Genomic DNA, 71909 nt, shown 5'->3' with positions numbered 1-71909 from the left:
GGAAGATCGTTTATCAATTGTGATAAAATTGATACCATGCCATATGTTTCATTCACGATTGGAAATAAATCGTTTCCCCTCTCTCCAGAACAGGTGTGCTTTTCTCGACAACCTGTTCCTTCAGCATTTATGTTTTCATATAATTTATTCAGAAGAAGCAAGCATGGCAGCGAATCGTTGTCTCTTTGCAATGATGGAGGAATTAAGGTTTCAACCAACGAAAACAATAGGTTGACACTAGACTGCTTTTTCTGGTTTTCACAACGACGATCTGCCTGCTGTTGTGAAACAAAATTATCAAGCCATATGGGCTCTGTTTTTTCATTGTTGTGTGCTAGCTAACTTAAAATTGCTCAGATATGCTTGCTACTTAGAATAACAAGAGGCAAAATTTCATTAGAAACCTGGAATGGAAACTTTGGTCAATTATTTCTTTTTATTTTTTAAAAAAGGGAAAAATAGCAAAGCTTTTCAAGTTTGTGAATCCTTAGAAGCATTTTATTGTTTTCGAAATTAATATTTTTCTGTTTGTGGCATTCTTCTAGTATATTATGAAAATTGAAGAAAACTGTTCTAGCATCTGCTTTAGCGGGTTCGTTGCTTTGGATGTGCATTCCCCACAAGGCCCCCTCTGGTATGTCATTCTATTTTGTTGTCCTGACCTTGATTAGTGTATGGATTAACCATATATGGAGGTCTATGAAGTTATTACTCTTACCCCCCAAAACTTGTTAGTAACCTCTAATGACCCGTGCATAAGCCTTTCATTCTTATAGTATCTCCTAGTTCAAAATTCTTTTATTTGTGAATCTACCTCAGTTTAAGATCTTTTATTTTGAAAATGTCCCTGTGCCAAGTTAAATTATTTTCCTTTTCGTAACAAATATGATAATACATACTTAAATAATTTATTCGTATGTATTTTGAGAATTTATTTATGGTTTCATATTTTCTTTGAAGAAAATTAACCTAAACAGTCACCTCTATCATAAAAAGTTAATAGTAAATGTCCCAATAATTTATTTTTCAAAGCCTTATACTATTATAAGAAGGAAATAAGGTATGTATATATTTTAGAAGTTAAAACTTATGATGGTGACTGGTGCTCCTAATGTTTAATTTTTCAAACTACTTTAATATAAAAAGTTATGAACTTTTGTAGTATAAATCATTAAACTATTTTAAAGAATTTTTTTTAAGGTAGAAGTTTCTTAATGCTGCTACCTGCCTCCCTCTCAATGTAAAACCACTGGATTCACCACTGCATATGCAACTTTAATTTTCTTTTTGCAATTTGAGACTGCAAGTGCATGCGTATGAACAAATCTATAGTTTATGATATACATGAGTGTTGTTGGATGCAGGGTTCTTGGAGATATGTTTCTTGGAGCATACCACACAATATTCGACTTTGGTAATCTCCAATTAGGGTTTGCAAAAAGTGCTTAGAACCCATTCAATTCTCTTGTTCTAGTCAATAAGCCAAGGCTATGTTAATTGTAAAAAAACATGGTAATCTGCTGGGACAGTCAGTCTCACAAGTATGTGTATGTAATATTTTTTAGTTGAATGTCGATTATTAGGGCTTTGTTAATGTAAAGGTAATTTATATATCTATGGAATAAAAATGCATGCTATACAATACAAGGAGATGCACATGTTTTTCAATTTTCTCGAGAGTAAAAATGCATTGGAGTAAGAAATGAAGTGAGTTCTTAAAACTGCTCTAGCTTGTAGCTAATCATGAAACAGAAAGTAAAAATGAGTATTTGAGTGTTGTTGTAACACATAATTTAATGTTGCTTTCGGAGCACTAAATCGGTGTTTGGAATTTGAGATTGAATTAAATTTTGTTAGAAACTAGTGTTTCAAGTGTGAATGAAACTTGTCTACAACTAATTTATAGTTAGGTGCCTATGTGTATCATGTTAGACTACAACTTGAATATCTTAGTGTAAAGGTTGCATGCAAAATCGAATATTCGGGTTATTTAACACGACCTATACCGATTTTTTAACATATTCTTAATGTTTAATGTGGTTGAGAATTGGTTAGAAACGGTTAATAAACTGAAATGATGCATTGGATTATAATACATGCATGAATGGATGTGTTGGTTGAAAAGGTACAATTAACATAACCTATTAAATATGAACCATTGCAAGCTTTTGGAGTGGATGTGTCTAGTGGTGAAAAGACACCATGTGAACCATTGCAACCTATTGCAATGGATGTGTTCAGTGTTAAAGAGACACACTCAATTCGAAAAAGCACTTCTATTTCTATAAATACCTCCTTAGGCTGCCATTTGCAATTGGTTCAATTAATTTTCTTCTCTTTCCCTCTCTAAACTTGAACCCAACCCAAGTGGGTTCAAACCATAGGTCAAGTGGTCTAAGCTACTTAGACCCCAATCCAATTTCATCGAGCCATATTAAGATTGATCTAAACCATTTGTTTCAAATTGCACCCAATTTAGCATTTATATAGTATAGATGCATTTTTGAGTCAGAGAGAGTATTACATGGAGGAGGTTCATCATATCCACGAGTTTGTAGTGCTGCTACTGGTGGATGTAAACCGTTGTATCCTGGGAGACAAGCGCCGTAGAGTTTGTCAGCACCATACGGGACGTAAATTAGCTTAAGGACACAGAATTCAATACTAGCCTCTATCCAGATTATTTATTTATTATTATTATTTTATTACTTTAATTTGCATGTTTAATTAAATATCGAGTTGAATATTTAATTAATTATTTTTTAGCATATTATTAATTATCTCATGGCATATTAGTATAAGTTTAGTTATATCTTAAATATCTTCTGAAGCATATATTTTCCAACAAATTTAAGTCTAAATTTTAACTAAATTTCTTTCGATTTAAAAAGCTAAACTGCCAATTTGATGCTCCGAAATATAGCAAAAGTGTTTTATAATGTTCTTGGACAAAGTGCTTCAAAAAGTTTCTAATATTAAACTATATGAGTGTTCTTTGTATTTCACTCTTAAAAGAAAGAATTATGGAGCATTACAACACTCAAATACTCATTTAAGGAACACTTGTATTCCAATATTAAGAACCTTTTTGCACTCTTTTATTTTAGAGCCTTTATAATCAATATTAGTAGTTTGGAATAAATAATAATAACACCACGAAGGGTGTTTTTGTTTTAAAATTTTAATTTCACTTTTGCCCTTTTTTACTTTGAAAAATTATTACATAGTCATAAAATGGATAAATTACACTCATACCCCTTGAGGTTAGGTTATACTTTAGCTAAATGAAGATCGATTTTGGTTTTAAATTTCACTTATATTTGAATGAGTGGTTTAGCATTTCACTTGTTCCCCAAATGTCAATTTTTGGCAGGGTCAGAGTACTCTTGAGGTGTTAAATGACTATGCTACCCTTTGACCACGTGTTGACTATTTTTGTAGCCAAACGAACCCCAACATACCAGGAAAGGGAAAGGAATATCCATATCAGCCAAATACTTCACACATAAGCCATCTTCTCTCTCCTCCAATCTCTCTGTGCACAGACCCATCCTGGTGATACCAATCACCCTTTGGCACCATCAACGCAGGATCAGCACCATTTTCTTCACCTCTAGCCTAGCAAACCAGAGACAACAACCACAAACCCAATAAGAACCACATCAACAACAATAACCCAGATTCCCTAGCTCTCATCCTAACCAGCATCACCTACGACCGTTCAACCAATTTAACTCCAGCGGCATGTAATATTTCCCATTTTTCCATTTTCCATTTTTCAGGTATTTTTAAATTTTTTTCGAATTTATTTTTTTTATTACATCGTTTTGGGTGCCACGCGGGCCTCGAGGGTCATTTTAGTCATTTTCTCGAGCCAAGAGCCTATAAGTGTATTATAATTATTTTAAGTCAATTAAGTTGATGGAATCAGTTTTATAATTTTTTGGAAGTCGGGACAATTTCCGGACTCGAGAACTTCTCCCGATTTTACCATTTTTATTGAAAAATGCTATTGGAATTTCACCCACATGTATATATATCTTTATCTATGTTTTAGAAGAGATATTTTAGGGGTTTTGTGGGCAATGTTATAGAAGGAAGAAGGTATGTTAGTAATTTAGCCAAAAGTTATATTCATTGGTAGCTTGACATGTGACCCAATGGGAACCATTCATAAGTTGGCAAGATAAGCCAACCCATCCATTTCCCCTTCATTTTTGGCAATTCCCTTTCCCTTTCTATCTTTCTCCTTTTCTCTCTCTTTATATTTCTACATCTAAACATATATATATCTCCATAGATTAAAGCTTAGTTATGAGGGGTTTAGAGTGGGAATTTAGAGATGATCAAGAAGGAGATGTTGGAGAGCTCGGGGAAAGCTTCCATTTGCCACCCATATTGCTAGGGTTTAGGAGAATTTTGAATTTGGCTTAATCTATGGGCTTGTTTGGTTGTTCCATTTTGAGGTAGAGTTGTCTAACTTGCATATTCCTCTAATTTTGTAGTTGAATTTATGTTTTCCCTAATTTTTACATGCCAATTTGATGTCAATTTTGTGGTAGCATGTTGGGGCTTTATGAATTTGATGATGTATGTCAAATCGTTAGTTGTTATGTGCTAAATGGTGGATATGTGATGAGAAATTACAATTGTTAAATGACTATGTGACTAATTGCAAGGAAATATGTTACTTGATGTTAAATTGACATTTCTAGTATTCTTAAAATGAATGCCAAGTATGCAATGTGTAGTAGAAATTGCCAATGTGAAGGTTAAATTGTAAAACTTGTGCTATTGTGGCTTTGATGATCATAAGTTTACTTGTAGAATAATTGTATCATTGTCAATGCCATGTATATTCATAATTTGATGATTGTGTAACAATTTATGTGGAGGTAAAATTACGGCTATAAGTGGACAATGATGACTATTGAAGTTTGTGGACTATTGTGAGCATAGCATTAATATTGTTGCATTGGCATTGAGTATTGGGTGTGTTGTGAGGGAAATTTTGGTGATGTGAATTGGAAAAGTTTTGAAGAAGTTTTGAGGAAAGGTTTTAAAAAAAGCCTAGTAGTTGGAGGGGTACTCATTTGCCGACGGTGCTAACTAGTTAATAGGGACACGGGAAGTACACGTGAGTAATTTAGCTACCTCGGGCCCCAAATGGTAGTTGGGAGTCACCTTTTGCTAGGAACGACTAGCAAATTCTCCCAAGGGACGGCGGAGGTACCAAAGTCCGGCTAGTTAATACCTTTTAGGTATGTGGATTGGGTGTGTGAGAGTGTGTGTGTGTGGAATGCATTGCATAAGCCATTTCATGCATTTCGTTATTTCAAATGGTTGATATTAGATTACTTGTTAATTATTTATGATGTGTGATCCCGACATAATCTCCATTCTCCTACTCTATTAATTGATATATCTAAGCATACGTTTCGCCTACTTAATTTTAGGAGATGCCATTTAGGCAATTTCTACTGGGGCTTGTGTTCATTCCTCTACATTTTTCAGGACACATAAAGGAAGTGGCAAACAACAATCCACTACAAGCTTAGTGGGGTTGAAAGAGACTTGGACTTCTTTTGTGCTTGATGTGTATATTACCTTTTTGTTGTAAATTATATTAGGTGTCATTTTTGTATCTATTCCATGGGTAGAAATGTTTCTGAGACCATCCTCTTATATCTCGTGGTCTAATTATGATTTCGAAATCCATATAAGGCCTTAAGGCCATATTTTGACATTTTACGGACTTGTTTAACTTTAAATGATGTAATGGACTCATTTATGATTTATATGAATGTAAGGATGCCTAATTATGTTTTATTCACTGTCAAATGTATTGTTTGAGACAGGTTTAGACTTTAAATAAGGTCACCAAAGGATTAAGGGGGTGCTCGATCATGTGCACAAGTGCTTAATTTTAGGCTTTTCTGGGCATTTTCAGGATTCTGGTCTTCTAGAACCGGTTCAAAGGTGTAATTGGTTCACGTTTGGGAACTGTGCCCATGTTGAATTGGTTCAAGAAATCTGGAGCCGGTTTTAGTTCCCCAGTGTACTTTTTGACTTTCACAGTTTGTCAGCTTGGATCACCTAACTTCAAGCGGTAATAACTTCTTCGTTTCTATTCCAAATGGGGCCATTCTTAAGTCCATTCTCAAGGTTTTTGAGTCAGCTTTCCAATGAAACCAACCTAATATTCAAATTCCATTAGTGATAAGAGATATAGTTGTTTTAGTGAGACAGTGTTAGGAATCCCCTTGAACTGAGTATGGGCACTTTTGGACAATCATAACCAATAACCGTAGAACCTCTCGAATGTCATGGAATGACTAAGATAATCACTATAAACTTCATTTGACTAGCTTAAGGATAGATTATCCATAATTATTTTAAAATAACCGTTTTACCCCTAGTGTGTCTTTGGGTTTGGATAATGACCCAATTAGCGATTCGGACCCCTAGGTTCAGGTTGTTACAAACTTGGTATCATAGCCTTAGGTTCAAAAACCTAAGGACGACAAGTAGGGTTGACCTAGCTGGGAGTCGAAACTTGGATGGTTAGCATTGTATGCTTATGTGTTAATTACTTGTTGTGTTAAAACATACTTGATTATTTCATGATAAATGATAATAGTTATGAAATAATGCCATGGTTAAAACTTTTAAAGCATACTGAAATGATGAGGTATTTATTAATTAAGTTGCTTACCCGATTATGTGTTTATTTGCTAAGTTGTTTATTGTTGTGTAAGTATGCTATATGTGTTAAGATGACAATTAATTGAGCATGAGAATTATCACCTACGTGTTAAGGTTATGAATTTTGTTACATGACAAGTATGATTTTGTGCTAAGTACTACGCATGGTTATGTGTTATATGTGTATTATGCTTAGCTTAAGTGACCTATGAGTATGTCATCCATTATTACTGCTATTTGCTATATGCTATTTACTTAACCTATCTATGCATAGATGACTAGGTGCAATGTTTCTAGTATGTATTTGTATGGCATGTGTTTTTCTAGGTTGTATTAATTCTATGAGTTATCACTTATGATTGGGAAAGGTATTAGCGTTGTAAGCAGGGGTGATGTGAATAGTACTATCTTTTGAGTTTGGTTTATTTTGGACGCGTTGTTCCATTAGGAGCCTTTTCCCCTAGAGACTGGTGATGATGATAGGGTATAATCTTAGGTGTCTTTCAGGACGGAAGTCCTCATTTTCTTGCATGGGTGAGAGACTGTGTTGTGTTCCCTCGGTATAGTGAGTGGACTCTTGGGATGATGGACTAGTAGGGTATGGTGTGTGAGTCATGGGTTCCTTTTATGTGAACAAAGTCGATTAGATGTCATAGGACGTGAGGTGATGTATATGGTGTATGACTTGTGAGGTACAAGTGTTGTGCGAGTTGAGTAAGATTAGTATTTAGATTTTTATTTAGAGGTTCGCTGGTATTTAAGGTCGCAAGTTTGTCTTTTAGATTGCCGTTTTGGGAGTAAAAGTAAAGGTTGACCTTAAGTTGGCAACAAGATGGGTAGGTTGCACTTCTTGGTTTGATTTCTAGTGAGGAAGACAGAAGCTTAGTGTGATCTTGTTTGGTGACCATAGAGTGTTGGTCATAAATTATGTTGAGCTAGGATGAGGAGTGACCTCTTGGGATTGGTGGCATGTTCTATTTAATTTTTTTGTTTTGTGGCCCTGTAGGTAGGTGTGCATGAGCGTGTGCAGGTGGCACCAGAAGGCTACCACACTGGGCAAGCTGCGGGCACACAATTCAGATGAAATCAATATGGACATCCCATTGTGTTAGATGGTAGTCATGGCGATTGGTTGGGAAATGATAGTGATAGGGGTCTAGGAGTTGTATGACCTTTTGTTTGGTCGGATGGGTCGATTGGGAGGTATGACTCGAGTGTCCAGTTAGATACCAATGAGAGACCATTGTTTTGTAGTCGCCCGTGAGTGCAGTTTAAGTGGTTGACTGTTTGGCATGGTGTCTGTTTCCCTCTTAGTGACTGTTTCTGTAGCATGCCACGTATGATTCTTATTCTTATAGCTGGTTGTTAACTATGGTGTCGGGTATCATGAGTGATATATATTCTCATGTCAGGTTTGCGTCACTTTAAAATGAGCAGTTGGTTAATGGAGGCTCGTTGTTTACAGGGGATTTGAGTTTGTCTAGTTATTTTGGGAAAGACGATGATGGGAGTGTTGGAACGTGAGGTTCTTGTATGGAAGAGTAAGTCGGCTTAGGGGTGACCCCAGTATTCGGGTAAGAAGTAGTGATTGACTTTTATCCATGGTGGATTTTGTGAGGTGGTTTAGCAATTGTGGTGACATTTGTAGCTTGTCATTTTCTCTTGAAATTGGTCAGGATAGTGTTGCCACACAGGCGCACCACTCCTTATGATGAGTCGGTGGGTTATAGTGACGAATGTTAGGACGCTTGTACAATGTGTTGATGTTGAGGTTACCTTGGGGAGTTGTAGTGGCACAGATTAATGGTAGGTTATCGTTCTCATATGATGGAGATTATTATTTGGAGAATGACTTCTTCCTAGATTGAGTAGGATGTAGTATCTAGAGTAGTATTGGTTACTCCCTTGCATTGTTACGTTGTGTGTGTTAATGTCCTTATGTGGGAGTATTTGTTTGATTTCATTCTATATTGTATTATATTGCTTTATTTTATTAATGCATGGCATTCTTGGCACTCGATATGCATATATCATGTGTGGGGTTCAGTTATTTTTACATTGGCACTTTTGGCATTTCATGCATAGGATTTTGGTGTCAGATTCTTCGGGGCATTCCCGATAGGCATGGATGGTATAAGGTTGTTGGTCTGGGATGGAATCGCGTGGAGGCGAATAAGGGTTTCCCGTGGTTGAGAGTTCTGTATGCGTCATCATGAGCTATCCATTTTCCTTGTGTATGAGTGGGTCGGTTTCACCTTGCATAAGGGTGGATGTCTACGGTTGGACGTTTGTCGAGTTTTGTGTGACAGGGTATTAGGTATGCCCAAGTTCATGTGTTAGCTCCTTGGGAACGCGAGATTCATTTCCCTTCCTGTCTGATCTTCTCCTAGCATGGACACAGTCATTTTTTTTTTTTCGGGTGTTATTTCTCCATATAGGAGTTATGCATGCCGGTGGATAGGTGAACTTCCATAGAGTCTCCTTCTTGTTGAGAGCCTTTGGTGTGGATTTGGAAGGGATTGGTTGGATTACTCCCGTGGAAGGGGGTGGAACCTTAGTTTTAGTGGCGCTTGTTCTAGATTCAGAACCATTCGAGTATAGGGCACGAGTTGTCGAGGAAGCATTATATTTCCCTTAGAGTATCATTGCGATGATGGCTATGCATAAGAGGCCATCTAATTTAGGGATTGGTTATGGTGGTTGCTTTACTTATGAAGGATTCACGTATGTGAATTTCCTGGAATTAGGTTTTGGGTTGTCAAGCGATGGTTTTGGGAGCTTGTATGTGTGTAGTCACTGGACTGTGACATCTCATGTTTTATTGTGAGCCCTAGAATCTTAGAGATTCTTGTGATGGCAGTTGCAGTACGTATTCTTCCTTTTGGAGTTATGTGAGAGTAATGATTGAGGTTTTAACCTAAAGACAAGAACGACATGAATGTTAGGGATGGACTAATGGGGAGGAGTGGCCTGGCAAACCATTTTTCCTGAATCGGATCTGCCATTGACAGAATGTTGGGTCAAAGGTCAATAATCGTTCGTATAGTTGACGGTGACTAGGACTTGATGCAGTGAGTCACATAGGTTGGAGTTAGATGTTTTATTCGAAGGTGCGTTTAGTGTAGGATGACATTATGGGGCATACATGTGAGTGCATGAGTGGTTTCTTTTGGACACGATCATTAGGGAGTTGTTTTCCTAATCAGTGCGATGGGTTATACAATCTTCAAGTCAGTAGTCGGTTGTTTAGCTATGACATAGCTATCGAGGACTGTAGTTGTCGGAGACGATTTTTAGAGTGTCCTTGGGATTGTAATTTGAGTTCGCAGGTTGGTTCGTTAGTGGTTTTGTAACCACTGTCCTTGTGAGTCCTTAGGTTATTTAGTGCGGATAGTGTGAGACGTTCCTGGTTGGATCTAATTCGTAGGATCCAACGGTCTCCGGGTGGGATGTCTTGTGAGGATTACGCTAATGTGGTTTTATGTTTTGGGTTAGTCTTTGACTTGGGCTGAGTGATTTTCTTAATCCCTTGTGTAGAGGTTGATGGTTGTGTATTATAGTGATTTGGGTTGAATGGTTCCTTTAGAAATGCGTATGTTTGTTTAAATTGACTAGAGTCGTCATTTGCGGATTTAGTGTCGACTAGTAGTCTGTTCAGGTTAGGAGGATGGCGATCCTAATGGTTTCGAGTGGTGAAGACTAGGTAGAGTCACGGAGTTTGGTTGGGTATTTGTGTCTCGTGTGCTTAGTGGTTTCCCTAAAGGTGCGGATGATGTCCTAGTTTGGGTTAAGTAATGGTTGGGAGGGTACACTATGTGCCTTTACGTTAAGTAGTTGTCTTAAGGGTAGTGTTGCATGCTACTGGTGGTCACTATTCAATTGATGGTACGCTTGGTCATGAGCACAGGGTTGCAAATGACATTAGCACGTGAGAGTTTTTAGGATTGAGATTTTATATTGTAGCCTGTAGTGTAGGATACTCAGAGACGTACTTCGATTCAGTATCCTTTCGTCCTTCGCTTTTGAGACAGCTTGATTTCGGGGACGAAATTATTTTAAGTTAGGGAGATTGTAATATTTCCCATTTTTTTATTTTCCATTTTCAGGGATTTTTGAATTTTTTTCGGATTTATTTTTTTGTTGCCTCATTTTGCATGCAACGCATGTCCCGAGGGTCATTTTAGTTATTTTCTCAAGCCAAGAGCTTTACAAGTGTATTATAATTATTTTAAGTCAATTAGAGTTGACGGAATCAGCTTTAGAATTTTTTTGGAAGTCGGGACGATTTTCGAACTCGAGAACTTCTCCCGGTTTTGTCATTTTTATTGAAGGGCGTTATTGAAATTTCACCCACATGTATATGTTTATATATCTATATCTATGTTTTAGAAGAGATATTTTAGGGGTCTTGTTGGCATTGTTATAGAAGGAAGAGGGTATGTTAGTAATTTAGCCAAAAGTTGTATTTATTGGTAGCTTGACATGTGGCCCAATGGGAACCATTCATAAGTTGGCAAGATAAGCCAACCCATCCATTTCCCCTTTATTTTCAGCAATTCCCTTTCCCTTTCTATCTTTCTCCTTTTCTCTCTCTTTATATTTCTACATCTAAACATATGTATATCTCCATAGATCAAAGCTTAGTTTGGAGGGATTTAGAGTGGGATTTGGAGATGATCAAGAAGGACATATTGGAGAGCTCGGGGAAGGCTTCCATTTGGCACCCATATTGCTAGAGTTTGGGAGAATTTCGAATTTGGCTTGATCTAAGGGCTTGTTTGGTTGCTCCACTTTGAGGTAGAGTTGTTTAACTTGCATAGTCCTCTAATTTTGTAGTTGAATTTATGTTTTCCCCCAATTTTTACATGCCGGTTTGATGTCAATTTTGTGGTAGCATGTTAGGGCTTTATGAATTTGATGATGTATGTCAAATCGTTAGTTGTTTGTGCTAAATGGTGGATATGTGATGAGAAATTCCAATTGTTAAATGATTATGTGACTAATTGTGAGGAAGCATGTTACTTGATGTTAAATTGACATTTCTAGTATTCTTAAAATGCCATGTATGCAATGTGTAGTAGAAATTGCCAATGTGAATGTTAAATTGTAAAACTTGTGCTATTGTGGTTTTGATGATCATAAGTTTACATGTAGAATAATTGTATCATTATCAATGCCATGTATGTTCATAATTTGATGATTGTGTAACAATTCATGTGGAGGTAAAATTATGGCTATAAGTGGGCAATGATGACTATTGAAATTTGTGGACCATTGTGAGTATGGCATTAATATTGTTGCATTGGGTGTGTTGTGAAGGAAATTTTGGTGATGTGAACTAGAAAAGTTTTGAAGAAGTTTTGAGGAAAGGTTTTTTTATTAAAAAAATTCGGTAGTTGGAGGGGTACTCCTTTGCTAGCAGTGCTAACTAGTTAATAGGGCCACGGGAAGTACCCGTGAGTAATTTAGCTACCTCAGGACCCAAATGGTAGTTAGGAGTCACCCTTTACCATGGATGACTAGCAAATTCTCCCTAGGGACGGCGGAGGTACCAAAGTCTGGCTAGTTAGTACCTTTTAGGTATGTGGATTGGGTGTGTGAGAGTGTGTGTGTGTGTGTGTGGAATGCATTGCATAAGCCATTTCTTGCATTACATTATTTCAAATGGTTGATAGTAGATTACTTATTAATTATTGATGATGTGTGATCCCAATATGATCCGTATTCTCCTACGTTATTCATTGACATGTCTAAGCATGCGTTTTGTTTACTTAATTTTAGGAGATGCCATTTAGGCAATCTCTACTGGGCCTTATGCTTATTTTTCTACATTTTCAGGATACGGAAAGGAAGTGGTGGACGACAATCCACCACAAGCTTAGTCGGGTTGAAAGAGACTTGGACTTCTTTTGTGCTTGATGTATATATTACTCTTTTGTTGTAAATTGAATTAGGAGCCATTTTGTATCTATTCCATGGGTAGAAATGGTTCTGAGACCATCCTCTTGTATCTCGTGGTTTAATTATGATTTCTAAATCCATGTAAGGCCTTAAGGCCATATTTTGACGTATTACGGGCTTGTTTAACTTTAAATGATGTAATGGACTCATTTACGGTTTATATAAATGTATGGATGCCTAATTATGTTTTATTTACTGTCAAATATATGGTTCGAGACAGGTTTAGACTTTAAATAAGGTCACCAAGGGAAGAAGGGGGTGTTCATGTGCACAAGTGCTTAATTTTAAGCTTTTCTAGGCATTTTCATGTTTTGGTCTTCTAGAACCGGTTCAATTTTCATGGAACCAGTTCCAGGGTGTAATTGGTTCATGTTTGGGCATTCTGCCCATGTTAAACCTGTTCAAGAAATCTGAAACCGGTTCAAGTTCCCCAGTGTACTTTTTGGCTTTCACAGTTTGTCAGCTTGGATCACCTAACTTCAAGCAGTCATAACTTCTTTGTTTCTAATCCAAATGGGGTCATTTTTTAGTCCATTCTCAAGATTTTTGAGTCAGATTTCCAATGACACCAACCTCATCTTCAAATTCCATTAGTGCTAAGAGATATGGTTATTTTAGTGAGACAATATCGGGATTCCCTTTGAACCGAGTAGAGGCACTTTTGGACAATCATGACCAATGACCATAGAACCTCTCAAATGTCATGGAATGACTAAGATGATCATTATAAACTTAATTTGACTTGCTTAAGGTCATATTATCCATAATTATTATAAAATGACCGTTTTACCCCTGGTGTATCCTTGGGTTCGGGTAAGGACCTGGTTAGTGATTCGGACCCCTGGGTTTGGGTCGTTACACGGCGTCACCTATAAACGCAACCCATTAACCAAACTTATCACTTACATACCCAACCCATCAACCAAACTTCTTCATCCTTACTGGCGTCACCTATAGACTTAATCCATCAACCAAATTCCAGCGGCAAGCTTTCGCAAACCAAACTCCGGCCACAACACCTGTCCATCAACAGATCAAAAGAACCCAATTCATCAACCAAACTACAGATCCAAAGAAGCCAGCCTATTAACCAAACCCATCAACCAAACTTCTTCATCCTTACCGGCGTCACTTACGAACCCAACCCATCAACCAAACTCCAGCCACAACACCTGTCCCGTCACTATGCAGATCCTCGACACCACCGACTTCTTCCCCAACCTCACCCTCCGCCGTCTCATCCACCTCTGATCCGATCAACCATCGGAATTTGACCACTCCTCCCTCCAAACTACCTCCTCCAATCTCAAAGTAAGAAGTAGTTCAATCGATCAGAAAAATCAACAAACATGCAGATGATTGCTTGATTTCTCTCTGCAAAATCGTTGACTTTGTTAAGTCCTTCGAGGGCTCAAGAGGGTGGCTCACCGGGCAGTAGCCCGTCAGCTCTTTGTCCACACCCGATAAGTTCATTATTGTTGAAAAATTAGCCCAAACACGAAAAATTAGCCCAAACTCACCGGCATCTTCCAAGTTCATCGTCATCGCTGGTGGTTTCTTTAAAGCTCTATGCCACTGCAGCCGCTTTCCTACCGCCGTTCAGATAGTAAGGTGGGGATGTGGTCGGTGTGAAAGTGAGGACATAACATGATAATTTAGAGATAAGAATGAAATCAAATCAAATGGCTATCAAAATGACTGGTCATCAATAGTACTGTCCTTTGAATCTCACAAAAATAGATTTAATTATATGTTTTGTATAATTCATTGATTGAATTTTACAAAAATCCCAATCGGCAATGTGGGTGAAATCATGACGAAGAATCTATAGAGGATTGGTCTGTAGGGAGAGGAGAGAAAAGGTTTTGATGTGTGTGTTTGGACAGTTAGGATTGCTAGGGACCATAAATGACATGGTGATCTTGGGATTACGTGTACAAACCGTATATATATAGACAGAGGGACCTTTTATCATTTAAGATTATATATATTTTTTATTAAAAAATTGAGGGTAAAAGGTTCAATTTGCAGGTAAAAAGTAAATTGGGGTGTGAGGGAAAATTAAAATCAAAATTTTTTTACAATTAAAATATAACCTAACTTCGGAGGATGTGAGTGTAATTTACCCTAATTATAGTGTTTCTTAATTGATTGAAATCAACCACCCAATAATTTTTCCTTTTTTATTGCTCCATGAAACACCACAAGTCAATATCATGTCACGTGCACTTTTGGTTTGAGACGACGACTCTGTGTGGTCAATAAAACGACGTTGTTTCAGCCACTCTCTTAGGTCTTCCTTCACTCTCAACCAACAATGGTGGGAGGCTGTTATCTACTGTTCAACAACCCGCTAGTCCTAAATCCGGAGCGCCGACATCGCAATCGGGCATCGATTCGACAACCCAGAACTGCCTCTTCCATCATTTTCGCCTCCGTCGGAGGCAATGGAATCTCAGAGCTGGTTCAGAAATGGAGACCCAATTCAGCTTGGCAATCGATGATGGTTCGTTCAGCTCCGCTGATTGAATTGGGTAAACGGATAACTGTTCGACCCACTCCTGAATTGGGCCTTCTTTCTCTTCTCTTCGTCCTCTCCATGGTAAAACACTTTCCTTTGTTTTTCCTTGCTTAAAATATACTAATTCACATATATAGTTGGCTTAAGTTACACACATATATGTATAACATATAGCTTGGTTGCATTTGTTTTAGGCTGTTGGAGCTATTTTCTTGTTGGCTGTGATCTCGATTCCAACTATGAGCGTAAGCATCTCTCTTCTACTTAACCCTATTTTGTAAAGTCTTAGTTTTTCATTGTTTATGTTGTATTGAATGTTTTTGGGTCTCAGTGTTTATTTTTCCACATTTTTGGGGAAAATGAAGAAAATTTGTATTGAATGGTTTTCATAATCAAGAATTATCATTATGTGTATGTAGGCATTTAGAAGAATGGCAGTATCAATGGATAAACTGGTCCAAGTAGCATCAGTAGAGGTACCTGGAACCTTGTCTTCACTCAAACTTTCCGGCCTCGAGATGAATGAATTAACCCAACAACTTACCAATCTCAGGTAATCCTTTCGTATAATTATTGTATTGGCTCCTCAATTAAATTTTGTTAAATTAAGTGCGCATATTTTTATTTTTGTTATTATGGCTTTTGAAGGCAAAAGATATCCGGAAATCAGCATGGAAAGAAATACAGGAAGCAATAGGTTCAGTTGGTTTGGAATTTGGTACAAGAAATTACCCTGTAATCAACTTTCTAATGTGATAAATACATATATTGTTTCCTGAATCTTAGTAATGTATATTTATATGTATCCGACTTCTTTTCTATGAAGTAAGCACTTGAAATATATGTTCACGACTTGTCCCTTTTTCCTGTAATAGTTAGTTTACTGCCTGAAAAGATGAATAAGAAATGCCAACTTCTTGATGAGTGAATCAACTTTGTTTGTGTAAATATATGTTTTCAGTTCAGCTTTATCAAAGTTGTGCAAAAATCTCAAAAACATTTGATGGCATATAGAAAGTAGTTGCACAAAAATCTCAAACATTAGTTGCACATAGAAATTCACTGTGGATGGAGTTACGGACTAGGCAGTGGAAAGGACATTTCTTAACCAATAGTGCAAAAGGACATTTTTATTCTCTTTTGATCTAGCTCATTGTTGCTGGGCTCATGTTGTACCTCTCAAATAATTGTCATCTTATACTAGTACTTTTGCACCCTGGCAGAAAATCATGCCCCACACCAAATCTTCTTGCTTGGACTAGTGTTATTGAAGCTGTTACTGCTGTTGATTGTGGAAACAGTACAGCATAGACTCATAATTTTGCATACTTCTTAAGATTTTCACCGGCATCTTTGGCATGCTCTGGCACACGCATGTTGGATAGAAGAGTAACCCTCGAAGATGATATCAAACAACTCCTCTCTGAGTTTGAAGGCTCAGTCTTATAGAGCTTTACCTCCCATACCTGCTACAAAATGCCATATCTAGATCTTATTAGCAATCATGATTATAAATTTAAGTGACAAAACCATAAAAACTTAAAACCAAATAGAAAAGTAAACTATAAGTGACACTATGAGTACGGTACATGTTCAATCACTTGCAGTCATGGCTGGTCTGCCACACAGCACACAATGAGAAGTGGGAGTGTGTAAAAGTGATTGGCACAAGGAGAGATGGAACACTGATTCCTTAACAGTTTTAGCTTTTTGGGAAAAGTGGTTTTAACATCTTATCAAAGTCTTGATTCTCAAAGGGTCAAAGGTTTTGAGGGAAATTGAGTGGAGACGAGGAATTGGAAACAATGGTCCACGTTGGTTGGTTCAATTTTCTCGTGATAGTTTTCTATATTACCGGAATCTTACAAAAATTTGTTTGGTTGATAGTTTTTAAAGAATCAATTAAAGAGAAGGCAAACAATTGTCTTTTATTAATGTTTTCTAAGTGACAAATCAAGCATGCCTAAAATTATCATGAGAAAACTAAAACTGGCAGATGTAAACAGACAGTTTTCTATTTTTATTTTAAATCAACAAAGAAATGAGAAACTACCACTGGTGTTATTGGGATAAAAATGCTCGTTCCATTGCTCTTCTTGATAATTCTTTTTTTTTTTTTTTTTTTTTTTTTTTTTGGGTTTAATTAATTAAATGTGGTTAGTTTCTTCTGAGTAGTGAAATTGAAGATTGGGATAAGATTAGTTACATAGATCATCATCATTGAGAAAGGGGAGTCAGGCAAATAAGATAAGCTTTTGTTGGATCTTTGTTTATGCAGAGTCTGTCTCAAACTGTCAACAGTTGACCTTTTTTGTTAAGCCATTCCCATTTAAATCCATGCTCATCAATTATTTCAATATACATGGAAATATAAATTACAAAAAGTGAAACATATTTTAGGATATAATTAGTTAAAAACTAATTTGGGAAGTAGGTAGAAGCATCCCTATACATCATGAATGGTTACTACTGCTTTTGTTGTTTTCAAATTAATTCATCATCTTAGTATATGAAATATTGAAGTGATATATAAAATGGAATAACAAGACATATAGCTAGCTATGCATGATAGTGATGAGGTGAATTAATAATTAAGGGACCTGGATTGTTTTGCCAACGTTGAGTGGGGTGGCTTCAGCTAGTACAAGGTCGCCGAGGGTAGCGCTCTTCAAGTGATTGATGCTGAGGTGAATTCCGGCGACCCTCCTCAGCCCGGAGGCCATGTGAGCCCCAATGCTCGCCAGTGACTCCGCTATCAACGCCGACACTCCTCCGTGCAAAACCTTGAACGGCTGAGGAATTCAATCGTTACCCAATTGTTAGAACTTGGAATCCAAAGATATTGTTGTCAGAAATTCTTCAAAATACCCTTTTACCTGACAGCAGTTGTGGGTGACATGAAGGCGACCGGAGACTTTATCCGGTGACAGGTGTTCAATCTGAAAGCCAATTGCATTCAGGGGAGCATCCAAAAGCTCCGTTTTCAATGGCGTTGATGATGATGATGATGGTGGTGGGGGTGGTGGCGGTGGAGGTGGTGGGGACTCCATTTCTCTCTTTTTATCTCTATCTATTTAGTCCGCGGAATAGAATGATTATATATTTAATGTGAAAACAGCAATGGGTGGTGATGACTTTATCATGACTTGGACATTTGATACATATAATTGATTGTATAGCATGTATGTGTGTGATATGATGAAAGGGTTGTTTTGGACTGTTGAGGGGGGTAGGTGTGGGGTGTGTGTGGATGGAAGAGGTTGTTGGCCTCACATCCTATCTATTTGTCCAACGTTCCAAAAAGTCAAATCTTTTAATACACATATTATCGGTGAATAATTTGAAGGATAGAGGGCAATTGTTCACACATTGTACGAACAGGAACGACGTCGTGGTGGTAGCTCTCCTCCAATGGCCATTATCTATAAGCCCAAACTCCAATGGCCAATTTTCATGATGTGTTGCTGTCAATTGTCAACTAACACTAATCTGTCGTCGTTTTAGACGAAGGTGTTGATATTCTCATGGGAACTTGTTTTTATTTTATTATTTCTTATCATTTTTTTTAGAATTTTTTTTTCCTTCATATTGTCTTTAATTTAAGGATAAATTACACTGACACTCCCTTCAAGTTAGGTCAAATCTCTGGATATTTTGGTTTTAACTTACACTCATATTTTGAAGACTTAATCTGTATGACAATATTATCCTTTTAACTTTGTGTTGATTTTGTTTTATGTATAAAATGACTTAACTACCCCAAAGACACTCATTTTAAATGACCAAAAGATCCTAAAATTTAACCCTCTCTTTTTCTCTAACTGAGTATATATATATATATATATTATTTATTTTATAAACCTACCACATCCTCAAAATTGAACCTACCAATGGAACCTACCACATCATCAAAATTGTGGGCATCTTTGTAATTTTAGAAACAAACCCTTTTCCCCAACTTCCTTCTCTCGATCACTAGTAAAACGCGTTGAGGGTTGGGAATCATAAGGTCTTCTTTGACAAGGCGATTGACGGTGGTTGACGGAGACTACATAGCTAGATTGGAATTGTAATGTCCAAGATTTTTTTGAATCTTTATATTATTTATTTTATAAACCTCATTTTGCGTGCCACGCGGGCCCTGAGGACTGTTTAGGTCATTTCTTGAGATGAGAGTTTTAGAATTGTATTTTTAATTATTTTAAGTCAATTAGAAGTGACGGGATTAATTTTAGAATTTTTTGAAAGTTGGGATGATTTCCGGACTCAGGAATTTCTCCCGGTTTTACCATCGTCCTTGAGGGGCATTATGTACATTTCTTATGTATATACATATACATGTATCTGTGTATTAGAGGAGTTATTTTGGGGATGTAGATGGTATTGTAATAGAAGGGCATGGGCATTTGAGTAACTTTGGCTAAAGTTAGTAATCAACCATTGAGTGACACTTGGCACAATATGGACCAATTGGGCAAAAGCAAGACAACACCATCACACCCCCCTTCCCTATTTTCGGCCAACTTTCTTCCTCTCCCTATCTTTTCTCTTTTTCTTTCTATATTTTATATACAACTATACACATATATGTCTCCATGGTTTCAAGTTTGGATTTGAAGGGTTTTCAATGAGAGATTGATGAAGCCCTAGAAGGGAAAGTTGGAGAGCTTGGAGAGGGCTTCCATTTGAGACCAATGATGCAAGGGCTAGGAGAATTTTAAAATTAGGGCTTGGCTAAGGGCATGTTTGGCTAGCACACTTGAGGTAGGGACTTCTAATGCTTCAAAACTTTGCCTTTTGTTAAGTAATCTTCTCTTAATTCTTCATTTATTCTATATTGAATGCAAGTTTTGTGATAACATGACAATTGAAGATGATGTAATGAAAGCATGCTTAGATGTAGTAATTAAATGTGCCTTATGTGCTAAGTGTGAAACATAATATTCCTAAGTTGTTAAAATGCTAAGTTTAAATGTTAGCATGACAGTGATGATGTGAAATCTATTATGAGCATGCTAGTAATTGTTTTGTGAGAAATAACATGATTGAGTTCATGTTGTAAAGAATGTCATGTTTATGTCATTGTTAGTGTATGAATGAAATTGAAGTAATTGAAGAAGTTGATACATATGCATGATATAGTGGAGAAATTGAATGAGGAGGACACTTAAACCATTTTAGAATGGTAAGGAAATTAAAAGAGATTGACAAGTTAGCCATCTTAGGATGGGTAGGAAAGAGGAATTTAGAAATGGACCTGGTACCACGAGCTCGGTGCTAACTTGACCTAGAGGGAGCGCGTGCCAATGTAGGACGTATAACGTTGATACTAGGCCCGAAATGGTCATCATATTGAGGCTAGGAATAGTATCTATCTCAGCTCGGTAAAGTCAGTTAGCGTAGGTGGGGATTGGGGTCGGTTTGAGACTAAGCTTGGGATTAGTTGTGTATTGCATTACATCTTCATTTGTAAAATGTGGAATTGTACCTATGCCATTGATTGGGTTGAAATGTGAATTGAATTCCGTAATATCCCCCAAGTAATATCCCGACATCCTATAATCCTCAATGTGTGATGTGTGACTCAAGGGAGTCAAAAGTTGACGCCTTAGATATCTTCTATTGCACATCCGTGCTCACCCCTTCCTTAAACATTTTTTAGGTTATGACAGAGACATGGTTGATGACGGACCCTCACGAGCTTAGTTAATGTTAACGGATGAAAGTTTTTGTAAACTTTTGTATCCAATGCTTAGTTGATAACTATTCATTTGTAAGGCGTTGTAATGAGGCCTTGAAGGCTATAACTTGTATATATGTTCTTTTGGGACTACTTTTGTATGTAACATGACTTATAAATAACGTTTGGTGATCATGATAGTATTATTAGATGTTTTAAATTGATGGATGATTATTTATTCATGTTCGTGAGTTGGGACAGGGGCATTAAGGTCAAAAGACCAATTTTCGAGTTCGAGAACGAGACTGGAAGCAAAAAGGACCAAAATAATGTTCGGGGATAGGTTCAAGAAAAAAGGCTGCCAAAGATTAACTAGTCCCATGATTTTCTTGAATCGGTTTATCTTTAGGCATAGGTTTAAGGAAAGGGGCTACCAAAGATGAACCAGTCCCATGATTTTCTTGAACCGCTTCATCTTTAGGCGTAGGTTCAAGGAAAGGGGCTGCCAAAGATGAACCAGTTCCATGATTTTCTTGAACCGTTTTGTGACAGCCCTGGTTTTCCAAGCCAGTGCGTCCTGTGATGACTTGAAAGATAACCCAAAAACAGATCCTGAATACGGAAAAAAAAAAAGATAAAACCAAGGTCTCTGGAGATACGCATCATCCTTAAGACATAAAAGTAACATTCCATGAGGTCATGGAACTCAACGAGAACGAAAAAGGAAGCTAGGTTGAAAATAGACCAAGTATGGCCCCAAGGGCAAAATGGTCTTTTCACCCAGAAAACAAAGTCTCTAAAGATGCACATCATCTTTAAGACATGAATGTAACTTCCCACGAAGCTATAGAACTCGAAAGACAACAAGATGCAGAAGCGACGTTTTAAAAACGGACAAATACAACCCTAGAGGTAAAATGATCATTTCAAAATAAAAGTGGGTGATACCGAGCACACCATAGAAAACAAAAAAATAACGAAGATAGACTCAAAAATCGCCTGATTCAGAGTCCAGACGAGGAATATATGGCCAAAATAAAACAGGGCAGCAAAGCTGCCACAAAGGGTGCCATGGGCACCCCACGGCGCGCGCGCAAGGCATGCCATGGCAGCCCCCCTCTGACATCCAATGGTTTGCACAGATTTTTGAGTTTCAAAGGGGCTTTTGAGGGCCTAGATGACATTTTTTGGAAAAATGTTGTGAAGTAACCCTCTTCCCCCCCCCCCCCCCCCAAAAAAAATCATGTTTTCTATATAACCGTGTTGACAGAAAATTTTATTTTCATGTGAAATACCCGAAATGCCCCTTATATCAGACTTTTCCCTGAAAATTTATGAAAACAGAAAATTAGATTTTGGCACGGGGTTTGTGCAATCATGTTTTAAATGGTAATGTGACGGGTATTTATACATGGTTTATGCAAGTATATATCTTATATATGAAAGAATGATGACTAGATAGAAGGCATGATATTTAACTTAAAGCGAAGGGACACAGTTATGTCATGATGTATATTGCAGATTACTATACTTATGTGACGGCCCAAGTTTTTCAACCCGGTGCGTCAGTGATGAATCGAAAGTTGATCCGATAACGGATCCGAAATGCAGAAGCAAAAGATGAAACCAAAGTCTTTAGAGATATAAACCATCTCTAAAACACCAATGTGACCTTCCTTGAAGCCACGAAGCTCAAAGAGGATGAAAGCGGAAACAAATGTCAAAACGGCCAAAAACTGTGAACCAAGGGGCAAAATGGCCACCTCACAAATAAAAGGAGAAATTTGACTCTAAACAAGTCAAATAAGGTGAAAACAACCTAATTTATTCATTTCACAACATTCCAAGAGGTTCTAAGAACATTGGACAAGAATCCCACAAAATGCCATATCCCGGTCGAAGCGAAAACTGACACTACTTCACTAAAACATGAATAACTCCCACTGTGATTGGAATCTGAGAATTGCATTGGTACCATTGGAAAGTTAACTCAAAATCTACGAAGGAGTTATGATCACTTGAAGTCGGATGACCAGTACTGAAACTCAACTTGGAAGATACACCTAAGAAGGCTATTTCGGTCGACCGAGATAGAGTTTCGGACGACCAAAATGAAGATGTTGAGAGCTGAAAACAAACCTGGAGGTTTTGGTTGTTTCGGTCGACCGAAATGAACCATCGGTCGACCGAAATGGTTCCAAACTGTAGAAAAGGCTACTGGAATGAGATGAATTACTGTTCTACTGAAATTCAAAGAGGTTTGGTCGACCGAAGTGGCATTTCGGTCGACCGAAATGGCTCAAAAATGTGCTTTTGAACCTGTTATGCACTAAAATGAAGAAAAGTTCCTAAGTCACAAATGGAACCCCCATTGCATGATCAAAATGCATTATGTGCAAGTGTGTGGAGATGTGAACATGCACGTAAGTGTAAAAACAACATTTAAACATGTTACAATGGCCTACGGCCTTATTACAAATCATTTTCAACATTTTGACATTTCAAACCTCCAAGCTAGAAACATTTCATTACATAGGCAAAACTAAACATGCTAACACTTGCATGTGAACAAGAAAGCCTCCAAAGAAACTTCAATATTGCAATTCACCCAAAGCATATGCAACTCACCAATCTCGTGCCCTGTACCTGAAATATGCCCCAGTAACGTAGGGGTGAGCAACATAAAGCTGCTCGTAGGAAATGAGCATGCATCGACCTAAGTTTTACAAGTTTGCATGATTTAATCATTGTGGTTCATTCCACCTAACGTCTATGTCAAAGGTGAGACTTAGGGAGCATCCTAACTACCTATGATCATTACTAGCATAAAACACATCCTTATGCAATTTCAACAACATAAGAGCATGCTACACATAGCAACATGATATAACATGCTTACACAAAGTAACAAGATAGAAACATGCTTACACGAAGCAACTAGATAGAAACATGCTTACACAAAGCAACAAGATAGAAACATGCTTACACAAAGCAACTAGATAGAAACATGCTTACACCAAGCATCAATATAGGAATATGCTTACACAAAGCAACAAGATATAGATTTTCCAAGTAATCAACTTAAAATCTAAAATGCGAAATCAACTAAATATAGCAATTTAGTATAATTAGAATATCTAATACCACACATCAAGACATAGATTCTCTAGACTATCAACTAGAAATCTAAAAGTGTGAGGTCAACTAAATATAACAATTTAGTATAAATGTACTTAACAATATCAAATCGCCAATAGCCAAAACTACAAGTCACAATATAAACACGATTGCAAACTTGGAATTGAATGCGAAAACAAATAGTGGAAGACTTGGACATCACGTCTCAGATTTTCGCTGAGAACAAAATGGTTGTTCCGGGCACTAACCCGCAGGGAAAACCACCCTAAGTACGCACTATCTCAATTGGGGAGAACTCATACCTCCCGCACTAGAGCCAAACTCTAGCTATGTCACATGTTACAACAATGTCCCAAAAGAATCCAAAATATACCAAATAAGTTCACAACTTATACTTAATTTATATAATGCACGAAATCACCTTCCATGCACAAGTAAGTTGAAACCACACAATCCATGTCTTAAGTTTCAATTCTAAAATGACATACATAATGTCAACACAAAGTATACAATTCCTTACACAAGTCAGTCATATATTCAATTTTGGAAATAAGTTCACATGAATATAAATTTAGCAACAATGATCTTCAATGCTTAAAACATAATCAAGTGAATATACCACAAGTCTAAATCCATGATCTTAAAATAGTAGCAACTCCTAAAACATGATTAAATCCATGGAACAATAAGATATAGTTTAATTAAATAAAAATAATTAAACCTTCTAGATTTTCATACTCAACCAAATACTCTTAAATTAAAGTATGTTAAAGAACATATTAAAACATGATTTAAAAGCATAACACAAGTTGAATTCATGCAAGGTATGGCCATGAACTTTAATCTTTCACAAAAGATAAATATTAATTAAAAAGTGCAATTCTTATTTAATTAATCCTAATTTAATATATGTTAACCAATATATTAAAACTAAACTTTCTAGCATGCCACAATCCAAATCAAAGTTATATATCATCATGAATTTTAAATCTTATACAAAGAAATAAAAATTACTAACTTTCTAGATTTGATACAAGGCAAACATATAGGTTGTATAATCATGGGAAACACATAATACAACACACAAATAATCCTAAAACATTCCCTACCTCCATTTGAGATGAAATCTTAAATCCCCACCAAAATGAATGTGCTCCGAATCCGACGAAACTTCTAGGCTTTGTCGGGGACAACACCGTGAACATAACCCCCATGGAAGCCCCATCAAAATCACAACTTGAATTCAAACTCAAACTCAAGAAATGGCCAAAACTGAATTCTAATAAGGAGGAATGGTAAAGCACGTCGAAGGGAACAATAAACGTTACGGCCGAAGACTTTTCATCAAGGAAAAGTAGACTAAAAGAGGAGAGAGAAGATGGCAGCCATGGCTACCATGAATTCCGGCTAGAAGAGAGGAAAGAGAGAGAAAACTCATATATTTTCTTGTCTCACACCCTATTTATAGAAAAACCCTAAAAGTGCCCCGAACGGGTCCCGCTAGATCCGGAAAAGTGAAATTTGAGCAGATGCACTCAAACGGCAAAACTCCGTGAACAAAAAAGATTCAAAATGAGAAAATATGAACAACGGAAGAAACAACATTAAAAACCGAGTCCCGAGCAGAAAGTTATGCCCCAAACAAATTTGGCGCAAACCGGGGCCAGAAACCCTGAAACTGGAAAACATCGACCAGGAGGAAATTCCAAGAGTACATGACTCAATGAAAAGTGAAAATGAATCCCGTACGAGGATCCAGGCTTAAAACAAGACATTGAGCAATAACTTTCATTAATTGCACAATGACCCCTCCAAAAAGTGAAAACTGCGAAACTGCCCCAGAATGAAAATATCTTCCAAAAAGATATTTTCTTAGAAACCCGTAAAATAAATATCTTCAAAATATATTTATGAAAAACACCCCAATAAAAGAAAAAGATTCCAAAAACCTGTGCATTCATGCCCCTATGGATACCGGGAGCAACCAGAGTACTTTACTACAAAAGTAAAGATACGTATTTCATGAAAACCACTGAGAATGAAGATAGGTGAAGTAAAAAACCAACTCCGAACACAAGAAGTGTGGTTACACCAACAAAGTAACAAACGGGGAAAAGACAAAATAGGGAAAAAAGACGAAATAGGAAAAAGGACGAAAAATGAATAGTGTCAAAAAACGAAAAATGTGGAAATGACTCGATCCTCAAAGAAAACTGTCAATCCAAAGAAAAGAGTCTCGGAAGTCATTCCAGAGCATTCGAGACGACACTAATCGACAAGAAACCAAACTCAGAAGGGAAAAGACAACGGAAAAAAATTTATCCGAAAATCCGGGTCATTACAATGTACATGGATTTATATATACGGTCGGGCATATGATAGTTACTAGTATGGTAGAGTACTTGATATGAGGTAGCTTACTGTTTGGGTTATGACTTGAATAGGCAGGGAACTCGGTTGTTCCGAGATTGTTTGGGTGCTAGTTCTTATCGAACGAATGCCGTGGGTTCCTAGGTCATGGATTAAGTTATTCGATGTGTGGTCATTCCGATCCTCTTATTGCATTTTAGTGCGGTGCTTAAGACATGACTTTAGAATGGGTTGATGTTTCATGGAACGGTGACCATGGTGTGTGTGAGTTTTATGCATCGGTGTATGGGGTCTTGTGACCGTAGAGGTCGAGTATGTGATGTGAGCCTTTCGTAAAGGACTGGTGTTTTTAAGGATTCGGTGCTTGTGATTTAGGTCATGATTGGGTGTGGCGGTTCTCTTCAAACTGGTTTGTGGTAGGTGTGATATAGATTGGTGGAGTCACGAGTTTGGTCTAAAGGTTGGGGATGTATGGTTCGTGTGCTTTAGTATGGTCCGATGAGAAGTGTTAGCTAGGGGTGTTAAGGAGAATTGTTTTGTCTTAGTATGTATAGATTGACATAAGTGTTGAATGGAGTCATGCCATTGCCGCGTTACTGACTAGTTGATGTGATTCATTTAGTGGTCTTGTAAGAAGTCGGTTTTAGAGACTGATTAGTTGAGAGGTGATTTCCATTTTTGGAAACCTACGGAGCTACGTTATAAGTATTTTGACTCTCGATGAGTTAATTAAATAGCTCGGTTGATGAGTGGGTCTGTATGTAATGTTATCGATTTTCCCTATTTTCTAATTTCTGAAATTTATTTGATTTTTCTGAATTATTTTAATCATTACCTCGTTTTGCATGCCACGTGGGCCCCGGAGGGGCATTTTGGTCATTCATCAAGCTGAGGGTTTTAGAAGTGTATTTTTAATCATTTTAAGTTAATTAGAAGTGACAGTATCATTTTTAGAATTTTTGGAAAGTCGGGACGATTTCCGAACTTGGGGACTTTACCCGATTTGGTCATTTCCACTAAGGGGCATTGTAGATATTTCATATGCATGTGTATATATATAGTTGTGTATCTATATACATATAGGGAGATATTTATGAGGCAAAGGATATAATGTATGGTTTGAAGGAGGGCAAGATTGTAACTTTGCACAAAATTAGAAATGAACCAATTTAGTACAAGTGGCACACTTGTAACCCTAGAGCAAAAAGGCAAAACCCAAATATCAACCCCTTCTCCTTTAATTTTCAGTGGAGACTCTCCTCCCTCTAGATTCCCTTTTCTCTCCTCCTATATCTATATAACTATATACACCACCATGCTTAAAACCTTTGATTTGAGAAGTTTAGAGTGAAAATTCAAGAAAACCATAGAAGGGAAAATGGAGAGCTTGGCATGAGCTTCAAATTGAGGCCAATATTGCCAGGGCTTGGAAGGATTTCAAAATTTTGGGAAGCTTAGGGCTTGTTTGGCTTGCTATTTTGAGATAGGGGAAGTCTAAATTACGAATTTCCTATGATTTTAGTGAGTTCTATGTATTTTCTTATATGAATATCTTGGTATTGTGAAGCATGCTTAGTTGTAAATTATTGGTTGTGATGTTAAGCATGAGATAGTTTTGATCTAATTACTTGAGTTGAGAATATGATGATTTTTCTTGTATTTGTGCTAAGCATGCTATTTTTATTATTTTTATTTTTATTTATTTATTTATTTATTTTATGAGAAAATGTGAAAGTATGATTTATGTGATCAATTTTTGTGTTTGAATGTTTTAATATAACTATAATGTAAACCATGACTTGTGTATTGATGAATGGTAGTATGACATGCATACTCTTGACATGGGGTGAGTAGTGAGGATGAAGATTTGATGTGGAAGAAAAGGTTAGGAAGTGAGATGATGGTTGGTGTTGTAAGTTAAGGTGAAGGTTATGAAGGCTTCGGTGAGGTTGGGTTAGAAAGGAAGAAGGCGGTAGTTGCATTTCATGTATGATGATATGGCTTTTAATCCCATGATCCCTTTTCTTTGATTCCCTTTCTTTGGTTACGGCTCACAGTATTTTTAGGAATGTACTTTAGGCTTTTTATACTGAGTTGTTGAGCTCACCCTATCATTATTAACATTTTTTAGGAACTCGGAGATGAGCCGGAGAATGATATGCATCCATGGATATTGATGTAGTTAGAATTTTATTTTATTCATATTAAAGCTATATAATTTTGGCCATGGAGGCCTCATTCTTTGTATTTAATTATTTGGAAATTGTATAAAATGAGATTTGTGTAATTCGGTTATTAAATGGTGTGTTAGACTTGTATTCGATTTAATTAAAGGCATGAGAGTTTAATTATGTTTTATACACTGTTAATTGCATGTTTGGGAAAGGTTTAGACCTTAAATAAGGTCACCAAGGGACCATAGGGGTGTTCATGTGCTCAAGTAATCAGTTTTAGGTTGTTTGGGGCATTTTTGAGGTTTTGGGTATCTTGAACCGGTTCAGGGGACCTTTGGTTCGAGGATGAGCATTCTGCCCATCTTGAACCAGTTCAGCCCCACTGAACCGGTTCAAGTCCCCCAGTGCTCCCAAGTGGCTTCTTCAGTTGACAGCTTGGAACACTTGATTTCGAACGGTCGTAACTTCTTCTTTTCAAACTCAAATATGGTCATTCTTCAGCCCATTTTTAAGGATTTTGAGTTAGCTTTCCAATGAGACCAACCACATCTTCAAATTACATCCATGTTGAGAGTTATAGTTGTTTTAGTGGAATAGTGTTAGAATTCCACTTGAACTGGGTAAGGATACTTTTGGAAATTCATAACCGATGACCGTAGAACCTCACTGAGTATCATGGAATGACTAGAATGATTGTTCTAAACCTCATTTGATTAATTCAAGGATTGATTATCCTCTCATATTGTAAAATAACCATTTTACCGCTAGTGTGTCCTCGGGTTTGGTTAAGGACCCAGTTAGCGATCCGGACTCCGACTTGGGTCGTTACACTGTAGGCTATGTATGGTGGTCAGTTTTAGCAAGATGGTGCAAATTTACGCAATTCAGGTAGTAGGTAGTTGTTGAAGTGTTCGGTTATATTTAAGAGGTACTTGGGGTATCAGGTAGTGGTACTCGTTGTTTAATGATGCAGGAGGGTGAGATGTCAATTGAAATGACTTGGGATGAGGATGATCTCGTAGGTTTGGCAAGTAGCCCCATTTGATTCTTTCGTTGGGGCCAGGGGTGTTCTAAGGAATAGTGAAGGAAAAGGTAACCATGGGATCTTGGCTATGCTATGTTGCTAACTTATCCCTATTAAAACTGGTTAGAAGAAGTAGATTTGAGAAACAATTTTATTTCTTTCGAAATGTTATAAGATGGACTCAAGTGTAATAACAATTTTCTTCTTTTAATTACTGAAATTATTTTAAAATTATGAAAATATTATTTAACCCACTATCACATTTCTCCAAATCTTTTTCCGATTTTCAGCATTTTTCATTTTTCAGGAATTTTGTTAGTGCAAAGGCATTTTCGTCATTTCACGTTTTGCGAACCGGACACCGTGGGGTGTGCCGAGTGTGTCGTTGAGTTGGTTGGGGCATTTCATTGAGTCCAAGACTCTTTGAAATGCAAGGTTCGTCATTTTCACATTTTTTCGTTTTTCGGGCCGGACGGTCCCATGTGGGACCCGCTACCGGAATTGTTGCATCCGGGAATTTTAGTTGGGTTCAATTGCATCATATTTGATTTATTTAATGTGTTGTCTATGGTTATAATTTAATGTGTAAATATGTATGTGTGTGGTGTAGAAATTAAGACAAAAGAAAAAGGGAAAAGAAAAGAAAATTGGTGGGACCCACCACTATCTCAAAAAGTGGTTTAGAGACCACATTTCCATCTTCACTTTCTCTCTCCCCACAACTTCTTCCTCTCTCTCAATTTCTCTTCAATTTTCTTTTCTTTTTAGAAGTAAACTTCAAGCTTTGATTCCATCTTCAATACTTGGAAATTTTAAGTGCCGTTTGAGGCAAAACGGAGAGCACGACGAGCTCTACGCATGAGTACTAACAATTTAAGCTTTGAGCCTCTTTAGGGATTTTGAATTTGGAGACCCATTTTAAGGGTTTTGCATTAATTTGAGGTAGGGGTCCTTAATCCACGAAGTCTTGTGCTTTAGTGAGTCATTTTACTTGATTTGTGTTCTAGCATGCTTAATTGTAGTGATTATAGTTACTTTGACTTGATGGAACATGTATGAATGTATGAGGATGTGTATTAATTTAAGTTGTATGATAAACATGCTTGTATGTGAGTTCCTAAGTCTACTATGTTGTTAATATGCTATAAATGATGTATGAGAACATGTTTAATTGTGTTGTGAGAAATCTCTTAGTATTATTGCAAAGAAAACATGAGACTCATATGCATAACATTGGGCTTGCATGAAGGGAATTGTTTTGAAATGAAAATGGGGAATTTTGGGAGAATGGTTTTGATGAATTGGTTTTATGAAAACTCGGTCGCCGCGGGGGTACCAAAAGGCCGGAGGGTTAATATAGCCTAGAAGGAACTAGGGAGATTGCCTTAGTGTGGTTGAGCTAGCTAGACCCAAAATGACGCTGCGGGGGTACCAAGTGTCAGTGACACTAGCCAATCCTTCTCTCATGTCACTGCGGGGTCACCAAAGGGCGAGTTATATTAACCGTTTGAAAGTGATGGTTTTGAATGTTGAAAATGGGGAGTGACATTGGCATACATTGCATTCCATGGCATTTCATTATTTATATTGAGATTAACTGTTATGTTGAGCTTTCCCGGCATAGCATGACCCCGAATTCTATTGTTCTATTCTTTGGTCGGATTCACGGAGACACAAGAAGCGTGTCTTGAGTGCCATCTGCTGAGCAAATTGCTCACCTCATTATACTTAATATTTTTTTAGGACATGGTAAGGAATTGGCGGATGACAATCCACCACATGTTTGACGGAGTACTTGAAGTCCATCATTTTGCTATTTTGTAACTAGGCCGTTCTCTTGTACACTCATTGTTTTGGAAATGTAACAAATGTTATTATTCATGGCCTTGTAACTCAAGTATGAGACTTAGCTTTTATTTGGTGTAAATGGAATTAGTGTAACCATTATGTATATCTCCATGTAATTGTAGCAAGTGATATTGTAAAATGATTATATGATGACACATTAGTTCATGATCGTTGAATGTTTTATATTTGATGGTTTAGTTCAGGTCCGGATCATTCTAAAGTCCCCATTTCTGTTTCTCTTCAGTCCCATGAGTTCAGCTTCTCAGCATCAGGTTCCAGGCTTGGCAGAGCCATTTCGGTCGACCGAAATGGTGCATCGGTCGACCAATTCTCCTGCATGCTCTCTGGATCTCCTATTTCGGTCGACCGAAATAGGGTTCGTTCGATCGAACCATCTTCACACTCTCGGCATCTCTCATTTCGGTCGACCGATGGAGGGTCTCGGTCGACCGGTTCAGGAAGGCCTACTTCGGCCGACCGAAGCTCCACTTCGGTCGACCGAAGTGTACGTATTTTGGGTTTCTTGTTCCTTCTTCTTTTGTAATCTACTATTGACTCTTGGTTTTTGTTTTGATCATTTGGGAGAGCCCAGTTTGATCCTAAGGATGAGGTTTTGACGCTAAAAGGGGTGAGTTTGACCTAGGTGACCTCGGGTTCTAGTAAGTACCCGGCTAACGGTTCGGGCCTCCGGGTTCGGGTCGTTATAGGAAATGGGATGTTGATTGCATTATTTATGTGACTATTTGCTACTTGCTTATTACTTGAAGAAGCATGTTTAACTGCTTATGTGCTTACGTGCTTAAATGTTTATGTTAAAATGTTTCTTGTATAGTTTTGCATGCTAAGTGTTGGTACGACATCATTTCACGTTGAGTCATCCACAGTGGACCTTGGTGTCATGTTTTTGAACCGTTTTTTCGTTTTATAGCACGATGTCACGATGTGAGGAACCCAAGGAAGTTGGCCCTAGGCCGACTAGGGGTGATGTTGGCGAGAGCTCCAGCTCCAATCCGGAGGAGCTAAACGATGAGGACACGCTTCTCAGAGATTTGATTCCCCCAAGAAATGTCTCCACAAGGAGGGATAATGTTGAAGCACCCGTAGACGTGGGTGAAGGTTTTTCGGCATTGAAGTTGAATCGTTTGTTGCAAAGTGCCTTAAGGGCAACCATTGTTACTCAGTCGCAGCCGGCACCACAACCTACAGTTCAAGTAGAGGAGATGCCAGCTCAGAAACGTCTTAAGATCATTAAGGGGTTTTCTCAGTTGATGCCAGCTATGTCTGAGGGCGGTGCGGATACAATGGTAGTAGACAACTACATGGATCAAGGTGAGACTCAGTTGACCTCAATGGATGTGACAGAGGATCATTTGAAGATCATCCTAGCAACTTACAAGTTTGCTAGGGATGCCAAGCTCTGGTGGATGACGGTTACGAATCGGCATAAGGTGGAAGAGATGTGTTGGGAAAAAATTAAGAAATTGTTTTACGAGAAGTATTTTCCGATTTCCAAAAGATGGGAGCTAAAAGACCAGTTTCTTGGCCTTATCCAAGGCAATATGTCAGTGGCGGAGTATGAGAACAAGTTCACTTCACTTTCTCGCTTTGCTCCGGAAATGATGAGAAATGAAGTTGTTAAGACTCGGAAGTTTGTTTCTGGTCTTCATGACAGAATGAGATCGTTGATAACGGCACAGTTCATCAAGGTTTATTCTAAAGCAGTAGAGAGGGCTTTGATGCTTGAGGCTGATATCAAAGATAAGGATGCAAGAAGGGAACAGTAGAAGCAAAAGAGAGGTGCAGGGCCATCTTCAGAAAGATTTTCTTGGAAGATGAACAAGGGTGGTTCGTTTCAATTTCAGGGGCAACAGTCTGCACGATCCACTCCTACCACTCCTATGCCAGCTGAATCTGACAAGAGTGGAGTCATATGTTTTCAGTGTCAGCAGCCTGGGCATTACAAATCCAGTTATCCCATGAGATCGTCCTCAGTTTCTTCAACTCCAAAGGCTTACTATGGGTGTGGCCAGCAGGGTCACTTGATTCGAGACTATCCTAGTCAGGGAGCAGGCACCGGTAGTGGCAGAGCGTCACGATAGAGGCCGTCACAATCGGCTACAGTTCCGTCAGGTTTTAGACCACCACCACCACCGCAGCCTACTATGTCTTCTCAGGGTTCACGATCCATTAGGAGGGATGCTCCTACTGTGCCAGTGTAGGAGTCCGGTATTCAAGTTGGCAGTTCTCAGGCACAAGCACCGCATGGCCGTCTTTGCACTTGCACCGGCTGATGCATCTTCTGGACTGTCAGTTCTTCGAGGTATCTTTCCAGTGCTTGGTTCTTGGGCTCGCATTCTCTTTGACTCTGGTGCATCTCATTCCTTCATTTCATCATCATTTGCACTTGCATCGGGGTTAGAGGTTAGTTTCATGGATCAGGCATTGTGTGTTGATACACCAGTTGGGATTTCAGTGTCTTTGAGCCGAGTTGTACGGGATTGTTCCATTGTGATAGTCGGACGGACTTTTGTGTTTGACCGTATCCTCCTAGAGATGACTAATTTTGATGTCATTCTCGGGATGGATTAGTTAGCTTTTTTTCATGCCACGATTGATTGTTTCAGAGGTAGAGTTACAGTTTGCACTCCTGAGGGAGATTTTTTCTTTTTCATGGGAGATCGGAGTGATTCCCAGCCTTCATCATTGTATGGAATTCGTGAACAAAGTCATGGAGATTATTTCTTAGCTAGTCTTCTAGCGGAAGAAGATGATGTTATGGGAGAAGACTATCCGGAGGTAGTTCGTGATTTTCTGGACATGTTTCCAGAGGATTTGATGGAGTTGCCTCCACACCGAGAAGTAAAGTTTATTATTGACTTGATGCCCGGTACCACGCCGATTTCTATTGCACCGTAACATATGGCACCAGTTGAGTTGGAAGAGTTGAATAAACAACTTGATGATTTGAGGATGAAAGGTTTCATCCGACCGAGTGTGTCGCTATGGGGCGCACCGGTCTTGTTTGCTAAGAAGAAAGATGGTTCTTTGAGGTTGTGCATTGATTACCGGAAGTTGAATCATGCCACCATTAAGAATAAGTATCCTTTGCCACGGATAAATGATTTATTTGACTAGTTGAGGGGAGCCAGTTATTTCTCGAAGATTGATTTGAGGTCTTGCTATTATCAGTTGCGGGTTAGGGATGAGGAAGACAGCGTTCCGTACACGGTATGGACATTATGAGTCCCTTGTTATGCCTTTTGGCTTGACTAATGCGCCAGCGGCCTTCATGGACTTGATGAACCACGTCTTTCACGATTACTTGAACCAGTTTGTGGTAGTTTTCGTGGATGATATTCTTGTGTATTCACGGACTTGGGAGAAGCATGAGGTTCATTTAGGTACTGTTCTACAGATTTTGCGAGAACACCGATTGTATGCCAAATACGAGAAGTGTGAGTTTTGGCTACAAGAGGTGAAGGTTTTGAGACACGTTGTTTTGGAAGGTAGAGTGTCAGTAGATCCATCAAAGATTGAAGCTGTTTTGAATTGAGAGCAACCCAAGAATGTGTTTGAGATCCGGAGTTTCCTTGGTCTAGTGGGTTACTATCGAAGATTTGTGAAAGATTTCTCCCATTTGGCAGCTTCTATGACTCAATTGACCCGAAAAGGAATCAAGTTTGTGTGGAATGAAGCCTGTGAGTCATTTTTTCAAGAGCTGAAGACAAGATTGACTACAGCTCCAGTGTTGGTGATACCTGAGCGTGGCTTGGGTTATGTGATCTATTGTGATGCTTCACGTGATGGGTTGGGATGTGTGTTGATGCAAGATAATAGAGTAGTGGCTTATGGGTCTCGACAGTTAAAGACTCATGAGTTCAACTACCCTACTCATGATCTGGAATTAGCGGCAGTTGTGTTTGCACTGAATGTTGGAGACATTATTTGTATGATAAGAGATTCGAGGTATTCTTGAATCACAAGAGTCTCAAGTACCTTTTCTCCCAAAAGGACTTGAATAACAGACAGAGACAATGGGTTGAATTTTTGAAAGATTACAATTTTGATTTACAGTATCATCCAGGCAAGGCAAATGTGGTAACAGATGCCTTAAGCAGGAAATCTCGTGGAACTTTGGCCGGATTAGCTATTCGGAAATGGAAGATGCTTAATGATCTGGCGGAGATGGGATTGTATTGTGTTGATGACGATGGTTGCGATGAATCGGCATTCTTATTTAGTCTTGTGGCTCAGCCTACTCTTGTGGTAAAAGTGATTGAGTCACAGAGACAGGACCCGGATTTAGATACCATTCACACTTTAATCTCCAGTGGTGAGACAGTAAAAGATTGGACCTTGCATGCAGATGGGGGTCTACAGTTTAGAGGTTTGTTGGTGGTCCCCATAGTTTGTTGGGAGGACGTCTTACGGGAGTTTCACACTTCACGCTTTGCAGTTCATCCAGGTGGTACCAAGATGTATCACAATTTGAGGCGTCAGTGTTGGTGGAACGGGATGAAGAAGAATGTTGCACAATTTGTGGCAAAGTGCCTTACCTGTCAACAGGTGAAGGCTGAGCATCAGAGACCGGCGTGTTTGTTGCAACCATTGTCTGTAGCGCAATAGAAATGGGAACATATTTCTATGGATTTTGTGACATGTCTTCCAAGGTCACGGAGAGGCAATGAGGCCGTATGGGTCATCATTGATAGACTGACCAAGACGGCTCACTTTTTGCCTATTAAGGAGACAGATGATGCAGAGGCACTTGGTAATCTTTACGTGAAGGAGATTGTAAGGTTACATGGAGTCCCAGTAACCATTGTCTCAGATAGGGATGCCAAGTTCACTTCAAAGTTCTGGGAAGGACTTCAAGCAGCATTCGGTTCAGCGTTGCATCTTAGTACGGCATTCCATCCACAAACAGACGGCCAGTCGGAGCGTACTATCCAGATCTTTGAGGATATGCTTCGGGCATGTGTGCTTGACTTGGGTGGCAGTTAGGAGGACCATCTTCCACTCATTGAGTTTGCATACAACAATAGTTATTAGGCGAGCATTGGGATGGCTCCTTTTGAGGCGTTGTATGGAAGACCCTGTAGATCTCCAATTTGTTGGACTGAGGTGGGCGAGACAGCCGCCTTAGGACCCGACATTGTACTCGAGACTACCGAGAAGATTAAATTGATTAGACAGAGATTGCTCACAGCTCAGAGCCGACAAAGAGCTATGTAGATAGGCGGAGACGCCCGCTATCTTTTAAGGTGGAAGACCATGTTTTTCTGCAGGTTTCTCTACAGAAGGGTTTGATGAGGTTCGGGAAGAGTGGCAAGTTGTCACCACGATTCATTGGACCGTTTAAGATTTTGGACCATGTAGGAGAAGTTGCCTACAGACTTGCTTTGCCACCACAGATAAACAAGGTTCACAATGTTTTGAATGTATCGATGCTACGGAAGTATGAACCGGATCCATCTCATGTTTTGGATTGGGTTGACGTGATTGTTGATGAAGATGTCTCCTATGAAGAGGGTCCAGTGCAGATCCTTGACACACGGCAAAAGGTGTTAAGGAGCAAGACGATGCAGTTAGTAAAAGTTCTTTAGAGACACCATGGAGTCGAGGAGGCTACTTGGGAGCTGGAACAGCAGGTTCGCTCCAAGTACCCAGAGTTGTTTTCTTCCCCAGGTATGGTTTGATTTCGGGGACGAAATCCTTTTAAGTTGGGGAGATTGTGATGTTTCCGACTTTCAGCATTTTTAATTTTTCTGGAATTTTGTTGGTGCAAGGGCATTTTCGTGATTTCACGTTTTGTGCACCGGACACCGTGGGGTGTGCCGGGTGTGTCGGTGAGTTGGTTGGGGCATTTCATTGAGTCCAAGACTCTTTGGAATGCAAGGTTCGTCATTTTTATATTTTTTCGTTTTTCGGGCCGGACGGTCCCGTGTGGGACCCGATACCAGAATTGTTGCATCCGGGAATTTTAGTTGGGTTCAATTGCATCATATTTGATTTATTTAATGTGTTGTCTATGGTTATAATTTAATGTGTAAATACGTATGTGTGTGGTGTAGAAATTAAGACAAGAAAAAGGAAAAAGAAAAGAAAATTGGTGGGACCCACCACTATCTCAAAAAGTGGTCTAGAGACCACATTTCCATCTTCACTTTCTCTCTCCCCGCAACTTCTTCCTCTCTCTCAATTTCTCTTCATTTTTCTTTTCTTTTGAGAAGTAAACTTCAAGCTTTGATTCCATTTTCAATACTTGGAAATTTTGAGTGCCGTTTGAGGCAAAACGGAGAGCACGACGAGCTCTACGCGTGAGTACCAATAATTTCAGCTTTGAGCCTCCTTAGGGATTTCGAATTTGGAGACCCATTTTAAGGGTTTTGCATTAATTTGAGGTAAGAGTCCTTAATCCACGAAGTCTTGTGCTTTAGTGAGTCAATTTACTTGATTTGTGTTCTAGCATGCTTAATTGTAGTGATTATAGTTACTTTGACTTGATGGAACATGTATGAATGTATAAGGATGTGTATTAATTTAAGTTGTATGATAAGCATGCTTGTATATGAGTTCCTAAGTCTACTATGTTGTTAATATGCTATAAATGATGTATGAGAACATGTTTAATTGTGTTGTGAGAAATCTCTTAGTATTATTGTAATGAAAGCATGAGACTCATATGCATAACATTGGGCTTGCATGAAGGGAATTGTTTTGAAATGAAAATGGGGAATTTTGGGAGAATGGTTTTGATGAATTGGTTTTATGATAACCCGGTTGCCGCGGGGGTACCGAAGGGCCGGAGGGTTAATATAGCCTAGAGGGAACTATGGAGATTACCCTAGCGTGGTTGAGCTAACTGTGCCCAAAATGACGCTGCGGGGGTACCAAGGGTCAGGGACACTAGCCAATCCTTCTCTCGTGTCGCTGCAGGGTCACCAAAGGGCGGGTTATATTAACCTTTTGAAAGTGATGGTTTTGAATGTTGATAATGGGGAGTGACATTGGTATACATTGCATTCCATGGCATTTCATTATTTATATTGAAATTAACTATTATGTTGAGCTTTCCCGACATAGCATGACCCCGAATTCTATTATTCTATTCATTGGTTGGATTCACGGGGACACAAGAAGCGTGTCTTAAGTGCCATCTGCTGAGCAAATTGCTCACCCCATTATACTTAATATTTTTTTAGGACATGGTAAGGAATTGGCGGATGACAATCCACCACATGTTTGACGGAGTGCTTGAAGTCCATCATTTTGCTATTTTGTAACTAGGCCGTTCTCTTGTACACTCATTGTTTTGGAAATGTAACAAATGTTATTATTCGTGGCCTTGTAACTCAAGTATGAGACCTAGCTTTTATTTGGTGTAAATGGAATTAGTGTAACCATTATGTATATCTCCATGTAATTGTAGCAAGTGATGTTGTAAGATGATTATATGATCACACATTAGTTCATGATCGTTGAATGTTTTATATTTGATGGTTAGTTCAGGTCTGGATCATTCTAAAGTCCCCATTTCAGTTTCTCTTCAGTCCCATGAGTTCAGCTTCTCCGCATCAGGTTCCAGGCTCGGCAGAGCCATTTCGGTCGACCGAAATGGTGCATCGGTCGACCGATTCTCCTACATGCTCTAGGGATCTCCTATTTCGGTCGACCGAAATAGGGTTTGGTCTACCGAACCATCTTCACACTCTCGGCATCTCTCATTTCAATCGACCGATGAAAGGTCTCAGTCGATCGGTTTAGGAAGGCCTGCTTCGGCTGACCGAAGTGTACCTGTTTTGCATTTCTTGTTCCTTCTTCTATTGTAATCTACTTTTAACTCTTGGTTTTTGTTTTGATCATTTGGGAAAGCATAGTTTGATCCTAAGGATGAGGTTTTGACGTTAAATGGGGTGAGTTTGACCTAGGTGACCTTGGGTTCCAGTAAATACCCGGCTAACGGTTCGGGCCTCCGGGTTCGGGTCGTTACAATAAGTTATCCCTCCAAATCTATCCAAATCCTTTCTTTTCTCTCCCCAAGGACAACACAAACACAAAAGTATCTAGTCCTTTCTATTTTTCCAAATCTATTAATCCAAACGAAGCCTAACTTCTAATTACAAAAATGGTTTCATGATGTTAGCCTTCAACATGTAGATTTGGCAACAAAACCATCCAAAGTATAATATATAAAATTAAAATTTTGTTCTTGTTCTCAGCATTAGGTTCCAGGCTCGGCAAAGCGATTTCGGTCGACCGAAATGGTGCATCGGTCGACCGATTCTCCTGTATACTCTCGGGATCTCCTATTTCGGTCGACCGAAATAGGGTTTGGTCTACCGAACTATCTTCACACTCTCGGCATCTCTCATTTCGGTCGACCGATGGAGGGTCTCAGTCGATCGGTTCAGGAAGGCCTGCTTCGGCCGACCGAAGTGTACTTGTTTTGGGTTTCTTGTTCCTTCTTATTTTGTAATCTACTCTTAACTCTTGGTTTTTGTTTTGATCATTTGGGAGAGCTTAGTTTGATCCTAAGGATGAGGTTTTGACGCTAAATGGGGTGAGTTTGACCTAGGTGACCTCGGGTTCGAGTAAGTACCCAGCTAACGGTTCGGGCCTCCGGGTTCGGGTCGTTACAATAAGTTATCCCTCCAAATCTATCCAAATCCTTTCTTTTCTCTCCCCAAGGACAACACAAACACAAAAGTATCTAGTCCTTTCTATTCTTCCAAATCTATCAATCCAAACGAAGCCTAACTTCTAATTACAAAAATGGTTTCATGATGTTAGCCTTCAACATATAGATTTGGCAACAAAACCATCCAAAGTATAATATATAAAATTAAAATTTTGTTATATGTAAACATATCACGATTTCAAAATAAAAAATAAAAAAAATAACATAGTAGGAAATATAAGGGCACTTGTTCAAACAAGATTGGTGTAAAATATGAAGAAAAAAGAAAAACAAACATCTCTAACAATCATGATTACCTAAATAACAAAGGTTGGACATCCAATGATGATGTTACACTACTATCCAAATGCAATCCTGTCGAAGTTGAAGCAACATCATAAGGCGATGTGAGTTCAATTACTGTATATTCATCATTTTCATAATTTTGTTGAATAATAGATATCCCTTGCGACATTCTAATCCCTTCCAATTCAATTGCAACTTCTTTCATTGTAGGTCTTTTTCTCCCACTTAAGTTCAAGCATCTTTTTGCAGGATTAGCGACCCTCATGATCTCTTCTTTCCCACCCTCTTTGGAAACTTGAGCATCAAGAATGTCAAATAAACGGTTCTCCTTCATTGCAAATATGAAATATGCTGCCAAACTTCACCGTTCTTCTGATCCAGCCGATGAGATTGATTTTTGTCTAGTTAAAAGCTCAGCAAGAACTACTCCAAAGCTATAAACGTCACTTTTTTCTATAAACTGGCTTGATTGGAAGTACTCTGGATCCAAGTATCCAAAGGTCCCCTGTGCTAGTGTGGTCATATGAGTTTGATCAATGGCAATTGTTTTTGAAGTTCCAAAATCCGACACTTTTGCTTTGAATTTCTCGTCCAACAAATGTTTGTGGACTTGATGTCTCGATGATAAATGGGTATAGAAGCTACTGAGTGCAGATAGACAAGAGCTCCTGAAACTTCTGTAGCAATCCGAACACGAATATCCCACGTAAGTGGAAACTCTTCATTTTGTTCATGGATATATCGGTAAAGGGTTCCACTGGGGATGTATTCATAAATCAGCAAGGGAACTTCTGCCTCCAAACAACACCCATGCAGCTTAACCACATTCCTATGGTTAATTTGTGATAAAATAACAACCTCATTAATAAATTGTTCAAGGTTGCCTTCGTCCACTATCTTGGACTTTTTAACTGCTACAATTCTACCATCAGGCAGCATTCCTTTGTATACAGTACCTTGCCCTCCTTGACCAAGGATTCGATTCTCATTTAAATGGCCAGTGGCCTTTTCCAATTCCTTTGAAGTAAACAACTTGTTTTTCTCAACATTACCTTCATCACCCAAAGATAATTGTTGTTGCAATAATGGACTCCATTTCGTTTAAAGAATTTTTCTTTGAGCATTAGTTCCTTTCTCCTCTTCACAAATTTATACAACCACCATGTAGCAAGAAGTAGAAGTAGTATTCCAATTACACCTGTACCAATACCTGCAAAGCTCAGTTGGAAAAGGTCACTTTATCAACCAAAACAAGTCACTTTATCAACCAAAACATCTGATGATTGAATTTAATGCATGGCTCGATTTAAAACCCTTAAACTAGCCTCTGAGAAATTTAAAGACATACATTATTAAGTTTGAAAATTTTCAAATTTTAGGAAATTAAGAGTTTTGAAAGACAAATAATTTGGGAATTTAGGAGGAAATAGTGTAGTTTCTCATTTTCTTCAATATATTCTGGACCACATTTCTCTATTGCAGGACCAAATTCAATATTTACATAAAAATTATGTTCTGGAATAAAAGTCATCTGTTTTGGTCTTAATTTGGTACAACAATTGTATTGACTCAGTCAGGGTGTTTGAGCGTTTGTGTGAAAGAAGGGGCATACCTATGATCATTATTCGAGTTTTCTTGTTGTCCGCCGAAGATGCTGCACAGTCATGAATACATAATAATTAAGTACAAATCAAACAAAAATAGTTAGCCTACTAATTCGTATGACACAAATATATCACAATTCACAAAGTGGTTTGAGTATGCAAAGCTTAAGACATGTTTCAGTACGTATTGGGCAAATGGTTGGATAGATATGTTTTCAGTATAATTGCAGATTGATCATTTGTGTGTGCATAGATGTGAGGCTGTGAGCTAGGATCTATATATGTATGTTTGCAGACTGATGACATAAAAATATAAAATATGTATATGCATACCTTGACATCCATGTGACAGATACGGGTTTCCTTCATAGCCAAAATTACAAGAGCATCCGTAAGCAGAAGTGTTGTAAGCATATCTTGTGGGTTCACAGCGTGAATGTTTTGCTTTGCATAATGGCCAGCGAATGCTATTTTCATTAGAAGACGCGGATATGCTGCTAAAAGACTCGCACTCTCCTTGTGTGTCCCAATCCAGAGCAGCAGGAACACGCCCCGTTACTTGCATGGCTGTGGAGTTATGGTATAGTTTGGCCGCGATGAAGGCATAATTGCATTTTTTTTTCAAGATCAGCATTATTCTTGGAATCAGTCTTAACGCTGCCCAGAGACGCATTGATGAAGCTGAGTGATGGAGGGAGTGTGGCCTGACAGGTTCCTCCATAATATGAATCCACGATGTCTCTGCAGCTTGGTATGCATCCACCTAAAATTGTTCCTTCTTGGCTCTTCATTAAGGCCTCGTTGCCACAACCTGTCCCCGTGAAATAATTATACCGTCGGGAGAACCAAAAAGGACTCGACAAATTCACAAGTCCATGAACATTAGTCCAATTTTGACAATCAGAAGCAAGCACTGGATAAAGGACGACAACGGTACTCTGTCGTCGTAATGAAATATCAACGGTACTCAGTCGTGTTAAAATATCAATTCGAAGCACCTCAAGGTTGTAGCTAGTGAGGTAAGGTTTGGGTGGATTGAAAGAGTAGTTGCAAGTTATTGAAAAGTTCTGGTTGGCATAGCAAGCGGGTCCAAACCCAAATGGGTAAGGAATGGTCACTTTTCCGCATGTGTCATTACAACCAGGCTTTGCTACAGATAATGCGGATGATGATGCTCCTGCTCCTCCTCCTCCTCCTCCTCCTCCTCCTGTTAACCACACTAACACTAATACCATCAACTCAATCGCCATTTTTAAATTACCTCTCTACTTCTTCTGAGAATTAATGGAGATTCTCAGAGCTACGTTATATTATATGGGTGTTTTTGGAGAATATTTATAGATATGCAAATAGATTAGACTGTTTGAGTGATTCAGAAACTAAACCAATAAAAAGCCAAACTGTCATTGTCACATTTGGAAAAACTAGCAAAGTTTGCAATTTTTTTTATCTTTCCAGTTGAGTAAAGCAACAAAGAGGGGCCTAGTAGACCATTAATTCCAAGTCGCCATGGTTGACTGATAGCGCCCAATGCCTAAGCTTGGGCCACTGAATTTCCAGGTATAATATATATATATATATATATATATATTAATGTTAACAAGGAGAAGAATTTCAAATAAATTAAAGAACATAACACTTGAGAGTTGAGTAGATAAAAGTAATAATGTATGCATGATTTGAAATTTACAACGTTTGGAGTTTGTATTTGTTAAGTTTTTTTCTTTACCATTTGTTAAGTAATGTAACTCACAATCTCAAGAGACTTTTTCAAGTGGACCTTAGACTTGTTGGGTTTTCCGGAATAGTATTGTGTTCCAGAGAAGATTGAGGTTCAAGTTAATTGAGGAAAAGCTTGTAGTTAAGGAATTGCCCAAGTGGACGGATCCAATTGGAGTGAAAAGTGACGATTGAAGGTCTGCAAATTTGGACCCATTCAAAGATTATGGAGTGGTCCATCATGCGTGATACATGTGTCCAAAACAGTTTGGAAAGTTATGAAGTATATGGTAACAAGTTGTGGAATTCTTTGATAATCATTTTGTCATATAAAGGACAAGAATTTAAAAACACATTGAATTTAAAAACACATTAGAACAAACTAATTGAATTTTGAATTAAAAGACAACCATTGAAAATTAAATGAAAATTTCAATACATATTTTCAATAGATTTAATATAATATATATATATATATATATATATATGTTTACAAGGAGAAGAATTTCAAATAAATTAAAGAACATAACATTTGAGAATTGAGTAGATAAAAGGAATAAAGTATGCATGATTTGAAATTTACAATGTTTCAGAGTTTGTATTTGTTAAGTTTTTTTTTTTACTATTTGTTAAGTAATGTAACTCACAATCTCGAGAGACTTTTTCAAGTGGGGACCTTAGACTTGTTGGGTCTTGCGGAATAGTATTGTGTTCTAGAGAAGACTGAGGTTCAAGTTATTTAGACTAGTCTAATTGAGTAAAAGCTTGTGGTTAAGGAATTGCCCAAGTGGACGGATCCAATTGGAGTGAAAAGGGACGATTAAAGGTCTGCATATTTGGACCCGTTCAAGGATTATGGACTGGTCCATCATGGGTGATACATGTGTCCAAAACAGTTTGTGGAATTCTTTGATAATCATTTTGTCATATAACTCATTAACTACGTTATTAGTAAATAACTCTCCCCTAAACAGTAGGTGAAAAATGAAAATTTTTCACTTTACCCATTACCATTAATTTTTCGTTAGAGTTAAGGTTAGGGTTAGTTTGGTTAGCGTGAACTAACGAGAAAGGAAAAGAAACCGAAAATTTTAAAAAAATTTAGTAATTTGGTTAGCGTGAAGAGAAAAGTTTTGAGAAAAATAATATTCTCACAACTCATTAATTTCATAAATTGAATTCAAACAGTTCAATAAAATTGGAAAATCCGATTGAAATGACACATTTAATTACAGATAAGAAACAGATATTATATTACTTGCTAGTCTTGTGAACCCAGAGGTAGACCCATGACATAGAGTCCCGATGACTAATGCAAATTTGGTGACCTTTGGAAATAGTTATGGTGATCCACACATCCACGAACAAATAGGTGGTGTTTCACTAAACTTTTTTCATAATAATAGATTATTTTTCTACTTTTGTCCTCACAAAAATTTATATTATTACAATGACCCACAATATAACTAAAACAATACAAATGCTTTAAAAAATAAAATATATTTAATACAAACCCATCAGGCTCCTACAGAATAGTTTAAATATACTAACCTTTAAGAAGAGTTGATATTTAATCAAAGTGACATCCATTGAATAAAAGAAATAAAGGATTTGACCAATAAATTAGTCTCCAAAGAAACAAAGTGGTGTGTGAATTTCTTGCCAATGACAAAAAAAAAAAAAAAAAAATTTAAAGTGACATCCATTAAATAAAAAAATAAAGAATTAAATTAATTGAATAACAAATTAGGCTCGACTATCATGAGATTGCAATTTTTAGTTGTTTTTGAAAATTATTCATAATCTTTTGTTAATTATTTAAACTAATAGTTTTTATTTTCTCATATTCACCATCGTCTTCACCCCAGAACGTCACCTTATTAAACAGCTATTTTTCTCTGTTTCTGAGTTTTTTAGTCAATGTCATAAAATGACACATTTGGCTGCAATAGAAGAAAACTAAAGCAAAGAGGGGCCTCATAGACCATTCCAAGTGGTTGATTGATAGCTCCCCCATTGGAGTCTTCGGATCTCCCTTGTTCTTCCTTGGGTGGTTGTGTGGTCGCTGGTGTTGTGTTGTCGTTTCAGCTGCGGCATTGCTTGGGTTCTTGTGGTTGCTTTCTGGTTATCGTCGATGGTTGCTTGGCTATTTTGGTGTGCTGGGGGTGTGGTTTGCATGGATTTGGTGCTGTTTTTTCTCTTCGGTGTTGCCCTCTAGGGGCTTTTGCTTTCTGGGATTTCATTTCCGGCGATTTCTATTGGGTCGTTGGTTGTTGTGTTTGTGGATCGATTTGCTTTGGGGATTGGCAATGTTTTTTTCTGTGGGCCGTGTATTTTTTCGGCGCCGATTTCCGTTCGACGGTGCCGGTTTGATAGTGTTGCTCGGGTGGTTCCTGTGTGGATACATGGCCTTTTGTGGTTTATCTGTTTGGGGCTTGGGCTGACTAATTGGGCCGTGGTACTTTCTCTGTTCTGGGCTTTCTTTTAATGACGCACCAAGTTGTTTCTGCTGGACTTCATTTGGGCCCAGATCTTTGGCCTCCCTCACGGGTGGCTTACTCGGGGTTTGAGACTGGGTCCTCGTTTGGATGTGTGGAGCCTCTGCTTCCGTACGTGGCGACTCCCTCTGTGTTGTTTTCGAACTCCGCATAACCTTTCCTTCCGCCGGCGGAACTTCTTGTCTGGAATTGTTGTGGACTTGGTCAACCTCTCAAGGTTCAGCAACTTAAAAGGTTATGTGCCCAATATTCTCCTAATATTCTTGCACTTGTTGAAACTAAAGCTGGGGGCAATGTCTTAATAATATTCAACGGGTTTTGGGTTTTCCTCATATGTGTTGGTCTGAGCCGATGGGTCGGTCTGGTGGTCTTGTATTGTGGTGGAGGGATAACTTGCATGTTCAGGTGCTTGAAACAGCTCGTTTTCATATTACGGTGGTTGTGTCTCGCCCGTCTCAACATCCCTAGACTTTATCAATTATATATGCCAGTACTGATGAAGAATTCATGCTTCACAATGGCGTTATTTGGAACATCGTTCTACCTCTTGGCTTGGTCGTTAGGTGCTGATTGGTGATTTTAATGATATAATTCATCTATCGGAAAAGAGTGGTGGTGTGCCCAAACAGGGTTGGCAACTTCGGAGTTTTCGGTCTTTAATGGATAGGTGTCAGTTATGTGATCTTGGTTTCTCTGGATATCCTTTCACTTTGAATAATCAACTCGATGGGGTGGCCAATATTCAAGAGCGGTTAGATCAGGTTCTTGCTACCTCTGCATGGTTTTCAGCTTTTCCTAAAGGTAAGTTGTTGCATCTCCTTGTTGTGGGGTCTGCTCATCAAGCTCTTTTTCTTGACCTGTATCCTAGTATTCACCCAGTAAAGCGACAATTTTATTTTAACGCCCGTTGGACGATGGATGTTTCTTGTGCGGATATTATTGCACATGTTTGGCATGCCCCTGTTCAAGGTTCTCGGCAATTTAGTTGGGCAACAAAACTTCGAACTTGTAAACAAGCTCTGGTTGGTTGGGCAAAGGCGCGGTGTTGTAATTCCAGAGTGAAAATTGCTCTCCTCGAGGAGGATCTCCGTCGTTAAAAATCTCAGACACTGGCTTATAATCATTCTCAAGTTTTACAAGTTGAACAGTTGCTACAACAATTTTGGTTGGAGGAGGAGCTTTTTTGGAAGCAAAAATCTCGTAATAATTGGATACAGTTTGGAGACCAAAATACTAAGTTTTTCCATGCAGTTACACAGCGCCGGCGCGCTCGAAATATTATCTCTGGTATTATTGATGATCGAGGTCATTGGCAAGAAGATGAGTCTCAAATTCAGTCTATTTTTTTACAATATTTTCAAAATCTTTTTCTTTCTCAACACCCTTCTAATATTGATCAATTCCTGCGTTATATTCCATGTCAAATCTCTTCCGCTGTGAATCAAGCTCTTTTGGTTCCTCCTACTGAGTTGGAAATCTGGCGCGCGGTGTTTGATATGGCCCCTCTTAAAGCTCCTGGTTCAAATGGAATGACCCCATTATTTTACCAAAAATATTGGAAGGTGCTTAAAGGTGATGTTGTTGCAGCTATTGTAAGTTTTTTTCAGACTGGACATTTACTTAAAAGCTTTAATCATACTAATATCGTTCTGATTCCAAAAATTTTGTCGCCTACTCTTGTTACGCATTTTCGGCCTATTTCTCTCTGTAATGTTGCATATCGTCTTATTGCAAAAGTAATGGCTAATAGGTTGAAAGGTGTGATGGATGCTACTATTAGCGACACACAAAGTGCTTTTGTCCCAGGGCGTCATATTACAGATAATATTCTTATTGTTCATGAGATTCTCCATTACCTTAAAAATAAAAGGAAAGGGCAGAAGGCGTTCATGGCCCTTAAGCTGGATATGAGTAAGGCATATGATCGGATTGAATGGGCTTTTCTTTTTCAAATGATGCATCGTCTGGGCTTTCATGAGCATTGGATTAAAATGGTTTCTGCCTGTGTCTCTACAGTTACTTATTCCATAAATATTAATGGGAAACCTGTTGGTTTTTTCCGTCCTTCCAGGGGTTTACAGCAATGAGACCTTTTGTCGCTCTATTTATTTATTATTTGTGCTAAAGCGCTGGCTTTCGCTATTAATAGGGCTCAACAGGCTCGAGTGTTAACGGGTGTTAGAATCTGTCGAGGGGCCCAGAAATCTCTCATTTATTTTTCGCTGATGATTCGATTGTTTTTTGCTCAGCTTCTGAAGGTGAAGTTGCCTCTTTAAAACGTATTTTGCAAAGGTATGAACAAGCCTCGGGTTAGCAGATTAATTTTTCTAAATCGTCTATTTTTTTTATCTAAAAATGTTTCCACTGAAATAATATTTACTTTGAGCCGGATGATTGGTCTCTCTAAGGATGGTATGCACGCTCGTTATTTGGGTGTGCCAACAATTATTGGACGCTTTAAAAGGGATGTGTTTCAATTTGTTTCTCAACATCTGCTAGATAGGTTGGCGTCTCGGAAATCTAAAACCTTATCGGAGGGGGAAAAGGAAGTTTTGATCAAAGCAGTGTTAAGTGCCCTTCCTACATATGTTATGTCCTCCTTCCAACTTCCTCGATCTCTTTGTTCTGAACTGATGAAATATATCGGCGATTTTTGGTGGCGAAAGTCAAAGTTCAAAAAACCTGTTTATTGGCTTCATTGGGATTTGTTATGTAAATCAAAGAAATGTGGGGGCCTTGGTTTTTGGGAGTTGGAAGCTTTTAACTTGGCATTACTGGCCAAGCATGGTTGGAATTTCTAAATTCTTCATGGTGGTTTGGCGTATAAATTGCTTAAAGCTAAGTATTTTTCTTCTTGTTCTTTTCTGGAGGCATCCTTGGGTTCAAATCCATCTTTGGGTTGGCGTAACATTTGATCTACACAGCCATTGCTGAAGGCTGGGCTACGATGGTTGGTGGGCAATGGTAATACTATTAGGATTTGGCAAGATCATTGGGTTTCTTGTTTTCCGGAGTTACTTCAACCTCGGTCTGATGTCGATTTTCATTCTATTGGTTTTGTGGCTGATCTTATTAATCCTATTTCTCATTCATGGCAGCTAGACCTGCTATATCACTTCTTTTCTGAATCGGTCGCCCAAGCTATTGTTCGAATTCCTATTAGTCAATTTGATCGTGCTGATTCTCCTTATTGGGCTCTTGATTCTAAAGGCAAGTTTTCTGTTAAATCTGCCTATCGCTTGGCTATGTCTACTAATTTCCTATATCAAAATGTGTCTACGGGTGCTGTTTCTATATCTTTGGATGTTGTTGATTGGTGGAAATCTGTCTAGCGGTGTGACCTTCCTTCTAAAATTAAGTTGTTTTGTGGCGTTGTTATCATAATATTTTACCTACCAGTTGTTCTCTTTCTCACAGAGGGTTGGATCTCGTTCCTATTTGTGCTCACTGTGGGGTTGAGAATGAAGATATTGTTCATCTTTTTTTCAAATGTCCTCATTCTATGCAGGTGTGGAAGCTGTCCCCGCTTCGCCTAGACTTTTCAAATATTAGTTTCACTTCTTTTTTGGATTGGTGGTTGTATATTTTACGTCATATGGGTTGTTTTACTGATGCTAAACCTGCTTTAGAGCTGCTCTCTTTTTGTCTTTGGGGGTTATGAAAGGCTCGTAATCGTTATGTGTTTGATAAAGTGTTATGGAGTCCTTTACAGGTTGTGCATACTTCATTGGGACTATACTGGGAATTTGTTGCGAGTGCGGTGTAGGCGGATTGTGACTGTTCCAAATTCAACTTCTCCATCCCCTTCAGTTTGGTGTCCTCCTTTACTAGGTCATTTTAAGTGTAATGGGGATGCTTGTTTTTCCGCTGGTTCTTCAAGGGGTGGTGGTTGTGACACCCCTCAGATCCGAGACACGGGTTGATCAAGCCCAGGCCCAAACCCGAGGGAATATCAAACAATTAAGTATTTTAAAATGAACACAGATGACAAAATGAAATAAAAATAAATATTAAAAGCTGAAAAGAATACTAATATAAAATCCTCAACTGATAAAACTTAATAAAATCTAACTTCCAAAACCTCCATGATTAAATCTCGGGAATCCATCTAGTGGACCCTTAAATAAAATCCCAACTAAACTGAAAACTGAAAGTAAATAAAACTAAAATATCGAGAGAAGTCCTATGTAATCTGACAAATGGAAAACTGTCCTCGAATAGCACGATCAAGCTCTAAAGCTGGAACCGTCCTGTACCTGAAAAGAATAAAGGAGCGGGTCAGGCCAATAAACAAGTTCTAATCTAACTGTAATCCATACTGTGACCCGATACGCAGATAGACCCTAGATACCTCACAATATCTATGTAGTCCATACATACATATATCCACACTAAAGGACATTCACTGGACTATAATAGGGGTCTCAACCTGAATAGAAGGCAACATGCGAAAACGCACCCAAAGGTAGGCATGAGTACCTAGACCTAACAGGGTACACCTACCTACTATATCCAGCTACGCATCCACTGCATATACGCACCCTAACCAACGAGCCTGAGACTCAAGCTCATCTCGTGGTACCATAACCATATATCTAAAGTCCGTCCAAATCCAGAGTATGTCATTCAATTATTCATTGAGGTGACATACAAAACATAGTCCAGTTAGTTATACAACTTATTCAGCTGATATGACTTAACACAATTTAGGATTCAATATTTTACAATCCATTCCTTTAATCCGACAGGTTAGGTCTTAGCGTTTTGAGCTACACCATCCCTAGTATGCCACCGTCCCATACCGATGCATACAATCCTCCATATCCATATAAGTTACAAAACCAAGATAACAGTTCAGCAACTTAAATCCAAATTCATAATCCAGTTACCAACTATAACTCAAGTAATTGCAGAATCTGATATAACATTTCAGCAAGTTCAGTTAAAAACATACTCCAATTAATTACAAAATAAGATTTAATATTTCAACAATTAAATTTCACAACCATTATCCAGTCCAAATCCGAAGTCCCATTAATAGCAAAGTAATGTGTGACATTACAACAATTAAATCCAAAGTAAAAATCCAGTTTAAAGGAAACCAAATAAACTACAGAATTACGAACAGTAGCTTAGCTACCAGAGTCCAAAACATGCATAGGTCAAAACTAATCAATACCTGACCCTATCATGCATTTAAAACAATTTTATAAACATATTAGATCCCACTGGAATGCCCAAAAATAAGCTTAAGCAATTAAGTCTTCATTCATCCATTAACCGTATACAATATGCATAAATTTGATACGGTTTATTCCACTAATTTAAAGGTAATGTTTAATCAATTAAAAGTCTTATTGACACCCAAAATTAACTTCTTGATCACTCTGGAAAGTCCCATAATTTTCCAAAATAGTTCAGACACTCAACCGCTTCAAAAAGTGCGTCAAAAACCATAACAGGAAGAAATTTTGGGGTGAAGCCTGCTCTAAAACTTTGGAAGCAGGCTCCAATCAGCCTGGAGCCGGGTCCACTAACCTTGGAGCCGGCTCTACATGTGTGGGAGCCGGCTTCCACTTCTATGGAGCCGGCTTCCACTTCTATGGAGCCGGCTTCCACTTCTATGGAGCCGGCTCTCACCTCCTTGAGAGATGTCTTCAACCGCTGTAACTTCTGCGACCTTCTGCATCGTCTCCGGTCGCTCCCAAGCTGTCTATTTGTTTTTAAACAGTTCCTAAGGGTCCCAACTGTGTTCAGTATAATCCCCATGGTGTGTTTACAGCAGTTGAAATTAAATACAAAAACTGCAAGTTCTACAGACTAAGCATGCTTTACGAAGACAACTGAAATCAGACAAGCACAACTTATAATTTAACAGATTACAACACAGATGTATAATCAATATAACATCTAATATACATATAAAACTCAGTTAATAATTAATTAAACCCTATAAACTATCTAGGTGCACAAAACACAAGCCACAGGGAAGGAAGAAGAAAAGAACTTGCCTGTGATTTTAGTTATAAAATCTCGGCGTCGTGTCCACTGTTCTGGCAACACTGAACGACTGTCTAGCCTCCTCTTACTTCTGCTCTTCCCTTCTCCTAGGTCCGACCTTAAAACCCCAGTCGAATCCCACACCAACCGTGCTCTGTTCTCTCAAAACCTCACTATGTATCTCTCTGTCTTTACAAAACTCAGTTTACGTCTATAGGCTAAGTGTTATGATCGTAAACCCTAGACTTATTGTTATGGTGTATTTATAAGCTTTAATCCCTAAAACCCTAATCCTTATAAGATTAGAGACAGAGCCCAACTCGGCCCATAAACCACCCTCGTTATAAACCTTGTCGGCTTCCACCTTCGGGACTTCTAACAAAAACCCTAAAGAATTTATTAACGTAATATAAATACCCATTTAACCTAATTACATAAGTAAACCTTTATACTAATTAATTAAGGACACATAAATAATAAAAATAATTCAGTACTTTAATTAAACTAAGTAATACAAGTAAAACAAATAATACAATTAAATCAAATATTAAATCAAATAAACCAAAAAAGTTAATTAACCAAGCACAAAACAATTAAATACTTAAAAATGCAAACAAAACAATTAATTAAAATATCAGGACTATCCTTTTAAAAGTAGGGGTATTACAGTGGTGGTGCAGTGTTTCGCAATTCGAATGGCTCAATTATTTACAGTATTGTGTTTCAGTCTTTTCCGGCTGATTCGGCATTGGTGGCTGAGGCTGTGTGTTTTCGTCGTGCTGTTTGTTGGGCTCAATCTTTTCAGTTGACACATATTTGTTTTGAATCTGATGCTAAATTGCTTGTTGCGGCTATCAACGGTGAGGAAGCTGTGGTGCTGCCTATTGCTTTGGTGGTTTTTGATATTGTTGAAGCGTTGAAGTTCTTTCAGCTGGCTACGGTGTCTCATATTCGGCGTAGTGCAAATTGTGTGGCTCATGCTCTTGCAGCTTTGTCGCATGGCTCATTGACTTCTGATTGTCTTATTCCTTCACTCCCTTATCACATCACTGAGTTGGCTTTAAGGGATTTATCTTTCTCTTCTCTGTAATGGGTTTTTGTAGTTTGTCTTGTTTTTGCCAGAAGAGAAGAGAAAAAAAAATAAAATAAAATAAAAAATAAAAAAAAAATAAAAAATGAAGAAGAAGAAGAAGAAGATAGCTCCCCCATTGACTAAGCTTGGGCCACAGAATTTCCAGGTCTTTGTGAGCCAAACATCTTCATGCTTATCCTCCACGATCACCATCAACATCCAACGTGCATCTTTAATTCTTTTTACAAAATTAGGTATCCTTGAACTTTACTTGATACACCACATAAAATCATTAGGGCAAATAATCATTAATCACAACAAAATCAAGACTACAAATTTTCTATTATATTATTTCTTTTTATTATTATAATTATTACATTTCAAATGCATTGTGATGACTCCTGTGATTAATATTGAATCTCAACTTCTTTTTTTGTCATTTGATATTTCTAAACGTCTAAATTCTATTTTATTTTTGGTATTAAAATTCTGTTTTATTTTTGGTGTTACTAAAAATATGACAAAGCACAAGTGCAACTCAAACATACCAGCTTAACAATCCGTAAGTAGAATAACAAGAGTTGTAAACATAACTGAATGTTAGTCTGCAGCGTGAATGTTTTGCTTTGCATAATGGCCAGCGCATGCTATTTTCATTAGAAGACGCGGATATGCTGCTAAAAGACTTGCACTGACCTTATGCTATGTTGCTACCTTATCCCTGTTAAATCTGGTTTGAAGAAGCAGATTTGAGAAACAATTTTCTTTCTCTCCAAATGTTATAAGAGGAAGTCAAGTGTACGTAATAACAATTTTCTTCTTTTAATTGTTGAAAGTATTTTAAAATTATGAAAATATTATTTAACCCACTATCACATTCTCCAAATCTTCTCATTTTTGGGGAGAATAGGAATTGAGGGATTTGGAGGGATAAGCTATCCCTCCAAATCTATTCAAATCCTTTCTTTTCTCTCCCCAAGGACAACACCAACACAAACACAAAAGTATCTAATCCTTCTTATTCTTCCAAATCTATAGATCCGAAACTTAGCCAGCCTAAGTTCTAATTACAAAGATGGCTTCATGATGTTAGCCTTCAGCATGTAGATTTGGCCACAAAACCAACCAAAGTATAATATATAAAATTAAAATTTTTTTACATGCAAACATATCGCAATTTAAAAAATAAAATAATAAAATAAAATAAAAAATTAGTGGGAAATATAAGGGTACTTATTCAAACAAGACTGGTGTAAAATATGAAGAAAAAAGACAGACAAACATTTCTACCAATCATGATTACCTAAATAAAAAAGGTTGGACATCCAGTGACGATGTTACATTACTATCGAAATGCGATCCTGTCGAAGTTGAAGCGACATCCCAAGGCGCTGTGAGTTCAATTACTGTATATTCATCATTTTCATAATTTTGTTGAATAATAGATATCCCTTGTGGCATTCTAATCCCTTCCAATTCAATTGCAATTTCTTTCATTGTAAGCCTTTTTCTCCCACTTAAGTTCAAGCATCTTCTTGCAAAATTAGCGACCCTGATGATCTCTTCTTTCCCACCCTCTTTGGAAACTCGAGCATCAAGAATGTCAAATAAACGGTTCTCCTTCATTGCCAATATGAAATATGTTGCCAAACTTCGCCGTTCTTCTAATATGGCTGATGAGATTGGTTTTTGTCCAGTTAAAAGCTTAGCAAGAACTACTCCAAAGCTATAGACATCACTTTTTCTGTAAACTAGCATGATTGGAAGTACTCTGGGTCCAAGTATCCAAAGGTCCCTTGTACTAGTGTGGTCATATGAGTTTGATCAATGGCAACTGTTTTTGAAGTTCCAAAGTCCGACAGTTTTGCTTTGAATTTCTCGTCCAGCAAAATGTATGTGGATTTGATGTCTCGATGATAAATGGGTATAGAAGCTGCTGAATGCAGATAGGCAAGGGCTCCTGAAACTTCTGTAGCAATCCGAACACGAATATCCCAGGTAAGTGGAAACTCTTCATTTTGGTCATGGATATACTAGTAAAGGGTTCCATTGGGGACGTATTCATAAATCAGCAAGGGAACTTCTGCCTCCAAACAACACCTATGCAGCTTAACCACATTCCTATGGTTAATTTGTGATAAAATAACAACCTCATTAATAAATTGTTCAAGATTGCCTTCATCCACTACCTTGGACTTTTTAACTGCTACAATTCTACCATCAGCCAGCATTCCTTTGTATACTGTACCTTGCCCTCCTTGACCAAGGATTCGATTATCATTAAAATGGTCAGTGGCCTTTTCCAATTCCTTTGAAGTAAACAACTTCTTTTTCTCAACATTACCTTCATCACCCGAAGATAATTGTTGTTGCAATAATAGACCCCCATTTCGTTTGAAGAATTTTTCTTTAAGCATGAGTTCCTTTCTCCTCTTCACAAATTTGTACAACCACCATGTAGCACCAGGTAGAAGTAGTATTCCAATTACACCTGTACTAATACCTGCAAAGCTCAGTTGGAAAAGGTCACTTTATCAACCAAAACAAGTCACTTTATCAACCAAAACATCTGATAATTGAATTTAATGCATGGCTCGATTTAAAACCTTTAAACTAGCCTCTGAAAAAATTTAAAGATATACATTATTAAGTTTGAAAATTTTCAAAATGTAGGAAATTAAGAGCTTTGAAAGAGACATTTATTTTAGAAGATCTCAAAATTGAAAGAAAAATAATTTGGGAATTTAGGAGGAAATAGTGTTTGTTCTCATTTTCTTCAATATATTCTGGACCACATTTCTCTATTGCAGGACCAAATTCAATATTTACATAAAAATTATGTTCTGGAATTAAAGTAATCTGTTTTGGTCTTAATTTGGTACAACAATTGTATCGACTCAGTCAGGGTGTTTGTGCGTTTGTGTGAAAGAAGGGGCATACCTTTGATAATTATTCGAGTTTTCTTGTTGTCCGCGGAAGATCCTGCACAGTCATGAAAACATAATATTTAAGTACAAATCAAACAAAAATAGTTAGCAAGGCTTAAGATATGTCACAAATATATCACAATTCACAAAGTGGTTTGAGTATGCAAGGCTTAAGACATGTTTCTGTACGTATTGGGCAAATGGTTGGATAGATATGTTTTCAGTATAATTGCAGATTGATCATTTGTGTGTGCATGGATGTGAGGCTGTGAGCTAGGACCTATATATGTATGTTTGGAGGCCGAGGACATAAAAATATAAAATATGTATATGTATACCTTGACATCCATCTAACAGATACGGGTTTCCTTTATAGCCAAAATTACAAGAGCATCCGTAAGTAGAAGTATTCATGTGGTAATCATGTCTTGTTTCTCTGCAGCCTGAATGCTTTGCTTTGCATAATGGCCAGCGCATGCTATTTTCATTAGAAGACGCGGATATGCCGCTAAAAGACTCGCACACTCCTTGTGTGTCCCAATCCAGCACAGCAGGAACACGCCCCGTTACTTGCATGGCATGTCGATCTGTGGAGTTATAGTAGTCCCATTGGTGGTCCGCGATGAAGGCATAATGGCATTCTTTTTCAAGATCAGCATTATTCTTGGTATCAGTGTTAACGCTGCTCAGAGATGCATTGATGAAGCTGAGTGATGGAGGGAGTCTGGCCTGACAGATTCCTCCATAATTTAAATCCACCTTGTCCCTGCAGCTTGATATGCATCCACCTAAAAGTTTTCCTCCGTGGCCCCTCATTAAGGCCTGCTTGTCACAACCTTCCCCCGTGAAATAATTAAACCGTCGAGAGAACCAAAAAGGACTGGACAATTTCCCAAGTCCATGAACATTAGTCCGATTTTGACAATCAGAAGAAGCAAGCACTGGATAAAGGACGACAACGGTACTCTGTCGTTGTAATGAAATATCAATTTCAAGCACCTCAAGGTTGTAGCTAGTGAGGTAAGGTTTGGGTGGATTGAAAGAGTAGTTGCAAGTTATTGAGAAGTACTGGTTGGCATAGCAACCGGCTACAAACCCAAATGGGTAAGGAATGGTCACGTTGTTTCCGCATGTGTCATTACAACCAGGCTTTGCTACAGATAATGCGGATGATGATGCTGCTGCTCCTCCTGTTAACCACACTAATACTAATACCATCAACTCAATCGTCATTTTTAAATTCCCTCTCTACTTTTTCTGAGAATTAATGGAGATTCTCAGAGCTACTTTATATTATACGGGTGTTTTTGGAGAATATATATATATATATATATATATATATATATTGAGAATGCAGTAAGTGGCATGGGCCGGATATAGCTCGCTGGAATGGAATCGGGTCGAACAATTGAAGTATGGCCCATGCAAAAGTACCACGGAATGGGCCGAACCTGGAGGATCCACTGAGGAAGATCAAGCCCATTGGAAAATCAGGCCCAAAAGGAAGAAAACCCTTGAATATAGGCCCAATGTAATCAGTTAGCGATAATATTTGTAATGGTCTATAAATAGACCATTACAGGTGGATAAGGAGGAGGATTTTTTATTCTATTGAAGTGTAAGAATTCTAAAGAGAGAAAGAAGAAAGAATCTCTTGCATCTTCGATTGGCGCCATCTGTGGGAACGAAGAAGAAGATCGATTCGAGCCTGATCAGTACCATATTAGTTCAATCAAGTTTGTGAGTACACAGTTTGATTTCTGGAAGTTGAATCCAGATCAATGAGATTATAGTTTGTTCAGAGAGAATTCTTGCTTATTGTGGATTCTAAGGCATTTGCTTCGGAATGACACAATTGTGATTTGCTCAATTGCAGTCAGATCCGGTGAGTTCAAAGCTAGAAAAGTTCAGATCTAGCAAACAGTGATCACGATTCGGTGAAGTTGAGCCCAGATCTAACGGAATTTGCATCGGTGACGCTCAGACCTATTTCAGAGTTTGTAATTCATGCCTTTGCTTCGATCCGGAATCATGATAGGGGGTGAGAACTCCAATACGGTCGAGAACGTCCAGCAAGTGAAACTTGATGAGTTGATGAGCATGATCGAAGCTCTCTGGAGAGAAAATGCGAATCTAAGGACTGAAATGCAGCGTCAAGAAGCTCCAGTAATTCCGCGACCATTCCCGGTAGGAGAAGAAGGTGCACGTACCGATGTGGCACATCACGGTGAGGAGGTCGGAAACAATCCGGTAGATCCTCACCGCGAGGAAATCCGGCGAGACGGTTTGCCGCCAAATCTTTGTCGTATTGATGATCGTGAAGGATCAACTCACGTGGATCCACGGCGTGAGCAAATCAGGCGAAACGAAGCAATGACTTTTGATCCACATCAAGAAACGCTTAGCTGAGGTGAAGCAATAGAGTTGGATCATCACAAAGTTATGCCTCCATGGCGCAGAGACTTTGTTGAGGACAGATCATTCGATCCGACCTATCGACCTTCCATGACGACGTTCGATTATCACGGCTCAAAGAGGAGGTCTGTAGACCAGAGAGCAACCGCGCGGTTCCAGAGGGAAAATGAAGCACTCCGTTCAGCAGCTTGAACGGTTGATTCACCGTTCATTGATGAGATTCTGAATGCTCCGAGTCCGAGGAAATTTTCCATGCCCGTTTTCACTCTGTTCGACGGAACGACCGATCCGATCGATCATGTGTATCACATCCAGTTAAAAATGGCTCTGAACACTGAGAATGACTCTTTGATGTGCAAGTGCTTTCCTACGAGTCTAGCTGGACCAGCTCTGAATTGGTTCAAGAACCTGCTGAGGGGTTCAGTGGATAGTTTTCGAAGCTTGTGTGATCAGTTCATAAGCCAATATTATGGAAACAAGCGTCCAGTGAAAGATATTTTGAGCCTATTCACAATGAAACAACATGCTGATGAGCGTCTCCAGGCTTTCCTAACCAGGTTTAACCTTACCAAGAGCATGGTTACTGAATGTCACCCTTCAACGGCAGTTCAAGCATTTATACTAGCCATGACCCGTGGCACCCCATTCCACACAAGCTTGGTGGTGAACAGGCCGAAAACTATGGATGAACTTAATGAAAGAGCCGATGGATTTGTGTGCTTTGAAGAAGAAGAGGCGGCAAACGCTCGGAAGACATCCGTCATATCCACGGAAGAAAAGACCAAAGCAAAGATCAGGCAAAAGCAGGTTCAGCCACAGTGCTCCTCGTAGAAATCTAAGAAGAGGCCCAGAGAGGAAGAGCTGGTTACTCCATTGAAAGTTACCTTAGCAAGACTGTACCAAGAAAATAAAGATAAGTTCCGACCTCCTTTACCAATCAGACAACCCTCGAACAGAGGGATCAGTCTAAGCACTGTGCATTTCATTCTGACTTTGGCCACCAGACTAACGAATGCAGGAACCTAAGGAGACAGGTAGAGATGCTGATAGCCAGAGGGGAGTTCGCAAGTTATATTCAAGGCCCAGCGATGGAACAGAACCGACCAATGGAGCATATGAAGAGGAATCAGAAGTCGAATTCTCACAACACGCAACCAGTTCGAATAATAAATGCAATTCACGGTCGGCCAGAACCTGCCGAAGAGTCAGATGAACTGCTTCGAACACGCCTTCGCCAGGCACAGATGAAGAGAAGGATAGGTGGTGTAAACACTCTGCACCAACAGAGCGCATCAAGGCAGATAAAGTTTGACGCAACAGATCTATTGCGTGTTCAGATCCCTCATGAGGACCCATTGGTCGTAAGTTTGACAGTGGCCAAATGCTTGGTGCGCAGAGTTCTAATTGATCCTGGAAGTAGTGCGGACATTATGCCAAGGGACACATTCGATCGACTCGAGATCAAACAGGATCGGCTGAAATCCACCGGGAATCCACTACTAGTGTTTGATGGAAAACGAGTAGAGCCCGTCGGTACGGTAGAGGTAGCGGTACATGCTGCCGAAAGGGTTATGATGGAAACCTTTGTGGTTGTTGAAATTCATCCCTCTTACAATCTTCTGATGGGCAGAGGGTGGATCCACAGAGTTCAAGGTGTTCCTTCCACTCTGCATCAGGTAATGAGATGCCTGGGGCCAGACGGGACCAAAGTGATTGACATTCATGGGGACCAGGTTGCAGCTAAAGAATGTTATTCAGTAACACTGAAACATGCCGGAAAGGGGAAAGCTCCCATTCGTTCAGCAAGTCCGAGATAGCAATTACAGGAGCCTCCCTCCAAGCAGAATGGGGAAGAGGAGCCAGTGGACTTGACTGAAGAACCCCTGTGTGAAGTGCAGATCGATCAGTTCCGATCGGAACGAACAACCAGAGTGGGGAAACGACTCGCTGAGGAGAAAAAGCAGGAGTTAGTTAATTTTTTGTCTCAAAACGCAGATGTGTTTGCATGGAGTCACCTAGACATGCCAGGGATCAATCCTTTTATATCTTGTCACTCCTTGAACGTTAATCCCAATGCAAAACCTGTAAAGCAGAAGCAGCGACGGTTTGCTCCCGAGCACAACCGAATCATTGCCGAGGAGGTTGACAAGCTGCTTGATGCGGGGTTTGTAAGAGAAGTGTACTACCCTGACTGGTTATCAAATGTTGTCGTTGTGCAGAAGAAAAATGGGAAATGGCAAGTATGCATTAATTTCACCAATTTAAACAAAGCCTGTCCGAATGATAGCTTCCCGCTGCCAAAGATTGATCAGATGGTGGATGCAACTACTGGATATGAACGTTTGATCTTTTTAGATGCTTATTCAGGTTATAATCAGATTCCCATGGACCCTGCTGATGAAGAAAAAACTTCTTTCGTTACCGAACGCGGGACGTATTACTACAAAGTCATGCCATTCGGACTGAAGAACACCGGAGCAACTTACCAAAGACTTATTAGCAAAATTTTTAAGGAACAAATAGGGAAGACAGTGGAAGCTTACATTGATGACATGGTGGTACAAAGTAAGAAGAAAGTTGACTATGTGAAACATCTGCGAAACGTATTTGATGTGTTGAGGCAATATGGAATGAAGCTCAATCCAACCAAGTGCTCATTCGGTGTAAGTTCAGGCCAATTCCTGGGGCACGTGGTTAATCTCAAAGGCATCGAGGCAAGCCCTGCCCAAGCAGATGCTCTGACTAAGAATGCCGAGCCGGCGATAGTCAAAGAAGTTCAAATACTTACGGGACGGATCGCTGCACTGAGCCGGTTCATTTCCAAATTGTCAGATTGATGCAAACCATTTTTTGACACAATACTAAGCCACGGCAGGCAAGTTTGGGGGGATGAACAGCGCCTAGCGTTAACTACTCTGAAAAAGTATATGCAGAACCTTCCGGTACTGTCAGCTCCAGAATCAGGCGAAAAGTTGTTTTTATATCTCGGAGTATCCAGCATCGCGACAAGTGGTGTTTTGATCCGCTATGCAGAAGGGAAGCAATATCCAGTGTTCTATGTTAGCAAGACAATGACTGAGGCCGAAATACGTTATTCAAAGGCAGAGCGGGTGATACTCTCGCTAGTGCATGCGAAAAGAAAGCTCAGGCATTATTTTGAATCCCATCATATCATCGTTCTAACCACTTTCCCTATCAGAATAATCCTGCACAAACCAGATCTCTCAGGAAGAATGACGAAGAGGGCCATAGAGTTAAGCTCATTTGATATCACATACGAACCCAGAACAGCAGTCAAAGGGCAAGCGGTGGCAGATTTTTTACTAGAATGTGATTTAGAGGACATGGAGGAAGACCTTCGTGGTTGCTTATGGAAACTCTTCGTCGATGGATCCTCAAATCAGATGGGTGCAGGCATTGGGATCAAACTGTAGACGCCAGAAGGTACTGCCTTAAGCCAAGCGCTTCGGCTTGAATTCGGAGCCACGAACAATGAGGCGGAGTATGAAGCATTACTGGCAGGAATTAAGCTTGCCAAGGAGCTGAAGGTCAGGAATTTGACTATTTTTAGTGACTCGCAGTTAATCGTTTGGCAGGTGAAGGGCGAGTATGAAACCAAGGATGAAACGATGGAAGCATATCGTTCTGCTGTTATGCGGGAGGCCAAAAACTTTGAAAAAATTGAATTCATTCAAATTCCGAGGGAGCATAACGAGGACGCCGACCGGTTAGCATGTAGTGCCTCAGGTTCTGGAGAAACATTGGCAAGGGTGATTCCAGTGGGAATATTAAACCAGCCATCCATTTTCGAAGAACCTTCAGACTCAGATCCTTAGCAAGTGAATGTTATTCTATATGAGCCAAGCTGGATTGATCCGATCATAACTTACATCCGGGATGGTACTCTACCTGAGCAAAGAGATGAGACTAGAAAAATCAAAGCGAATGCTGCGAAGTACGCCGTAGTGCATAACCAGTTGTACAGAAGATCTTTTTCCAAACCGTACTTAAAGTGCGTTACCCCCACAGAGGCTCGGCAGATACTACGAGCTATTCATGAAGCTGTATGTGGAAACCACTCGGGGGGGAGATCTTTAGTGCACAAAGCAATGACGCAAGGGTACTTCTGGCCAAACATGTCACGAGATGCGAAAGAATTGTCCAGAAGGTGCGATAAGTGCCAAAGGTTTGGACCACTGATTCACCAACCACCTGAGGACTTGCACGTAATGGCCACACCATGGCCTTTCGCACAGTGGGGGATGGATGTAGTTGGTCCTCTACCAACTGCAAGAGCTCAGAACAAGTATGTGCTGCTAGCTACAGATTACTTTATTAAGTGGGTGGAAGCAGAGCCATACCCGAGCATTACTCAAACTCATGTGAGACGATTCATTTGGAGTAATATTATTTGCCGGTTTGGTGTTCCGAGGTCAATCGTCATGGATAATGGGACCAACCTTGACAGTAAGCAAGTAAGAGGGCTATTGGAGGAATATGGAATTAATCAAAAGCTGGCGGTAGTAAGTCACCCACAGGCCAATGGACAGGCAGAAATTACAAATAGAACAATCTTTACTTGTATCAAGAAGAAGCTAGAAGAAAAGGAAGGAAGATGGTTAGATGAGTTACCGAACGTCCTATGGGCTTACAGAACGACCCCAAGACAACCGACCGGAGAAAGCCCATTCACCATGGCGTATGGTACCGAGGCAGTTATACCAGTTGAGCACTTGGTTTCGACTGTTCGAAGCTTGGCATGGAACCGAGAGCATAATGACAGTATGTTGAGGTTTAACCTCGATTTGCTGGAGGAAAAAAGAGATGAAGCAGTGGTAAGGCTCGCATCCTACCAGCAGACGCTTGCGAATAGTCATAACAAAAAAGTAAAGCACAGAGACTTTAGACCGGGTGATCTGGTTCTGAAAAAGAAGGTGGGGAGAGTCAAAAGGATGATGCCACCATGGAAAGGCCAATACAGAATTGCAGAAGCCATAGGAAAGGGGTTATATACCTTAGAAACCATGGTCAGAAGGCTGGTTAACAAGCCTTGGAATGCTACTTCTCTGAAGAGGTATTATCAATAAAAAGTTGAATTTCAATATTGAATTTTGCTCATTTTCAATTGAACACAGGCGAATGTACAAGTTTCTGAGATTTATAAAAATAATATTCCTCTTTAAGAGGTTGACTAAGTAAAAATGGCAAAGGCCAAGTGGCAAGTGGCATTCTAGCCGAGCGCCAGGCGCCTAAGCAAAGTAAGTGGCAGCTGGCACTATAAGCCGAACACCAAACACTTGCTAAGAAATAAAAGGCCAAGTGGCAAGTGGCATTCTAGCCGAGCGCCAGGTGCCTAAGCAAAGTAAGTGGCAGCTGGCACTATGAGCCCAACGCCAAACACTTGCTAAGAAATAAAAGGCCAAGTGGCAAGTGGCATTCTAGCCGAGCGCCAGGCGCCTAAGCAAAGTAAGTGGCAGCTGGCACTATGAGCCGAACGCCAAACACTTGCTAAGAAATAAAAGGCCAAGTGGCAAGTGGCATTCTAGCCGAGCGCCAAGCGCCTAAGCAAAGTAAGTGGCAACTGGCACTATGAACCGAACGCCAAACACCTGCTAAAAAATAAAAGGCCAAGTGGCAAGTGGCATTCTAGCCGAGCGCCAGGCGCCTAATATAAGTGGCAGCTGGCATTATGAGCCGAACGCCAAACACTTGCTAAGAAATAAAAGGCCAAGTGGCAAGTGGCATTCTAGCCAAGCGCCAGGTGCCTAATGTAAGTGGCAGCTGACACTATAAGCCGAACGCCAAATACTTGCTTAGAAATAAAAGGCTAAGTGGCAAGTGGCATTCTAGCCAAGTGCCAGGTGCCTAACCAAAGTAAGAGGCAGCTGGCACTATTAGCCGAACGCCAAAAACTTGCCAAAAGAAGTAAAAGAATGAAAATGGCAAGTGGCGTTCTACCCGAGCGCCAACCATTCAGCAAAGTAAGTGGCAGCTGGCACTATGAGCTGAACGCCAAAAAATTAGCTGAATGCCAACCACTGACATATAGGAAAGAACCAGATCAGATCATTGAAACAAAGAGTTTACATAAAGAGTTTAATCAGAAGTCGGCCATCTCATTAATAATAAAGTTCAAAAAGTTACAAAAATGATGAGGTATACAGATGGAAAATATATAAAAGAAGGAAAGTCAATACATCAAAAAAGTTCTAACTAAGAAGCGTTTGCCTCGTCAGCCTCTTGATGGTGCTGGACTGTCTCCTCATTATTGTTGGTATCACCATCCTCACGATGAGAAGAGTCAAGGTGAATGACAGAATCGTTCTGTTGAGTCCTACCCTCAATAGCGTTGGAAGAATCATTCCGCTGAGGGTTATCTTCAGCAGTAGTAACAGATGGAGTCATGGTGGACAGAGGAAGAATGTCCAAAGTCAGAGCAGCGGAAGGAGTAGGAATGATCCGAGAAGAGGCAATCTCTTGGCACTCATCAAATATGCCCTCAGCAGCAGTAGAGTCTGGATTGGCATAAACACCAGGAGGGTCAATCTCCAGTTCCTTGTCAACATCATCAGGGGTAGAACCAGTCTGACCTTCATCCGGAACACGATCGGCATAACCCTCTCGGAACCCCTGAGCATATCTGAGGGCCCCAACTCTAGAAAACCGAGCATGCAGAGCTAGCATGCCACCATTTACCCTACTGATGGTATCGAGTAAAGCATTGCGCTCGTCCAAGGCCCTTTTCTCAAAGGCCGTCCGAGCGGATTACTCATCACTCAGAAGGCGTAGTAGTTCTTCCTTTTCAGCCTTAAGGGATTCCCGCTCGGTATGCCAGACGCTCTTTTCGAGCTGCAATGCATTCCTCTCATCCTGAAGAGAGTCAGTCTCCTTCCTCAGCGAATCCCTCTCCTTTTCAATCTTACCAAGCTGAACCATCAACCCGATCTTCTGAGCAGCCAAAGCATCATTCTCCTTGTTCGCTGCATTAAGGCTGTCAGAAAGCGCACGGACCTTGGTGTTCACAAGCTCAACTTGTTTCTGCATAGCCATCATCCCGTACAGGGTCTGTAGAGATATACAGGACAACTGGTTAAACCGAGTAGATGGTTAGAAGAAAATAAGTGCAAAGACTGTATAAAGACTTATTGACTAAGAGGTAGAAGTTACCTCCATGGCAGATAAGGGAAATCGGTTGAACACTTCCCTCTGAGACAGACCTTTGGCTACCTCAATGTCCTTGGGAGTCCACATGCTCCTGTAGTAAGCCATTGCGGTCTGACCATCCCTGAACATGGTCTCGGTCGGTTTAACAGATAATCCGTCTGTTCGAATGAAGCGAGGGTTCCATGGTGCCGTTCCTGAAGCGGAGGCATGCCCAGAAGGGGTAGGGGGCCTAGTCTGATGAGGTCTTGCTAGAGATATCACATTCGGCCCAGAGGGCCTGACCCTCTGAGACGAAGGAACATCATTGACGCTGAGGGCACTATCAGGCTGGTGCTTTTTTCCTCTTGCCTTTTCCCGTGCAGAAGCAGTAGTAGAGCCAGGAGGATTGCTGACAGAGGGGGTAACGTTCGGACTGGCGGTCGTTGTGTTAGCGACTGGGTCAGTAGCCGTCACGGACGGATCTGTGGAAGGAGTGGTATCAGAAAGGGTAGCAGAGGAAGATGCTGAAGCTGGTGAAGAATTTGATGCAGGGGTGATAACAGGCCTGGGGGCAGTTTTCTTCCTGCCGAAGGAAAGAATCTGGAGTTAGCTCATTGTCTTGCCGAGGGCTGAGAGAGTGAGGAGGTTGTCTGAGGTGAGGAAGTCCGAGCAGGAGGAAATGTTGGTCAGAACGTACTGCTTCAGGTAGTTATCCCTATCCCTGCACACACCGTAGCTCAAATCATCACAAGGAATGCCTAAAGAATGGCACAAGAAAGTACAAAAACGAGGAATGCAAATCTCGCAAGGACAATCACTCTTATGGTTTTTATATTTCTTGTAAGAAGAGACAGAGCACTCTCCAAAAGTGCTCAGGATAGGGAAATCCTCCGCAGCTGGAGGGAACCAGGCTCCCCTAACCCAAATTATATTTTTCCTCCAACCCTTCTCGAATTTGCTTTTATCCGTGCAAATGGATCTCTTCTCAATGGGGAAAAAGTGGTAAAACGATTCATCAGTTCTGATCTTGCTAACCTTGTAACAGAGGAGAAGATCTATGAGGTCCAGATCCAGACCTCTGTCACTAATCAGAAGTAGCATAACAGACAAAATCCTAAGGAAATTTGGGTTTACTTGCAAAGGGGAAAGTTTTAGCTTGTTGAAAACATAGCAAAAGAAGGGATGCAAAAGGAACCTAAGGAGATTAAGATGAAGGAGTGAAAACAGAACCTCGTCGGGAAGAAGGCTAGCACCGGTTCTAATTTTCACCTCTCGGGGGCAATTTCTAATTTCTACATCATCAGGGAGGTGAAGTTTCATGCGAAGAACGTCTAGATCTACAGTCGTGGTGAGAATGAATGAAGATTTTAAGGAAGAGAGAGAGGTCCTCCAAAAGAAAAATGCAAATGAAACTAACCTCAGAGAGTGAGAACGGCAAAAAGTACTGCAAGGTCGCTGGAAGGAGGATCTTTTGTAGGAAATCGCCGGAGAAGATTCGAACAATAGAAAGTGAGATAGAGACGGTAAAGAGGATCGATGGAACATCTATGAGGCTTATAAAGACAAGGTGAGCCCAAGGGCCGAGGAGTCAGGAAAGCGATGAGTTTTTTGAATCTCGAAACGCCGACCCCCAAATCTAACCGTCCATTCTCCCACGCAATCTTCTCGAGCCGTCAGGTCATGATTAGCAGCCTCTAATAATTACTCCCTAATCAATAAGGAGTAATTATGGGGGCAGTTGAGGATGCAGTAAGTGGCATAGGCCGGATATAGCTCGCTGGAATGGGATCGGGTCGAATAATTGAAGTATGGCCCATGCAAAAGCACCACGGAATGGGCCGAACCTGGAGGATCCACTGAGGAAGATCAAACCCATTGGAAAATCAGGCCCAAAAGGAAGAAAACCCTTAAATATAGGCCCAATGTAATCAGTTAGTGACAATATTTGTAATGGTCTATAAATAGACCATTACAGGTGGATAAGGGGGGGATTTTTGATTCTATTGAAGTGTAAGAATTCTAGAGAGAGAAAGAAAAAAGAATCTCTTGCATCTTCATATATATATATATATATATATATATATATATATAGATTAGAAAAAATAAGAAAGAAAAGTCACACAACAGAAGAAGAAGACTTTCATATTGTTTTACTTTCATATTGAAGACTTTCATATTGAAGACTTTCATCAAACAACGTATTCATCAAGTTACACTAAACATTAAATGTGAAAGGAAAGTCCAGCATACCATTGTTTTACTTTATTGGATGATCTCTGAACCAATTATCGGAGCGAGTACAATGAATGTGAGACAGAAGGGAGGAACAGAAACAATTAGTATTTTTTTTTTTTTAATTCATCGTTTTTTTTAGACGCATATATAATCCGTCTGTGAACTTATTAGATCTTTAATTAGTGAGTATTATTTTGTATCGGAAATAATTTTTTTCAAAATTATTCCATAAATTAAACTTTTTGAGTAATCCAGAAACTAAACCAATAAAAAGCCGAACTGTCATTGTCACGTTTGGAAAAACTATCAAGTTTGCAAAAAAAATTTAGTATTATTCTGTATCGGAAATAATTTTTTTCAAAATTATTCCATAAATTAAACTTTTTGAGTAATCCAAAAACTAAACCAATAAAAAGCCGAACTGTCATTGTCACGTTTGGAAAAACTATCAAGTTTGCAAAAAAAAAATTTTCTTTCCAGTCCATTAATTCCAAGTCTCCATGACTGATAGCGCCCAATGCCTAAAAGCTTGGGCCATTGAATTTCCAGGTCCAAGTCCATGTGAGCCAATCCTGGTCAGAACTTGATCAATACAATTTCCATTTATCAACTTACCCTATTTTACTGACACATACACTTCAACAAGTGTTTTTACACAACATAATAATTTGAGTTGTACGTCAAGCTTCTCATATTATGCTGTGTATATATATTACTATAATATATGTGTATATATATATCCATATATTTACAATGTTTCGAGTTTGTGTCGGGAATTTGGCTCTTTTATCCTGCCGACAGCAGATGACAAAGCACTTTTCTTTACTATTTGTTAAGTAATGTAACTCACAATCTCAAGAGACTTTTTCAAGTAGGGACCTTAGACTTGTTGGGTTTTGTGAAATAGTCTTGTGTTCTAGAGAAGATCGAGGTTCAAGTTATTCAGACTAAGTCTAATTGAGTAAAAGCTTGTAGTTAAAGAATTGCCTTAGTGGACTGTTCTAATTGGAGTGAAAAGTGACGATTAAAGGTATGCATATTTGGACCCGTTCAAGGATTATGGACTAGTCCATCATGCACGATACATGTGTCCAAAACAGTTTGGGAAGTTTTTGAAGGATATGGTAACTGTTTGGCCTGAAAAGAGCTTGCGCCGGTTCCGATGGAATCAGATGGGCGTGCCAGGAACTGCAGTAGTTCCAAAGAGAGATCCAAACAATATTCCAGAGGAAGACTGTGGGACCAGGCGATTGTGTTGAGGTCTGGAATGAACACCTAAGGGTTCTTTTTGCCTTTGATAAAGGACTTCAGGAAAGTTAATTGGCTAGGAAGAACTGTAAAATTACTTATGAAAGTAATTGACTGGAAAGTAAGATTATCTAATGTAAAGTAAAGTGCAGGACTTAGACTAAACATAATGAAATTGCATTGCAGTGTAAAGTAATGATTTTGAAATGCGTTTTTGGCGTTGAGCCCCTTCTACGTTATACATAAGGTCCTATTTATAGAATGAAAATACAACAGTTAAACAAACAGCAGTTCCATTTATGCCACCAATAGTTGACAACTATCCCAAAACATGCAATTATGCCGTTCTTGATTTTTCTAGAACCTCCACGTCCCAAACATGCAAACGTGCAGACCTTCCTGGAACTTCCACGTTCTTTTCCCACGTTATTATTGTGTCTGGAGTTGCCCTACAATTGTGCCATCATGTGATCGTACGTTAATCCTTCTAGAGCCCCAACGTTCTGAACATGCCAACAATCGTGTGATCGTAGTTTGATTTGCACGACCCCCTCTACTTGAGCAAATGGCCACCACTCCTATTTCTCGGATGGTGGTAGTAGTGGCCCCAAACATACAATCATGCCGTTCTTGAGTTTTCTAGAACCTCCATATTTTTAGGAACTCCAATCTTCCCACGTTTAATAAACACGTTCCTTTGATCAAACGTGGCTTGAATTTAATTCAACTGCCAATCTTCTTTATGGGCTTCTTTGAGTCAAACTCTATTTCTCAAGCCTTCATAAAATTAAAGTAGTCTAATATATCCAAACCACTTTTAACTGGATTTTACTGAGATCATTCCTTGAGCAAAACTCTCACCCTTCATAAAACCGGCTTGACCCAAATTCTTCCACGTGTGTATTTTCCATTGAGTGAAAATAAGGGTGTAAACATTGCCCCCCTAAATTCTTTGCCTTTGATTGCACAAAAAAGGCTTGGAATTTAAATAGATCACTTACTTCTTTTGGCAGACGAATTGCCGGACCCACCAAATCTTTCCTTTAAAAGAAATTGATTCCTTCTGCTTCGGAGAAAACAAACTGAACCGTCCCTTAGGAAAATCAAATATTTTGAATCGGCATGCTATCCCTATCATTAAATGGACCCACCCAATCCATTTTTGAAAAGAAACTAACCCCTTATAAATTGGAAAGGCAACCAACCTGTCGTCCAATCTCGAACCAATTTTCCAGGTATCATAAATGAGAGGACCTACCAAATCTTTCTTCATTAACGAAAAGAATAATTAGTAAGTCTTGAAAAGGCAAGCTAGCCGCCTCTTATACCTATCCAATTAAAGACTTCATAACTATTCGTCTTCCTCAGCCGTTTAGATCTCCTCGGGATGACTCATCTTTAAATTTCTTGAACAACTCTTATATCTCTCTTACGTATCCATCCCAATTATAAATACATATCTAGTTTCCTTTCATATTCAGAACAAATTCTTTACCTCAACTTCAAATTGAGCGAACAAACCCTAGATATTTCCGTGATGGCTCCAAAACAAAAACGGCTAACCAGGTCCACTACAAGTTCAACCATGCCTTCTCCCTCTTCTGATCAAACCAAAACACATAGCCATAGCCACCAAGTCCAAAAAATCCTTAAGTTAGTACCTGAATCAGAGATTACCTTCGATTTTTTCCATCATATTGGCCCCTTGAATGGACTAGGGCCTGCTCTCTTAAATGAATTTCCTCCATCTTTATCCGAGTTTACCCTACGGCAGAGGATGATCTTCTATTCAATTAGGAGTACCCGTTGATCCTTGTCAAAGGAAAAAAGGTAAAGCCCACTATTTCTCTCAAGAACTGGCCAAGATGTCATCCATTATGGAAGTCATAGGTCAATCGCCTCTCTGGTGATGACAAGATCGCCTCCACTTGGAAAAGGCAAGGCATTTTCGATGCCATACAATTGAGCAAGGTATCAATGATTCATGACAAGAACCTATTTTTCCCTGCTATCTTTTTCTGGTTTAACGTGACCAACTTTTTACATCTCTGGAATGGAATGATGTCTGTCACTATGAGGGACATTTGCTGTATAACTGGTTTGAAGCCTCATGGAGACGACATCAATGCCTTTTTACATACAGGATCTTTCAGTTTTCCCTCCTCTGACGTCAGAAACAATAAATTATATTCTTCTCCTGTACCTTTCATGGAATTCCACAACAAAAAGACTGGGCACGTTGCATTGAAAGAGCTTACTGCCTTCTTGATTTGCTGGCTCTCTGGACACCTATTCTGTGGTCCCTCTGGACAAGTCACCAAGGATTTTGTCCAGATTGCTGTTACTCTTGCCAAAGGTGCAAACTTGGCCCTTGCTCCTCTGGTTCTTTCTCACTTGTACCGAGGTATGAATGATCTCTTAGAGTTTAATTTCATTCGTTTCGGCGGTCCATTCTGGATTTTCCAGGTGTGGCTAAAAATATATTTTTCAAGCTTGACCACTCCTATTTCTATTCAACCTGAAAAACCTTTGCTAACTTATAGCTTTGTTGAAAGCCGGCCCACCCCTTTCTCTTTTACAGAAGTATTTCATTTCTTTTATGACCACAATGACTTCAAACCAAACTCATCTTTAAATCCCT

At 39.2% G+C, this 71909-nt stretch overlaps 4 protein-coding genes and 2 pseudogenes across 6 annotated transcripts in view; 3 read left to right on the top strand and 3 right to left on the bottom strand.

The window, feature by feature from the left end:
- Positions 1 to 1672, top strand: part of LOC132278663 (aspartic proteinase A2-like) — a 5756-nt gene extending 4084 nt beyond the window's left edge. For all 3 annotated transcript variants that reach the window (XM_059780618.1, XM_059780542.1, XM_059780699.1), the window contains exons 12-14: positions 1 to 93; positions 546 to 634; positions 1365 to 1672. The exon at positions 1 to 93 is cut by the window's left edge and continues 27 nt beyond it. In XM_059780618.1, the coding sequence (XP_059636601.1) occupies positions 1 to 93; positions 546 to 634; positions 1365 to 1449 (267 nt within the window). In that variant the 3' untranslated portion in view covers positions 1450 to 1672. The remainder of the gene's footprint in view (positions 94 to 545; positions 635 to 1364) is intronic.
- Positions 1673 to 14909: 13237 nt separating this feature from the next.
- LOC132278502 (uncharacterized) lies at positions 14910 to 16028 on the top strand. The gene is made up of 4 exons (XM_059780331.1): positions 14910 to 15268; positions 15382 to 15432; positions 15607 to 15740; positions 15836 to 16028. Exons 1-4 carry the CDS (start codon positions 14984 to 14986, stop codon positions 15882 to 15884), a joined length of 519 nt encoding a protein of 172 aa, XP_059636314.1. The 5' UTR covers positions 14910 to 14983; the 3' UTR covers positions 15885 to 16028.
- A 147-nt stretch (positions 16029 to 16175) lies between these two features.
- Positions 16176 to 18316, bottom strand: LOC132278578 (1,4-dihydroxy-2-naphthoyl-CoA thioesterase 1). The gene is made up of 3 exons (XM_059780437.1): positions 18064 to 18316; positions 17788 to 17979; positions 16176 to 16653 (listed from the first exon to the last, which is right to left on the bottom strand). Exons 1-3 carry the CDS (start codon positions 18235 to 18237, stop codon positions 16501 to 16503), a joined length of 519 nt encoding a protein of 172 aa, XP_059636420.1. The 5' UTR covers positions 18238 to 18316; the 3' UTR covers positions 16176 to 16500.
- Positions 18317 to 40171: 21855 nt separating this feature from the next.
- LOC132278418 (putative wall-associated receptor kinase-like 11) lies at positions 40172 to 43196 on the bottom strand (annotated as a pseudogene).
- Positions 43197 to 54599: 11403 nt separating this feature from the next.
- On the bottom strand, positions 54600 to 57460 carry LOC132275271 (wall-associated receptor kinase-like 1; annotated as a pseudogene).
- Positions 57461 to 59730: 2270 nt separating this feature from the next.
- LOC132275194 (uncharacterized) lies at positions 59731 to 61016 on the top strand. Its single transcript, XM_059776652.1, has 3 exons — positions 59731 to 60318; positions 60469 to 60878; positions 61010 to 61016. The coding sequence occupies exons 1-3, from the start codon at positions 59731 to 59733 to the stop codon at positions 61014 to 61016; spliced, it is 1005 nt and encodes a 334-aa protein (XP_059632635.1).
- Positions 61017 to 71909: the final 10893 nt, after the last annotated feature.

This window comes from Cornus florida, unplaced genomic scaffold (genome assembly GCF_030987335.1).
Source record: "Cornus florida cultivar Cherokee Brave unplaced genomic scaffold, ASM3098733v1 CherokeeBrave_3.0.0_Hap2_Chr01, whole genome shotgun sequence".
NCBI lineage: Eukaryota > Viridiplantae > Streptophyta > Magnoliopsida > Cornales > Cornaceae > Cornus > Cornus florida.
Note: the sequence above shows the minus strand (reverse complement) of the source record. Positions and strands in the feature narration are given on the sequence as shown.

What these genes read in the sequence shown, in the direction of transcription:
- LOC132278502 (XM_059780331.1), top strand. Translation starts at nt 14,984, where the DNA reads ATGGTGGGAGGCTGTTATCTACTGTTCAACAACCCGCTAGTCCTAAAT. An exon ending in TCTCGATTCCAACTATGAGC is followed by an intron (nt 15,433 to 15,606) that starts GTAAGCATCTCT and finishes ATGTGTATGTAG; the next exon opens with GCATTTAGAAGAATGGCAGT. An exon ending in CAACAACTTACCAATCTCAG is followed by an intron (nt 15,741 to 15,835) that starts GTAATCCTTTCG and finishes TGGCTTTTGAAG; the next exon opens with GCAAAAGATATCCGGAAATC.
- LOC132278578 (XM_059780437.1), bottom strand. Translation starts at nt 18,237, where the DNA reads ATGGAGTCCCCACCACCTCCACCGCCACCACCCCCACCACCATCATCA. An exon ending in TCACCCACAACTGCTGTCAG is followed by an intron (nt 17,980 to 18,063) that starts GTAAAAGGGTAT and finishes TGAATTCCTCAG; the next exon opens with CCGTTCAAGGTTTTGCACGG. An exon ending in ACGTTGGCAAAACAATCCAG is followed by an intron (nt 16,654 to 17,787) that starts GTCCCTTAATTA and finishes ATTTTGTAGCAG; the next exon opens with GTATGGGAGGTAAAGCTCTA.
- LOC132275194 (XM_059776652.1), top strand. Translation starts at nt 59,731, where the DNA reads ATGGAACAGAACCGACCAATGGAGCATATGAAGAGGAATCAGAAGTCG. An exon ending in TTCCTTCCACTCTGCATCAG is followed by an intron (nt 60,319 to 60,468) that starts GTAATGAGATGC and finishes TAGCAATTACAG; the next exon opens with GAGCCTCCCTCCAAGCAGAA.